Below are 51,290 nucleotides of genomic sequence, written 5' to 3' on the forward strand. Positions count from 1 at the left end.
CCAAGGCCCTTTCATCTCAGGATCTCCTTATAGATCTCCATAGTTATATAGACGTGAAGGAATATTATTAGAATGGTAGTGTAGAGCCTCTAAGTAGTCCTCTTTTCGCTGCTGCAACGGACGGGATTCACGAACACTCGGGTAGATTTTACTATCGGCTCGTACTTCAGAAAAAACGGTTCAAAGATTTCAGCCCATTTGAATCCGCATATTTTCTCATTTAATACTATTTTCAATCGGCCTTTTTTGTGGTGAACATATGAATTTTGAAGGCGGTAAAAAAATAAAAATACGTAAAAACGTAAGACCGAGTGGGGCCTGGGAGTTGCACGATTGACTGGATGGATTGTGACACCACAGGATACCCGCGCGATGACCACAAAACCAAGTCGCATAGCTATACCATATTTCTATACCTATGGAGCTCCGCGCGCGGCCCTCCGCTAAAACTTGCTATATGATAAATTTTTACCACAAAGAATGACTGTTGAGATTTTGAATTTAGGTAGTCTTATCTAAATGAATTAAGAGTATTCATAGCGAGATTTGGATGAATAGAAAATTCTCCGAAAAGATGGCGCGTTCTTTTATGGCTTTGAATACGTTCGATATAATTAACACTTTTTAACACAAACAATTTTATTGAATGAAGCCCCTTTGATTTAATTTCCGATAGCCTAATTAGAAATAATTAGAGGTGTTTGCTTAAATAAAATTGGACAAAAAAGTGTACAAAATTGGAAATTTATCTTGATTGCTCTAAAGTTGACCCAATACCACATAGTGGGAGATGTGTTATTTACGTCAGGTAAAACCTGATGTATCCTATGGCTTTAACAAAGGATAATATAGGAGCTGAAGCTCCAAATTGATTTTTTTTTGGGGGGGGGGGGGGGGGTGTGCAGGGAAACTGATAATCTAAAAAGGATAATATAATTTTGAAGGATATTTAAAAATTATACGCACACGCACTAAAAAATACATATTTGGTTGTCATGCGCTTGCAATCTGTTTGCAGATTGTTATATCAGATTAACTAAATTGTACTGCTAATTGTTTCAGTCCACTATATGTCTCTGATAAGATCAAGAATGACACACTCCTTGTCATGAGTAAAACGTTGCGCATCAGCAATGCACAGAGCACATATACAGTCGTTTGACAAAAGGTTGTCATCAACCGGCTTTGCGACTCCGCGACAAGCTCGCATGTAAGCATGGGTAAAAATCACTGAAGCGCTTAGCTTTATATATTAGCCACTGCATAACTTTAGACATAGACGGTTGTAGCGGTGGCTAATATATGCAGCTGTGCGCTTCAGTGGTTTTTACCCATGCTTACATGCGGGCTTGTCGCGTAGTCGCGAAGCCGGTTGATGACAACCTTTTGTAAACGACTCTATGTAATTGTTCAGTAGATGGAAGCCTTCCAGATGCCAATCCAGTACAACACTTCGTGAACCAGACACTACTGCATTGCATAGACGGTGCTGGGGTGCTGCCACACACTTGATATAATTCAAAGTTGGTATATTGCGAAGAATTCGTCTAGTGCTGTGACCACTGGATTGACTTCAGGTCGATTCCTTCTTGCACCATCTCCCAAAGAGGACTACAGAAGGAAAAGCTTCGGTCAATAACAAGTAGCAGTGCAGTCAAGACATAGAAACTGCTTAACTCTGAGGAAAACATGCCTATCTTTGCAAGGGCAATATAAAGCACGTATCACATTCAAACGAAGCAGTTTTATTAAGTTTTATCAAGTATTAATTGAAAACACTAGGGACAACACTAGGACAACGCGATCGAAAAAGATGTTTTCGCGCGTGGCGATTAATAATAATTGAATTGCAATGGAATAAGCAAAACATTATAGTCAGAGACAGATGAAAATAAACTAAGGACAATGTTTCTACAGCAGCGAACGTAGTTAGTGGAGTTTACAGTGCAAACGTCCGCTTCCTTAATTGACCGTGAAACTTGGAGTTTTCACGTCGTGGTTTTAACGGCTAAAATTTATCAGACAGAACGCATTTCCACGTGCTGCTATTGAATTCTGAATGAAATCCCATTGTTTTCTGTCGTCGGCGTCCGCGTTGCCGTCGTCGTTGCTTAAAGTCTCTTATACTAGAGGAGTCGTGGGTAGACAATTGAAAGCTAGTGCCTTGATATAAGTGAGGCCTACACTTGAAAGCTACAGTAGTGCGTGGATATAAGTGAGGCCTACACTTGAAAGCTAGTGCGTTGACATAAGTGAGGCCTACACTTGAAAGCTAGTGTCTTGATATAAGTAAGGCCTACACTTGAAAGCTAGTGTCTTGACATAAGTGAGGCCTACACTTGAAAGCTAGTGCCTTGATATAAGTGAGGCCTACACTTGAAAGCTAGTGTCTTGATATAAGTGAGGCCTACACTTGAAAGCTAGTGTCTTGATATAAGTGAGGCCTACACTTGAAAGCTAGTGTCTTGACAAAGTGAGGCCTACACTTGAAAGCTAGTGTCTTGACATAAGTGAGGCCTACACTTGAAAGCTAGTGTCTTCATATAAGTGAGGCCTACACTTGAAAGCTAGTGCCTTGATATAAGTGAGGCCTACACTTGAAAGCATGTGCCTTGACATAAGTGAGGCCTACAGGTCTCACCTCATCTCCCTGAGCCGCTTCACATGGAAGACAATCTTCTCCACAGTGTAATCAATCTCCTCCTCTGTGGTGAACCGACCGATACCAAACCTGGTAGAGATTTTACAAAGCATAGACTAGTGGCATAAACAAGCTAAGAACATGCACCATCATCATAATCATCATCACAAACATCCGTGACATTCTCACTATCAAAATCACCATCATCTGTAAGCTATATTATCATCATCTTGATCATAGTTGTTGCCATCAACCACCACCACCTATGTCATAATCATCACAATTACCATAATCACTAGATCATCATCAGTGTCAAAATCATCACTACAATTGTCACAATTACCATAATCACTAGATCATCATCAGTGTCAAAATCATCACTACAATTACCATAATCACTAGATCATCATCAGTGTCAAAATCAACACTACAATTGTCACAATTACCATAATCACTACATCATCATCAGTGTCAAAATCATCACTACAATTGTCACAATTACCATAATCACTAGATCATCATCAGTGTCAAAATCATCACTACAATTGTCACAATTACCATAATTACTAGATCATCATCAGTGTCAAAATCATCATTATCATCATCATCAATATGACGACCATCATCGTTTAATTTCTATCATTCACACCACTTCCCATCTTCAGCATCATCACCTTAACCACTGATTCGTCCATTGTCTATTTAGCAACATCAACATTGCCATTGTCATCATCGAAATTACAATAATCACGAACACCGTCAGTCTTTATCATCCCTACTCGTCATCGCCATAAGCAACGATTTGCCCATCGTCTATTTAGCATCACTATTACCGTGATTATCATTATAATCACCATCATTATCAGTCTATATCCTCGCCATCATCACCAACAACAATTCCCAAGGCTTTGTCTATCTTCTATTCAGCGCTACAAGTACGTCTCACCTGATGGATGAGTGAGCAAGGTCTTCCTCAGCTCCTATAGCTCTAAGCACGTAGGAAGGCTCAAGAGAGGCCGATGTGCAGGCACTACGACGAAAGTGAACAAGGGGAGAGAATAGACAATCAACAGGGCAACAATATAAAGGGAAAAAATGATGTAGATGAAAAATATGGGGAGGATGAGAAGAAGACAAACAAGAGAGCAGGAGAAGGAAGGAAAACGAGGAGTTGAAGGTAGTAGAGTAGAGGAGGAGAGAAGAGGAGATAGAGTAGCGGGAGGAAAGAGGGGGAGGAAGAAAAGAAAAAACAAAAACTTAAAGATAAAATAGGTGTGGGGAGAAAGAGGAAAAAGAGTCGAAAGGAGGAGAAAGACGAAGAGAAGAGGAGGGTGTGGGGTAGCTACCGTACCTCCCTGATGAAAGGGCAATGTCTTTAAGTGCCATCAGAAGGCTTTCACCCTCCACGTAGGCAAATGAGAGATTGACACATCCAGGATAGGCATTAATTGGGTCTCCATTCCTGACCACGTGACTAACAGACTTCATGATGCCGTTGATGAGTCGTTCGGACAACATCTCGATACGCTTTTTGTCATACTAAAACCACACGGGAAAAACACCAAATTTTAGTTAAATGACTATGCATTAAAATACTGATAGATTTTGCCTGGAATAAACTCGATTTTGCCTGAATAACCTCGAACAAAGAGCGTAGTACAAAACAATCTAATAAACGTTTTTTTTTTCTTCTGGATTTACATATTCTCAATAAAATGAGGTTTTCTTTTCTTTCTCAGCTGGGATAGTTATGACTGTACCTCCATCTCTTGTTGAGCAACTTCGCAAGCTGCGCCAAGACCAACACAAAGCACATGAGGCACGGTTCCACTCCGCATTCCTCTGAAACACCATGGACTTGTTTAGCATGGTTCATTCAATATTGGCCAACTAAATCCTCCAGGAAAACTGGTTTACTTTCAATTCATAACACAGGGAGATTTTACTGTCATAGTACCAGTAACCCTTCAAAGTCTGCCAAAAGCTGGACCAAACATTAAATGACTGGAAAATAGCACATTTGCATGGAACTGCTACCATCATTTGGTAGGATTTCTTATGTTTTACGGACCTTTCTTGCCCTCCACCACTCTGTATTGGCTCAACTCTTACTCTTGGCCTCCTACGCACATACAAGGCACCGATACCTATGTAAACAAAACAATAAATCAATGGGATGCAGTTCATACAAGGCACCGACACCTATGTAAACAAAACAATAAATCAATAGGATGCAGATCATACAAGGCACCGACACCTATGTAAACAAAACAATAAATCAATAGGATGCAGATCATACAAGGTCATGGATACCTTTACTGTAACAAGAAAAAAGCAAACTAAATTAAACAAATGGTATAAACAACAGTTACCACTCACAAAGTCGTTCCGTGGTTCCAATAGTTATTAGGATACCATTTTCAGGGGTGATATTGGGGTGGGCCGGGCTAGCCCCAGTCCCCCTACAGTATTTTCAGACATTTGTCTTATGAATACCAAGAAATATAAGGAAATATATGGAAGGACAATGAACCGCCCCCCTTTCTTGAAACTCTTGCTTTGGCCCCCACTTTTTTAAACTTCTGGTTCCGTCCCTGATTTTCTCACCAGTCCATTGGGAGCTGGGGGCATTATAGGGACTGTTCAAACTCTACCTTTTGGACCATAGATCTTGTGAGCGCTGATGGACATAAGGTCGATGTTCATCTCATTAACGTCAACTGGGATTTTTCCAATAGCCTGAAACAGATATGGCAAGATTATGGTTCAATATAGTTTCAAAATATGTGACGACTCACGCCAAAACATACCTTAGGGTTTTCCGCGAGTTTGGCCAAACTCGCGCCCGTTTCGTGGAAAGCTAGCGGCCTCCTTGCGGAATGCTCGCGCTTTTCTCGCGGAATGCAGGTACAGTAAAAACCCACTAACTTTGATACAGTACAGCTTGGAAGAAACTAAACTTTTGGGCTTTTGCGCATGACTTCCCAAGAATCTGGACTTAATTTTAGTCATTGATCACAGTTCGCCACACGTTTCAACTATTCGCCTAAAGGCTTAAAAAAACAATGCAGGATTGAAACGTTCTTGTTCCATTAACTGGGTTAAGTTTGACTCCCAGTAACACAAGCTGATTTATGTTTCGGTTTAGAGTTCAAGATGGCTTCATAGCTTGTCTATGCGTGCTTGTCTAAAACAAAGTTCATCCTGTACCAAAAGAGTGATTGACAAACCTGAGCTGCATCTGTATGGAAGAACACTTTATTTTTGCGGCACAATGCACCTATATGAAGCAAGGAACATACTTGATGAGTTTAAAAGTGGAAACACACCAGGTCATTTACTTGTTTGAGCTGGAAGTTTTACATTATGTGTCAACAGTATAGTGATTTTTATGCCTTTTATGTTATGCTATGATTATTGATCTGTACCTAGTTCTGCTATGGGTTGTATGACTCCAATCTCATTGTTCACCATCATAATAGAAGCCATAGATGTTGTGGGTCGGAGTGCTTTTTCAAATTTCTTTTAACAGGAAAAAAATACAATGCATTATTTTCCCATAACACTGTGTATATAAGAAAACAATATAAACATTAGTTTCCAATAATGCTATATTGATGGAGGATAAGGGATGCATGAACAAAAAGTATCAGCCCTTCAAAATGGAAGATCCCAATAAAAAGGGAACAACAATTTTGGTATGACCATTCAAATAGACGCCATCAAAATTTAGAGGTTGTAGGAGGGTCCCCTATACTTTTAGAAGAGGTTCTTTTGTTTGGTTGGAATAATGTTTGCTTCATACACCATGCATTTTCCAATCATTGACCATACCAAGCATATCATTCTATAAGTTAAACAAAAGCTGTGCCTTTCATGATGTTTTTGAAAAGGAATTGAAATGAGTTCAAAAGTAATATGCGAAAAAGATTCTAACAATTCACCTTTATATCAACAAGGCCATTTTTGTTGACCCCAAGATAATCAACTTCAAATCCTTCTCCCTCCAGAACACGGCAAGAATCAAGTACACATTTGTGCTCCTGTCCAAAAAAAAATAAACAAACAAGGAATAACAAAAACTAATAAAACAATCTATATATCAAAACACAAACATTAAATCTAATAGTTTTCTTACTGTTTGAGCTGTTATAATATGGTTTTTCTTCTTTTTGTAAAATCTGCCGACACCCTACAAATTTAAATCATTTAGCATGAGAGAGTTTGAGATTTGACATTTTCAATATGTATGTAAGGAGTGTGAGCATAAAGTTATACTATCAACTATTACAAGATTTAAAAAAAATGAAACAATAAATTAAACAGCTATGTCTCCCAGTATCTCTGGTGCTACCTTAATGGCTATGTTATTTGATTCTGTGGCTCCGCTTGTGAAGATGACCTCCTTGGGATCTGCTCCAATCAAATTGGCCACTTGCTGCCAACAAAAAATAAGGTGTTTGTTCCTCTTTCTTTTCCCATTATTAAATGTGTTTCATTTTCCATTAATATAAAAGAGGCAAAGAGCTCTTGATGAATATATAATTGAGATACATGTAGTATTGCTTTTCACTATTAACAGAGATCAATTCTAAACTGGAAAAAAAACCTATTAAGTGGAAACATCTTAGGGTCCTGACCCAGTACACAGTTCTGCTCAAGGTTAAACCAATCAGCTATCAAGCTATGATTTGGGGTTTGCATGGCGCAGATCTGCACGGTTTGAGCCAATCAGAGGTTATAGATCTCGGTCACATCAAGGAGGTGTTGACATACAATAACCAGACTACTCTGTATGACCTAAATATCTGGTTATTACATGTCAACAGAGGTCAAAAGCCTTTGTTAATTCTCAAACAAAAAGTAAAACAAAACCTCTGAAAGTCTGAACGAAAACACCTTCCTTTGACTAAATACAATAAGCTAAAAAGAAGCAACATTATTTCCACAGGTCTTCTTTTATTATTATAGTTTCTCAAATTGATACTTTTTGTGTTTGATATCTGTATTATTTTTAGCTAACTTTAAGGGTGCTAATTTGGCGGGATTGTTTTGGCGCGCTAAGAACAGTGTTCTCAAATACTGGAACATCCTTCGTGTATCTCCTCCTTAGAGTTAATCGATTAACTCCAATTTAATGTCTTCCTTATTTTCGGAGTTTATGATATTTCTTTAAATACCTTGTATCCCAGAAGAGTCCTTGCTTTAGTTTCCAATTTCAACTGGGAGCTTGAAGCCTTAATCGGCCACGGCGAACTTGTTACTTTGCTTTCGATTATCTTTTGCTATCCCTTCCATGGACAAAGTCGTTGTAAATGCGCATGCAACCATACAAATATCCATCTTTGGTCGCTTAACAATAAACTCGGAATGATCAAGCCGGCTATAACGCGAGGCAACGTGAGTTGGAGTGCTTATCATTGCAAGTGGTCACAAGACACAAAGCGCAGTCCTGCGCTTGCATTAGCCAAAAATGATACAATTATTCACTTCCTATCGCGCAGGACTGCTCATGTATCAGCGAATCACATATTTAGCGTAATATCGGAACCCACGTGAACCGCTACCTAGCGCAGATGCAATGCCCTTGTCCCTGCCACTTGGTTAATCTACTCGGCTTAGTTTCGTATTTTAACTCAAACATATTAATTAAAAATAAACGTGTCGCTATATCCAGGGTACTTCTCAATTATCTGTTAAGTACTTGCTTATTTTGCGAAATTTCGGGCTCGTTATAGAAGTAACGCTAAACGGCAAAACTTGTGATTTAAGTCAAAAAGCGCGGCCCTGCGCTTGCATTAGCCAATAATGATACAAGTATTCACTTCCTGTCGTGCAGGACTGCTCATGTATCAGCGAATCCCGTATTTAGCGTGATATCGGAACCCACGTGAACTATCACGAAAAAAAACAAGCAATGACATTTGTCCCGAAAAAACATTATCGCATAGTTATTTGCAGAGTAAAAATCATTACGGTAAATAATTTGTGTGTGTTCAATCGATAACAATCTACGAGAGCGCAGTTCTGCGCTCGCCTCAGCCAGTTACGTGGGTTCCGATATCACGCTAAATACGGGATATGCTGATATACATGAGCAGTCCTGTACGACAGGAAGTGAATAATTGTATCATAATTGGCTTATGGAAGCGCAGGACTGCACTTTGTGTCTTGTGACCCCTTGCAATGATAAGCACTGCAACTCGCGTTGCTTCACGTGGCTTGATCATTCTAAGTTTATTTTTGATTTGATAAGATAACGGCCGCTTTGCTAACAGCGAAATACAAAATATCTCGAAAGATAAGCACAAAACGGTGCAGTCGTGCGCGAAACTCGTAATTAACTCACAAGTTTTTCCTTTTCGCATCACTTTCATAACTATATAGTGACACGTTTATTTTTAACCAATATGTTTGATTTAAAATACGAAACTAAGCCGAGTAGATTAACCAAGTGGCAGGGACAAGGGCAATGCTGCTCTGCGCTAGGTAGCAGTTCACGTGGGTTCCGATATCACGCTAAATACGGGATTCGCTGATACATGAGCAGTCCTGCGCGACAGGAAGTGAATACTTGTATCATTATTGGCTAATGCGAGCGCAGGGCTGCGCTCAAGTTTTGCCGTTCCGCGTTACTTTCATAACGAGCCCGAAATTTCACAAAATAAGCGAGTTCTTAACAGATAATTGAGAAGTACTCTGGATATAGTGACAAGTTTATTTTTAATCCATATGTTTGAGTTAAAATACGAAACTAAGCCGAGTAGATTAAGCAAGTGGCAGGGACAAGGGCATTGCTGCTCTGCGCTAGGTAGCAGTTCACGTGGGTTCCGATATCACGCTAAATACGGGATTCGCTGATACATGAGCAGTCCTGCGCTAAAGGAAGTGAATAATTGTATCATTTTTGGCTAATGCAAGCGCAGGACTGCGCTTTGTGTCTTGTGACCACTTGCAATGATAAGCACTCCAACTCGCGTTGCTTCACGTGGCTTGATCATTCTAAGTTTATTTTTGATTTGATAAGATAACGCCGCTTTGTTAACAGTGAAGTACAAAATATCTTGAAAGATAAGCACAAAACAGTGCAGTCGTGCGCGAAACTCGTAATTAACTCACAAGTTTTTCCTTTTCGCATCACTTTCATAACTATATAGTGACACGTTTATTTTTAATCAATATGTTTGATTTAAAATACGAAACTAAGCCGAGTAGATTAAGCAAGTGGCAGGGACAAGGGCATTGCTGCTCTGCGCTAGGTAGCAGTTCACATGGGTTCCGATATCACGCTAAATACGGGATTCGCTGATACATGAGCAGTCCTGCGCTAAAGGAAGTGAATAATTGTATCATTATTGGCTAATGCAAGCGCAGGACTGCGCTTTGTGTCTTGTGACCACTTGCAATGATAAGCACTCCAACTCGCGTTGCCTCGCGTTATAGCCGGCTTGATCATTCCGAGTTTACTGTTAAGCGACCAAAGATGGATATTTGTATGGTTGCATGCGCATTTACAACGAAAGCAAAGTAACAAGTTCGCCGTGGCCGATTAAGGCTTGCCAAGCTCCCAGTTGAAATTGGAAACTAAAGCAAGGACTCTTCTGGGATACAAGGTATTTAAAGAAATATCATAAACTCCGAAAATAAGGAAGACATTAAATTGGAGTTAATCGATTAACTCTAAGGAGGAGATACACGAAGGATGTTCCAGTATTTGAGAACACTGTTCTTAACGCGCCAAAACAATCCCGCCAAATTAGCACCCTTCAAGTAAGCTAAAAATAATACACATATCAAACACAAAAAGTATCAATTTGAGAAACTATAATAATAAAAGAAGACCTGTGGAAATAATGTTGCTTCTTTTTAGCTTATTGTATTTAGTCAAAAGGAAGGTGTTTTCGTTCAGACTTTCAAAGGTTTTGTTTTACCTTTTGTTGGAGAATTAACAAAGGCTTTTGACCTCTGTTGACATGTAATAACCAGATATTTATGTCATACAGAGTAGTCTGGTTATTGTATGTCAACACCTCCTTGATGTGACCGAGATCTATAACGTTTGATTGGCTCAAACGGCGCAGATCTGCGCTGTGCAAACCTCAAATCATAGCTCGATAGCTGATTGGTTTAACCTTGAGCAGAACTGCGTACTGGGTCAGGACCCTAAGATGTTTCCACTTAATAGGTTTTTTTTCCAGTTTAGAATTGATCTCTGTTTATTATGAACCAAAGTGTATTGTTTTTGCCAGTATTTTGATACATTGTTTGTCAGTCTACGGAACAGATGCTCATTTGCATAAGCCACTGTCCGGCATCTTTGATTTCATGTGAGGCCATTTTCTGCAATTTGTCATGACAACAGCCCACGCTTTGACGAAGGCGATGATTTGCGAAGTTTTATTACATTTATGACATTAGATAGTATGCTCGCCTGCTTTACTTTTTAAACAAAAAAATATCATGACAATAAAGTATAAGGGTCAACTTATCTCATGACAGCAAATCAACTTCATAAGAAGTCTTAAAAGAATCAGATTTTGGCGATATTTTGAAGAGAATGAATCACATGAGAAAAGTTCTAACTCGCTTAATTTCACATTTTTGGTACATCCAGTCATAAGCAAGTTAAAAGCCGAGACTCACAGCATAGCTAAAACTGTTATTTTACTTAATCTAAGTGAACTCTGAGGACATATTTCAACCTGGTTTAAAATTATTAAACTATTACGAGCTTTCATGGTTTTACCATCTCCAAACCGCAAAGCAGGCATGTAATTATATTCTAAATATCTCGAAAAGGCGTGGAAATAGCTGGAAAGTTTGTATTGGACGTTTAATAAGAATTCCTTCTGGAATTTGTCTGGGAGGTCTGATTTCCGTAGCACCCTTTATTAAGAGCAATAAGTCCTTTAATAGCATAGACATGCAACAACAGCCAATAATTATGTTTGCTTCTAAAAACATTTTTGGTACACCTTGTCATAGACTCGTTTTCTGAAAATCATGTTCAATATATGAATCCCCAACTAATAAACTCTTGATGTGTGAAAGATGGGCTCCAAATCCTAACGAGTTAAAAAGTAGGAGGATAAATTTAAAAGTGTGCCATTCACTCAGTCTTGACTAAATCTTTGTTCTAGCCGTACAAGCGTGCGTAAATAGCTAAAGAATGAAATGAACAAGTGACCGTGCATTCCAGCATGGCAACTGCGTTAAAAATAAACTTTTCTTTTTTTTCCTCAAATTTTGTTTATTTGGATTAAATAAAATTTTGTTATTATGTGTGAATATTACTCTTTAGGATGAGGTACAATTTAGAAAATGAAAACGAATAAAACGCTCAAAAGATAATTTTATTCACGTCCTAAAGATTTCATGCTAACGAGTCGAGCATGATTTTTATTGTAAATTTCCTTTTCACATTATCATGGGGGTAAGACACTGAGAGAGAGGGTAGAAAATCTGCGGAAGATACCTCTTAAGCCTCTTTGTAGCTGAATACATCACTTTTGGTACTCCGCCTGAAGAAGGAAAATACCATTTATGATAGTGTAGGCTGTTTCATTTATGAAAGTTGTTTTACCAGCTTTTAAGCGATGCGATTCAATCGAATCAAAATGTAAACATATGACCAATGATTGATATTAACCAAAAAAATATACTTGCAAAATAGGTTCTCTCTGACAAGAGTCATCAAACTGTCATGTGACCCATAGTCCCTAATTTGTCAGAGTCCTCTTGTTTGAAAACTAACTTAAACCACGCAGTGCATGTTGCAGTGCTCCAAAAAAAGTTGTAAGACCCATTTTTAGCTATGGTTGCAAATCAGACAGCCTTTGTTACATCAACCGTAGGCTAGATCAAAGGTAAACCCCCATGAGCCAACAAAGAGGTCATCAATAACAATTAATTTTATAATTTTAAATAGAAGCTTTAAATGACCAGAAAGGCGTAATGCGCCATTGAAATTGTTGTGTGTTGTTGTGAACAATAATGCGATAAATTTTAGTGAAGGAAAGAACCAAATACGTCCAATCTTCAAGATTTCTAAGAAATGATCATGTTAATGTGAATGATTTACGAAGTTTGGCGATCAGCTTAGAAAAAACAGCCTTCTAACTCAAACCCCCAAATGCACTGTTCGGTTGCATTTCTCCTCAGAAGCTCTTTTCCACCATATCAATATTTTTAGTGCATTCCCTGAAAAGAATTCGGCTAGAAAAGTTGCTCACGTTGAATTTTAAAATGTTTAAAAATTTGTGCTCAAGTACAGGCTTGGGTTTATTGTTATTGACCTAGGTAGAAAGCTTGATAAGTTATCTCATCCTTGTGAAACGATTACTTAAAATGGCATCGCATGGAATCGAGGAAGCAGGACAGTGGCTTATGCAAATGAGCATCTGTTCCGTAGACTGTGTGATACATAAAAGATAATTGGATATGTGAATATTATAGGTTACAGTATATAGGTTATAGGGTATTACTGTTTAAACAAAGATTTCCTTCAGGGGATAAAGCGTCATAAAACTAGGAACTGCGGCTGAGAAGCACTGCCATTAAAATGTGCCTTAAAGCATTAAATATTGAAAATAGCTCAAATAAACAGCCTTTTTGTTTATTGGATAAAAGACACATTATCTCACTCCCCTTGTCCTGGTGGAAAATCATTAAACACATCCAAAATAAACAGCTGTGTGTTTAATATGAGTTAATTGAATTAAACACCTCAGTAGGTCCCCCTCAATACACATGCTCATTATGAAGAAAAAAGCTCATTCTTAAACATTAACCAAAAAAAAATACACACATAAATCTAATAGTGGGAATCAAAATTCTAGTACCTACAAGGGAAAAAACGTACCTCTCTGGCTTTTTCTACTGCCTTTTCACTTTCCCATCCATACTGATGAGTACGAGAGTGTGGGTTCCCATAGAACGAGACTGTGTAGGGCATCATTGCGTCAACCACACGTGGGTCCTGTGTCGTCAGTAAACTTAGTGTTACTATGTTGTAGCGGGTTTTTCCAAGTGCACCATGATGCACGATGCACGATGCTTAATAAAATGCCAGTGACATTACAAAAGGGGCATTATATTATCTGGATACTAACAAAATAAACCATGGTATTCCAAGGAATGCTTGGTTTCTTGTCTTGCCCACTTTTTTTCAATAACAATTTATTTTGCTTCTTCCTGCTTCTACACTTTCTTTACTTAAGGGGGCTTTAAAAAAATGATACTTAACAAATAACAAACCATGGCATTTTACTAAGGGAATGCTTGATAACTTGTCTTGCCTATTTTTTTTTTCAAGGAAACTGTCTTTTGTTTCTTACTGCATTTGAAACCAGAAAACAAAAGACAGCTGCATTAGATGGGAGTAGGTATTGACAGACTTGAGCTAAGAAAAAAGATTACAAGAGCTTGAGCATCAATAATGTTAAACTTAATGGTAATATCAATAGGTTTTAACCATTGCTGTTGTTGACTGTTGATCCAAGTACAATGGCCTGATGCCAACATCTTTTCCTTCTGAAAAAAAAGATATGATAGGCTGATATGAGCTATTTGTCATTTCACTAATATACTGTATGTACACACCTATTTTAATTAAGGTTGCACTAACTTCATTCTGGTGAAGAGTTCAAATTGTGAATTTTGAATCTTGAAAAAGGCGCTTTAATATGGCCAGAGAACATGCAAAAAGTAAACAAACACAACACTAGACTGCACACATCATTTCAACAAGTTTTTTTTTTACTGATTTTGTTTTTCACCCTATGTTTACCGTAAATATTAATATACGGGACAAATAAAGAGCTTGGGCTACCTGTGTGATACCCTGCAGTGGTTTATGGGTAATGTATAAAAGGCTGAATCCTGGTCCCCAAAAGCCATGTGAATGTTTCTTTTGATTGATTCTTATGTTATTATTTATTTGATGCACTGCGGGTTGAGACACAGATTCTCTGAGTGCAACCTTACTCGAAATAGGTCTGATATCAATTATAAAACTGACATCGCCACTGCCACTGATGTTGATATCGTAAGTTTCAACTAATGAGCTTTCAGTATTTCCATGGGTATCTAGAGATTCAATATAAGAGTTTGATATAAATAAATATTAATAAACAGAAGAATGCATGGCTGCTTACAGATACAATTTTTTCTTCTAAAGATAATATTATCTTATTATTCGCTTTGCGGTAAGATGATATCAGCACTCAAAAATGGAATTTGTGTCCTCCAGGGACCAATAATGTCCAGGAAAACCATGCATTTCATGCAAATCATGTTTTTCAGGCATTAACATGAAATGTTAGTGCTAGACATGCTGTAACTAACGCCAATAGCCTCCTCTTTGCGTTACCACTTATTACTTGTTTATCTCTGTATTTTTGCGGTTTTTCGGTACCTTTTTAAGAAGTAACAACGCCCTTTATTAGTTAGAGTAGTCATAGCTTGGCAATTCGCTATACTCACGTCCCAAAGCAAGATAGGCTCATGGTTAGGTTAAGTTTTCCTCAGTAGTAGTTTAGGTCTCGTGTGGAAAGGTTTTGTTGGATCTTCAGTATCAAAGTTTGGTGACCTTTGGGAGTTGACTGGGACAGACATGTAAGTGATCCTTTTTATTATCCTTTTCTAGTTTAGCTGATTTAGCCTAAGAAAGCTATTTCACTAAGAGCAAGAATGATCTTCAATGTAGTATATAGTGATTCTGACATTATTTAGAACTGCTTAGTAGTGAATTTAAATGATCACTTTTCAATGAGTAATTCTTGATTCTTTAAAAGATTGATTAAGCAGTTATTGACTAGTTTATTGAACGTATATGCCATTTGTTTTAGCCATATAATCACTCTATGTTTTTCGCTTTCTAGTTTGCCGAGTTGTTATAATTAATACTTTAATCTTTATCTATTTGTTGCCTTATAAGTTTTGCTTAGTTATCGTATAATGATTTAATTATCTCTTAAGTAAAACGCATATGTCAATGTATGTATATAGCTTATATCTTTTTTTATCTGATTATTTAGAAGACTATTAATGTTATTTTATTTCAGTTTACGGGTGAGTTACATATGATATGATTTCACCTAGCCTGCGTAGCAAGCGTTTCTGTGGAGTTCCAGCAGGAAAAGAGAGTGAGCGAGGAACATGGCCACACGAAAAATAGGGTGAGCGCATAGCCCGTCTTTATTTGGTATAGTTCAACTTATCTTACCTAACCAAATAATGCACTTGTCATCGGCTTCCCCGAGGGGGGGGGACCCCGGGGAAATATGGGACTTTGAAAATCAAGCTTTCAATGCCCCCATATTTCCCCTATATGTGGGGCTCTACTCTCGAGCAAAGTCTCCATTATGGTGGGGCACATATAAAGCAAACCCCCATATTGTAACAATTTGTGCAAAATAATGTTATAAAGTGTGTAAAAATAAAGACAAATCTCCATTAACCCAACGTTGTTTTAACAATATCCAGTGCAATAATATACAAACAAAAGCGCCCAAATGGATTGTGGTGAGATAAAAACACTTGCTGATAACTGTACATGTGACAACTTGAAATCACTCTACTGACACAGGCTTCTCTGTCGGCACACACGATCTCCGTCAGTCTATACTGGCACACACGATCTCCGTCAGTCTATACTGGCACACACGATCTCCGTCAGTCTATACTGGCACACATGATCTCCGTCAGTCTATACTGGCACACATGATTTCCGTCAGTCTATACTGGCACACATGATCTCCGTCAGTCTATACTGGCACACAGGATACCCGTCAATCTATACTGACACACAGGATACCCGTCAGTCTATACTGGCACACACGATATCCGTCAGTCTATACTGGCACACACGATATCCGTCAGTCTATACTGGCACACAGGATACCCGTCAATCTATACTGGCACACACGATATCCGTCAGTCTATACTGGCACACAGGATACCCGTCAGTCTATACTGACACACAGGATACCCGTCAGTCTATACTGGCACACATGATCTCCGTCAGTCTATACTGGCACACAGGATACCCGTCAATCTATACTGACACACAGGATACCCGTCAGTCTATACTGGCACACAGGATACCCGTCAATCTATACTGACACACATGGGAAGCCTATGACAAGTGCATAAGGGCGCACTGTAAATGACATACCATATTAAGTACTTACTTATAGCATGCGCGAATACAAATATTTAAACCGAAATTAAATGATCTAGACATGTAGGCTCTATTAAAACCTTAACCACTAGGCAACTTTTACCTGCAATATTAATATTAATCATAACATCACAAACCGATTGTGGTATCCAAGCATGTTACAACAAAATCTTGACCGAAAAATGGCGACTCCAGCTCGTGTTACATAACTCACCGGCAACATTGCTAGAAGAGTTACGAGTGCAACATTTGGCTCCCACTAGTCTTGAGGCTGTTTTAACCAAGGACGATGGCTTACAAAAACGTGGATTCAACATTCTAGGGATAAAAACAATGCATAAATGTCTTAGAGGGTCGGCACGAAGTGCTGTAATGTCAATGTACTTTAGTCGAGAGACTGGGTACGAAACACGTGATACAGGGTAGTGAGTCGTGAGCAGTGACATACGTGACTCGTTTTGTGACATCGTGACGTCATGGTCACGGTTGCAATACCGTGACAACTTTAAATGGTAACGCAACAACGTTTTGAGATGACCTATGAGTATTTTCCTGTTACATACTGTCTCATTCCCTGCTAGCGAAATACAGAGAAAAGAGGCCTCTGCTAGCAGGGAAACTGTCTCAGCGTTTTTGAAGTAACTCGTACTTTGCTTGTAAGACTTTTCGATAGGTTACTAGAGCAACTACTCTAGAGAAAAAAAACTGGTTTTTAAGTTATTCCTTAATCTTTTAATAACGAACTCGTGTTGAGGTGACACAAACAAAGCCCGCGCGTTGAAGCGATACCCTGACAAAAAGTCGCTCACACAAAATGTTTTGGATATCATATATCAATGCAAAATTCATGCAAACATACAAGGCAAGGAAAGTTGAAGATTTTCTTGCGTTATATATATTTTATGATTTTGAGCTTTAAGCCTGAGTGATCGAAGTAGAATTGACAAATCATTTATTTTATTGAAACAGCGCCAAAAAATTTGCATTACAATCAAGCAACAGTTTAAATATTTCATCATAATAATTTCCTTCAGTATGTTTTTGTACAACAAGTCAAGCGACTGAATAACCATTTACACATGGAAAAAAAATCCACCGAAATGTTATGTTTAATTTTCCCCCTCTTCCATAAAACCTGGTCCTTTTTTATTTAATGCAGTCTGTAGGAAAATATTGTGGGTTCTTTTTTAGTTTGTCGCAATACTCGTTATGAGGTGATAATCACATGAGCCCAGAAAACTTGCAAAACGGGTTATGGTGGCTTGTCAAACTTGCAATGGCGCTTGCCCACTGAGAAAAATTTTTCTCGAGTCAGTTGAACGAATACAAGGGCGAGCGAAAGTCGATACGCAAAATTGCTGAAGGTTTTGCAATATCATCGGGTCACTCGTCGTGTCTGGCGGGATTTTTCAAGCTTGACCCCCGCGTGTCTCACACTGTTTTCAAAAAGGCTTTAGTTTAAGTTATAATCCGGGTAAAAATTTACAATATCTGGCATGGGTCAGGCAAAGCTTGAAGTTTTACTCGACCGTCGTTCAGATTCCCTATGGTCTTGGGTCGTATGCGTCGCTTCGTTTTTTTTACAATTTCTTGTTGGAGGAATTTCCAATTCTTTTGGATCGTTTTTTATTGCCCTGCTCAGCGAATACAAGAGAAGCGAAGCGGAAACCGGTGAGTGAAAAAAATATATATCGGCAAACTGTCTTGGTTATTTCCTACAAAAACTCTTATGATCTTGATGTTCCATTAATTATTTTAAAAAGTCAAACAACCCTTGCATGGCTTTCAGAATTTTTACCGGCTTTTTATCGGCATTTTTTTTGTTTTTTTTCTAATAAAAAAAGTAAGTAAATATATGCACGCTACTTTTTTACCAGATAAACTGGAATTGCGCCTCTAAGCCCAACAAGATAAAAACAAGTCTTACTAACAGGAAATAGGCATTCGTAATGTGAAAAGAATGCGGTTTCTTTCTTTAACCGGCACCTTTTCCGCTCTATTTCTCGCACGCGCTTCTGAAAGCTTGCATGAAGAGACAAAAATTATGTTATATTAAAGTTAACAGGTCTTTTGTGCGTGTAACTGGTAGGGGCAAATTACTCCAACTTTCTTTCTCTACTACACACAATCCAAGTATTCTTTTGATAAAAAAACGTTTTGTAAACGTTTGCTTTCTTTTGAATCTCGCGGCCCCGTTGTTGTTTCGTGAAATCTGATACCCAAGTAATAAACACCACGCGCGAGGGAACAAAGTCCATCCAGAAATTTCTGAATGCTTAATTATCGTGTGTGGTAAAACAACGGTGGCACGGAAACATATGCTCTTGTATTTTTTACCTGTGAGAACAGCTACCGCACATTTCGAATCCGCCAATTTATTTTTCGTTTTTTTTTTTTTTTTTTTTTTTTTTTCTGGCAGCGTGGTTGTATGTATTTTTATGTTCTGTGCTTGTGTGCTCTGCCGTTTACGCTCCATTTAGACCCCCCCCGCGGAGAAATAAGAAGCTTTCACTAGACTTCCTTTATATCGAAGATAAGAATTTTTTACAATCAACAAAAGCCTGCATAGCGGTTTCGGCAGAATGAAGGAATATCACATACCGACGGAAATGTCAGATTTCGAAAAATTATATAATCGAAAATTATAAATTTTCTTCATTTTACTTCATAAAAGCGTCCTAACCTGATAACCAGCCTTTTTATTAAAAGGCGAAAAGTAAATAAAAAAACATATTTGTTTTCTTGACGGGATGTGTTCTTGTGAGACACTGAGGTGTCGATAAGAACTGTCACGCAACACTCGATGGTATTGACATGCACGATGAGGAGACTGGACCTGATTAGTTCAATATTTCGCGAGTATATAATTTTCCCAAAAATGGGTTGGCATATTACGCGAGACTTTTTTTTTATCGTAAACAAAAATTAAAGCACATACTTATTTCATGTAAAATGTAACTAAATGAAACAAAACTGTAGAAACGCTTATTGTGCCTATTTCAAACATACTTACATTAAAACCGTCAAACAAAAGTGAAGAACTGTAATTATTGATCGTCTTCAAGTTTTCGAGCAACAAAAAATAGGAAGTTATTAAACTTCGTAGGAATTTAATTTCTCTTCTTATGAATCGCCCCCCCCCCCCCACCCCCCCTTAACCTTCCAACTGGGGGAATACACCAGTTTTGTCACCAGTTTACTTCCGGAGGGCCGACGGAAACCTCAACCGACAAGAGACAAAAGAATCAATTAGAATCCGCGATATAAACAGCGCAATCCGCTCTAAATTATCAGTCACGTCCTCAGAGAAACTTCCAATAGACACATTGCTTTTACAATTTTGAAATATTTTACGTGTTTTCCGTTAACGGATATTTTTACGTAATCGACCGGAAGTAAACTGGTGACAATGCGGCTTTAACAAATCAGTTGAAGATCCAAGATGTTAATCCAGGCTGGCTGCTAAGCGCAAATCAATCGATGGCTGTCGTTTTTCTAAAAGGTCTAAAAAAGCCTGGGGTGAGCGGGCGGGAGACCTGTGGTATTCTAAACTGTTAGGGAATAGGCACCATTTCCAAAAAAGGTGGCAACGTAGTAAACGCCAATTCCTGCAAGTTTACGTGGAAATTCTCGACTTACAAAGTTCAAGTGCGATAAAAAAAAACGAAAAAATGATTGAAGCGGACTCCCAAATATGTCCTATGTAATGCCTAATAAGGAAATGACCTAGCAAGCTAGAAAAACGACAGTTTTTGAAACAAAATTAACTGATATGTTATTTAAAGCCTAGGCGTGGCTATCTTTTTGCACCCAGACTACCCCTGGTCTGCGACTGCAAATTCATTTTCCTTGTTAATGTGACTTTACGTTTTCCCCGCAGCGTGGATCGGCTCCCTCGCCGTTGGACTTACTTATCTCTGCGGACCCATCTCAACCACGCTATGTCATCGTCTAGGATGCCGTATCGTCGCTTGCACCGGGAGCCTTCTCTTCCTAATTGCTGCCTTCCTCACGTCTCTCGTATCAAACATGACCTATATGTACTTAACGTTCGGAATACTTGGGGGATTCGCCTTTAGTTTAATGTACTTTGCATCTCTCGTGGTCCTCATCGAGTATTTCAATAGACACCTCTCGTTAGCCAATGGGATCGCTGTATCAGGCTCAGGGGCAGGCACTTTAGTAATTAGCATGATCGTCGATGAAATGTGCAGGCGTTACGGGTTACGCGCGGGATTTCGTTTCATCGCGGGAATGTCATTGCTCGGGTTTGTTGCGGGATTGAGCTTCGCGCCACTCAGTAAACATCCGATGGAGTCACTGATCGAGAAGGACGATGTTAAGCCAAAGAAAGGGGGATTTGGGAAAAGCATCGGTAGCTTTCTAAGACCTGGGAAACACTGGAAGAACAAGGCGTTCGTGGTGTGGACCTTGTGCCTGGCCCTCGTGCTGTTTGCGTACTACATCCCGTACATGTACCTGGTAGGTATACACACTGTCGTTATTATGGCCTAACCATATGCTGATAGTTAAATTGTATAATCTGTTTAAAAGGGAGGGTGGTCATCGAATAGCTGTTATCGTACATATGAATAAATTAGATAAATGGAGAAGATGTATTCCTTCCCGCCAAAGAGTGCGCAACACATGGGAGCTAGTCACACAAGGAGGGGATGGAGAAAGAACAAGAACTTCATCATGAATATATTATACATTAATAATAAGATGAGGGGGGGGGGGGGGGTATTATTGGCTAGCTGATATCTGGGACTTATCAGGATGACTGACTATCGTATTTACCATTTTGAAGATGCGGCGTTAGGGGGGGGGAGGTGGGGAGTTTGTGATGGCCCTTCCCAAATATCTTTCTATGTAGTAGATAAAATACTTCGGAAAGACACAGCAAGGATTCTAACTCAATCTTTGGCCATCTTGTCTATCTCATGAATCTTTGTAACAGCCGCTGGTAGAATTGTGTCCTTTTTGGGGGTACATTCTTTGATAAAAAACGGTTTTTAATTTCGCATATTTGCGTGCATACAGCCCTGTTTAAACCAGGGAAGAAAACCCAGCTCTAATACTCTCCACAAAATATCAAGTTTCTCAAGTGGTTCTTTTATCGAACATACTGAATTGAAGTACTTCATGACCGACAAACCACACTTCGTTATTTTAATCAAGACTCATTCATAAACCAAGGAGTACTATGGCAGCGAATACCGCGACCTTATTATCCTATCTATTATCACAAGACGTTTCTTGATAGCACTTTTACCAATCTCGTTTTTATATTTTACTATATTTTTTTTTACTTTTTTTTCGCTGTATATTTAAATGAACGAAAATCAAAAATTATTCTACGCTTCTATCTTCTCCTTAAAATTGTAATGATCCGTTTTTGTAAAACTTGACAAAGTATGAGGAAAAATGTAAAATTGTTGTAACACACAAGTTTGTAACGAGGCTCGAAATTGTGACGTTTTTATGTAAACTTCATGTAAACTTTTGAATGGAGACAATTTTATTTAGATGTTCTCTTGTAATGCACTTAACCAGACATCATAAAGGCAGATTGTGGATGTAATTTACTCATAAGGCGGTTTTTGAGAGTAGCAATGAAATAATGTATATCGCGTTTATACCAATTTCGTAACGACTGTTCAATTGAACTTAGCCGTCGTGGGTTCTGTCTCCAAATTACTTATCTTCAGTATTAAATTAAATGTTTGTATTCACGAGGACACAAGCAAGCAATTCTTTATCTGAGCTTCAGATACCTTAAGGTACTAGCACTGGCTATTTTGGGCTATTTTGGGTTTTTTATATTTAGTGTTGCATCATGGGTATGGAGCTCAGTCTCGCCACAGGTAGCCCAAGCTCTTTATTTGTCTCTATTGATACGGTAAACAAAGGGCGAAAAATTCAACCAGGACGAAAAGAGTTCAAATCGTGAATCTTAAAAAAAACACCAAAGGCGTTTAAATACGGCCAGAGAACACTAGACTACATTTTTCTTTTCAACAAATTTTTTTTTCAATTTTTTTTTTCGTTTTTTTACGAGTTTACCGTAATATCAAAAAGGGACAAATAAAGTTATTGGGCTACCTGTGCTCTCACACGGCGTAAAAGCACAAAGTTTTAATTTCTCTCGTCTCATCAATGCGTCTCGAATACTGCCTCCGTCCCTCAAATAAAAAGTATTAATATGTATATTTTATACCTCTAAGGAACGTCTAAACATTCCTAGTGTGAAGAAACGTGTTCACTAATGTAAAGTTTGGATACATCATACATCTAATGAAAAGTATAATTAATGTGTAAAGCATGTTTTCTTGCCATGATACATCACACTAACGGCCTCTCCCAACCTTTGTACCCGATATTCTCACTAGTTCACCTTGAGTGATCATAAGCGGCCCTTGTCCGGGTCTGAATTCTCGATGCCATTAAAGAGATTGACTTGGAAACCCAAGAATCATCTCGCTCTAACCGATGGTTCGGTCATGGTTTGACCTCAGCAACCTCATGGAAGACTCACGTTGGTTGTCATAGCGATATGTCATTTACCATAGCGACAATAGCTGATGTCTTCCAAGATGGATTTATGAGGTGAAACTAAAAATCTATGGATAAAAAAATGTAAGTGTGATTGTCGATAATAATTGATTTATGGTGCCGAGCTTTGCCATTTCAAACCATTTTAGGTGGTTTATTCATGTCTTCTCGGAACGGAAATGAGTCGATGCGTGGAGCGAGGGATTCCAGCGATTTCTTTTGGCGCCGTCGAACGTCGATACTCAGAAGCGAAGTTAAAGGAATGCTAGCATGAACCACCGCCTCTCATCTAAAGAACTATAAGAAGAGCACACAGAGTGGATGCTGCCGTCGTACCTTTTCGAATTTGCCTTTATTTGTCTACTTTTTTACCGGACCTTCGGTTTCATTATTTTCATATGTCTGCGTAGCGTACAGATGCGTTTTATATTTTATTGTCGAGTGTGGCCGCAACTGGAAAATATTTAAATATCAGCCTGGTTTCCTTTTCGTCGTCATGGTTTCAAGCAACAGCCAATCATTTAAAGTGGGATTGTGGACGCGATGTTTGACCAAGATAAGCCTTTTATGCGACTTTGATCAGCCAAGCCATCAAAGAGTACAGCAGTTCAGTCGCAAACTTACCTTTTTTTAACAAATTAATAGACAATAATTTCTGTTGATAGCAAAAATAAAATACATATTTTTCTTACGTTCTTAGTTCCGTCTTTTGATTAAAAAACTAACTTATGATTGAGTCTTTTTTGTATACCATGGCGAGCTCGGCATCATTGTATTTTCATGCATTTCTCGTGTTGTAATTCGTGATCTATGCCGTTTCTAAGCCACGTGACTTCTCCCATAGGTCCGTGTCGCCAAGATGAACGGCGTCACCAGCTCTAAAGGTGCCCTCCTAGTAGGAATCCTGGCAATCTGCCAGGCGCTTGGCAAGATCACTCTCGGAAAAGTCGCAGATATCCCGCAAGTCAACCGTCTTCAGATGGAGCAGATTTCTCTACTCGTGATCGCCGTAGCGACGTGTTTGTTTCCACTTGCCAAGTCTTACGCCGCGTTTCTCACGTACGCTATTGTGCAAGGGTTCTTTGACGGCGGGTTCTCCGTGCTTCTGGGACTAGTGACACATGACATCGTTGGAAAGCAGCTGATGGCTGGAGCAGTCGGCAGCATGTTCGCTGTGGTGGCGATACCGCTTACCTCTGGTCCACCTGTGGCTGGTAAGTGGCGTAATAATAATGATGATGATGATGTGTATTATTTCTTTTCAGCATTATTTTACGTAAGTTTTAATAATATTTTATTTGATTGATTTAGGGACAAATTTGATGAAAGATGATTTTCCTCATATAGTAACAATCACGAAGTCATAACTATGATTTCAATCATCTTTCCAAGACTAACGTTGAATTTTTCTTGAAAAGGGTTGATCTACGACCTTCTCGGTAGCTATGACGCCGTCTACTTCCTGGCTAGCGCGATGGTCTGCGCGGGGTCCTGCCTGATGTTCGTCATACCTTGGCTGGTGGACACACCCAACAACGGTAAACGAGTCATGACAGGTGACCAGGACGACTTCTTTCCCAGTGACGGGATGGACGGGGGCATGTCCCAAGTGACCGAGAAGAAACTCGCTGAGCTCCTCGGCAAGAAAACAGCTGCGGATTTGCTCGTTGCACGGAACCGATCGTTATTGGATCATTCTGTTGGCCACTCTAGGCCCTCGAGTTTTGTTCTGTTTAGTATCGTCTCGGATGAGAATTACCGCGACCTCTCGACTTACACAAGCCGCATGGATTTGAATACAGAGACTCCTAGTTCCCCACAGGGCTCGACGCCAGGTAGACGACAAAGGTTTTTCGATATGGACCATTTGCGTGAAAGTACTTTCTCGCTATACTCCTCCGCGCGTATGACACTACACGGGAGCAGCATCCAAGTACACAGCCTCGAACCTACCATTCAGGAAGTAGCGGAAACACGTACCAATTTCCATGAAACTTCACTTCCGGTACTCAGTGAAGTTGCAAATGAAGCTTCACTTCCGGTCATAAATGAGGTCCCTAGCGAAGTATGTGTTACTAATATAAGCGAGGCTATTCATAATGTGCCACTTCCGGTCGTGATCGAGGAGCCCCAAGATACGCCAATGTTAACGGAAATTGAGGAAGTAACTTCAGTGGGAATTGAAGGGGCGGGCTGTTCTCTTGTGATAGATGACGTCGAGAGAAAACGCTTGAGCAGCACCTCGTGGGCGTCAGCTCAAAGTAGTGACTCGCTGAAGAGCTCATCATTGGAATCAACGGCCACTAATGACAGTGGTTTTGAAGAAAACGAACTTTTTGTAATTGACCCTTCTACGGATATGATAGAAGTCACAAAAGGATTAAGCGCGTCTGTGGCTCCGTTTGTTGAAAATTGTGATTACAGGACTTATATCGCTAATGCTGATGCTAATGATTATGATGATGGAATTACTCAAGATATGAACACTGCTGGATTAACGTGTGTATTTGCCGATGAAGCAAACAGAGACATTTTGCTGACAAGTTCTCCCTGCAGTGATCCTTCAGCAAATAGTGCTGACAGTGAAAAATGTCTCGAGGCACCAAGTGAGAGTCAGTCTGAAACAGAATACGAAACGGACTTTTACAGCCTCGAGCTGGAGAACAACCTGGAACACCTAGAAGGCATTAGCGTTAGTAGTATGCACAGTTTGGATAACTTGGACTCAATGCCAGAGGTGGCCTGGCTAGGAAGTAGGCTAACAGTCGAGACTGTGGTTTGATAAAAGCTGCTTTATTTTTAAAAAAGAGAAAAGAGAAGAACGATTTGAAGCGCGCGCTACCGTAATCACCTTAAGGTTCTTTGGAAGCCTGAAACAAATTGCTTAAATTGTAAATTGTCAGTCATTTTACGCTAGCCAATCAGCGTATCACAAATAATCAAAACCTTTTTTGGTTTCTTGGTTACGGTAACGCGTAGCTACCCTGTTATGACCCCTCTTTAAAGCAGAACAGGGGGGAATTATATAAAAAAATGTTTGCTAAGTAAACATTTTCAAACTCCAGGAAATAAGAGTATTTATAGAATATTTATGTTTAAGTAGGGAAAAGATAGCGGTGCTTGTTAGTTAAATAATATAATTTAGAGTATTTATTTTGGAAAACAAATTGCGCAGGGATGATGCTATTATTTAAAAAAATTTTTAGTAAGTTTAAGTTATCAATCAGACGAATCGTGTTTAAATCTCTATTTATCGCCATTCGAGATTCCTTATAATGCATTGAAAGTTTTAGTTAAGACAAGTTTTATTTTATAATTTCATGACTTTGGTAGTATTTTGCCTCCTGCAACATAAGTTAAAGGTGAAATAGAGACTAAGACAAAAGTTTATTTTTTGATGGGTATTCTTGTGAATTGTCTGAATATTAATAAGAACAGATAATATACAAATTAAAAAAAGGAAAACAGCTTTGGCTTTAAAGCAAATAAATATATTTTTAATGCTTTGCAAAGAATACTTAATTTAAAGCAATCTATTTAGTACAATAGAAAAGAGTTAAGGTAGTAAAAAGAGTGTTAAATTCATAATTAAATTGAACTGTGTTTTGTATGTACTTCTGTTATATCAATGATGTTTTCCTTTAACTAATCAGGGATAATAGATAAAAGGATCAAAACACTGATGCTTACACAAAGTCTTCAAGCAAAACCCGTTTTTTCTTAGTATCTCGAGAAGATAATAAAAATCCAAACATTTTTCTTTGCTAGAATAAATGTTTCTTGCCAGCAGAGGCCTCTTTTCTCTGTATTTCGCTGGGCGCCCAGCGAAATACAGAGAAAAGAGGCCTCTGCTAGCAGGGAAGAGTAAAGGTGGTGTAGTAGGGAACTTACACTCTTCAAATATTGTTTCTGTGGAGTGAAAATCCCTTTTGTTCGGACGTTGGATGCCAATAAAATAAAGCATAACGGAAAAAGAAATCTTAGCATTTAGCTAACGTGTTTCATTTACGTGATCTCGTAAAAGTTCTAGTTCAAGATAGTCCCTGAGACTGACACTAAGGACAGCTGCGCAGGAGATAAGGCATTCTTCGGTTTCTTTCTGGCTTCTAGTGGTAGGAGTAGCCTGCAATCCAAGCGTTTACCCGGTGCTTGTATACGTACCGCCATCTTGGATTTGATTTTGATTTTTGCTCAAAATCCAAGATGGCGGCCACGAATCGCTCGAGGCTTGTTTTCCGCTAAAAACACCGGGTAAACCCCTGCATTGCAGGCTAGTTGTGGGAGCTGCCCCACCAAATGGCCTAATGAAGAGCTAAGTACTTTCCCATCACCCCCCAAGGTAAGTAGTATACCGTGAACCGAATATGCCTTCACAAGTCACAGCGTTTCGTGAATAATAATATTTTTAGATGCGCGCACTGTTGGGCCAATCAGATAGGTGACGTTGGTCGCTGGTCCAAATTGCACTTTACTTACCATGATGATCCCAGTTTATCCTTTAACCTGAAGAACCCCCGCAAATCCAGCCACAAACCCCGATTCACTTTCATTCGATAGCACTGCGCGATGCGCGCCCGTTCTAGCTTTCATGCCCTCGAGACCCCCGCATGGCCGGACATACAAATCGCTAAGAATACAAAGGCGCACGTGTAGCAGGCGAGTGTTTCTCGAAAGCTTTTAGCTTTTTTAGGACTTCAAATGGTAAATACTAAGCATTGCTGCTGGGGAAAATGTAACAGCAATTCACGTTATCCAGATATGCTACATACAGCGCTGAAGACGCTTTTCCGAGAAGGAAAAAACGTGTGTTTTTACCGTTTCCAAAGTTATCGCAGGGAGAGGACAGATGCCGAGATTGGATTGCCGAGTTTTAGTGATATTATTCTTGTGCACGCAAGATTCTCGTTGATTTCAAAACAAAGACTTGTTGGATTACACTCTTTTTTTTTTATAAGAACTCGTTTTTAAAAGAACTTCCAGCCTGGGATTTCGCCAAAATTTAAGAACATGCTAAAAACATGCCGAGGCTCGAAATGTATTCAAAAACTTTTTTCATTAGAGTGATCGCTCTAAAAATGAAGAATAACATTGTGCTCCCTATCGTTATTGATCATTTGTGTAGTTCTGTTTTTACTCAGCTGGTTTGTATGATTTCATGTCACTGAAATTTAAAAACATCGATAAGAACGTTTTCAGCCTTAAAATGCTCCAAAAATAAAAACAGCTCAGCCTCAACTTAAAATTAGACGTTCTCAAGAGAGTATAAGATAAGAGAGGGACATTTTGGTATTACCCGCGCGCCATGTCGATTCCGAATCTGGCTATTTTTAGTAACCACCACCCCACCACTGCGCGTGAGCATTTTTACTCACCCTACCCCCGCGCTTTGGCATTTAAATCTTATTGGTTGCCGCTGTTTTGTGACTTGAAACCGAAAAAAAAAACACCCTATTTGCACAAATACCATCGAAAATTTCATTCTAGCATCAAGGATACGGGCAGTTGCGGTTTATTAAGGGGATGTAGTACTTCGATGATTGCAAGATTTCGAAAACGAGACTTCATTCAAAATCAAGAGCGGAAAACCTCGTGCTTCAAACACCGTTTTCGCTCTAACTTGCTGCTTCTTCGTGGTTTCTCAACATTCATTATCTTCCTATTGGTCAAACGAAATCTGTAAGTTAGACATTAGATATGATATTGATTTTTTTGTGAATATTCCGGTGAATTGAGAAGGAATCCAAGAAAAATACATTTTATAAAACTATCCTTGTAGCGAGGGAATGCATTTTTGTGATGATCAAAGCCAGCAAGCTGAAGTATCTGAGCTTTTGTAAAAGTGAGAAAATAAAGAGAGAGATATACTGTACTTCTTTGATGTTGTTATTATTATATGTTATATTATTATGTTGTTATTATACAAGCTGGAGTCGGGATTTGAATCAAACGCGGTATCACAGCCATTTTATGGCTCGTCGGTTTTTTTCTTTCTCATTTGACTTCGCCGCTCAGACAAACAAAACAATCAAGCTATTCAGGGATTTAGCTTTCTGTGAGTATATTTGCCAATCTTGGTAACTTAAGTTAGACTTGTTTTCTTCTTCCGAGTTATTTTACATGATCTCTTTTCATTCCTATCGAGTTGGCAAAACAACAACACGCAACCCGCGGGGGAGTAGGACAAAATAAGAGGAGCAAATCCTCACGCGCAGTGGTGGGGTGGTGGTTACTAAAAATAGCCAGATTCGGAATCGACATGTCGCGCGGGTAATACCAAAGTGTCCCTCTCTTATCTTATGCTCTCTTTGGTTCTTTAAAAAAAAGAGCAAGAGTATCCCTCTATGCCTTTATAACACAGGCTGCCCGTGATATAGGGTTTAATAGTCACGTGGTCTGTGGTCATGCGACCTGTTTGATTCGGCGCGCGTCTTTTGTCTGTTTGTAATCGGAAAGTGTGAACTTCAATGTTTGTGAGTTTGTAAAATGCTTGAATCGCCGCTTACATCGTCAGATGGAGAGCTTTTTGAGGTGAGAAACTCCTAGTTGTTTATCCGAATGACTTGATATTCATTGATCACAAGTTTTGCCCCAGAACATGGAATGCAACGGTATTTTGACCGTGGAATAAACGATCGTAGTTCAGTAGAAGCGAAAAATAACCCTGTCAAATTTCTCTGATATCCAAAAAAAATAGTCCTTATCTCTTAAGAAATTATGCACTGAGAGAGCTTGGTTCTTCAAAAATATATCCCATAAGCGATCTTGTAGAGATAGTAAAGATAGTACGATGATCGTGAACAGTTTATTTATACATAATTTGTTGATTTACCAATCTTCTCTGAGGGTAGACGCGGTAAACAGAGTTTATCCTTCTACTTTTATTGCATGTTTTCTACTATCTTTTTAGTTTTTTGCCAGAGATAGCTGATTGCTTCCACTTAAACATGTGAAGGTCTGATGTGTAAAGTGTGAGGCTTTTCAGTATTTTTTTTTAAAGTCGAATCTTGTTGGTTAATATAGGTTGAAAAGATCCTTGACCGCAGAGTGCAGCGAGGTAAGGTTGAATACCTCGTGCGATGGAAGGGTTATGGTCCAGCCGACGATACATGGGAACCATCAAAGAATCTTAAAGGCTGCAAAGAGTTAATAGATAACTTCCTGAATTCTGCTACATCAACAAAAAGTGTAAGTTATGCTGTTTTTTTTTTTATTGGGTGAGCTCACATTAGAAAAAAAAGGATACCACAGCTTAGATCAGGAAGATCAAATATTAGTGATCATAACTTATACTAGACTGACATTCAAGTCTCTTCTTTTTAAAAATTGGTATAACTTCAGACAAGCTGTAGATAAGCTGTAGATGCATAGGTATGGTGTAGTCAAGTTATAAATCAACAGAAGGTTAAAAAAGTATGTTTAACGCCTCTGTTAAACAGAGTAATTGTGCTAATGTTTCGAGGGCTAACGCTCCAAAAATCAGTGCAACTACTTTGTTTCACAAAGGCATTCAACATACTTTTTCAACCTTGTGTTGATTTAGAATTTCAGCTAGACTACAGAATTCAGGGCCACATCCAAACTTATTTGCAGTCAATTTTGATAGCACGTAAAATTGTCCTTTGGTATACTTGGCACAGATTTCTTTAATCATAGAATGTAATCTTATTGGAGAAAGGGTCCTTTTATGTTAGACTATGTATTATTTTTCCTGTTATTTAGAGAAGGAGAAGTGGTATCGTCAAGGCCAAACCTGTGGAGGAATTCACCAAATTAAAGCTTCCAAGCAGACGTCGGGAGACCAAAGTTCTGCATCTGAAAACACCTCCACCAGTTTCCCCTGTAAAAGTACAAGGTAGTTTTATATATAAGGATTGAGCAACCAATACTAATAAGGAATCCAATGGTAGGGGACATGGGGCTAGCTTTTCGGTTATAATTCACTGCAAGGTTCAATGAAAATTTGGAAGCAAGAAAATTAAGAGAGTACAGACAAAGCTTTTATGTTGAATATTAACCATTTATTAATAATAATCATTTGGAGAAAGCAATATCTTTCTTCACAACTATTTATTAATATAAGCTAGTTGTATAAGCTTAGCTAGTATTTTTTGTTATTTTCTGCATATTCAGATGTAGTCAGTAAGCAAAGCATTACTCTATGCTACAGTTTTGATGATTAAAACACATTTTAATTCCACTAAATTGTACTGCCCCAACATCGCAATAATATAGTGACTGGGTTTTAACAAAAGTTGCAAAATCTCGAAAATAATCTTAAAATCATGAAATTTTGACATCACAAAAATTATGTATAATAAGGTATATGCCAAGTGCTCAATTTGATACTTTTTGGTTAGCTTTGTTTGAGAAAAGCTGTTACCCATTTTCTAAACTTATTTTGATTTTTCTAGTAAGTTGACAATTTTCTACTAATACATTTATCTTTTACTTTGTCCTTTGCTGTTTTTTTTTTCTAGAAGCTCCAGCAGAAGAGAAACCTAAAGACAAATCTGCAACTGAGGAATCTTTACCCTCTACTTCTTCACTTCACGCATTCAGCCCAAGGAAATTCTTTTTAATAGCTGCAATGTTTGGTTTTGTAGTCTTGTTTTTTATCTCTTTGCTCCCGTCAGTAAAAGTATTGTAAATAGTAGGGGTTGTTTTTGTCTTGTGCAGAGTTCTATTTGTGATTCTCTGAGCACCTATCAAGAGACATGAAATAACCCATTGTATTTTTTAGAAAAAAGGATGCCTAACTGAGTGTAGTAATTATACTTTTTTTGCTAGTATTGGTATTTACTTGATTTTTTAGTGCAAAAATTAGTTGTGCTGCAGGATATTGCCATTTCGTTTGGTCATACATGAACCTGCATCAAACAATTCCCTAATAGTTATCTCATATAGTGGTACCGCTGTTAGTTGGACACCCTAACCCAAGCTTCCACCATCAAAGTTGGAAACTTGGAGGAATACTTGAATGAATACTGCTAACTGTTTATTATAAGTGTCACTTCATTTACAGTAAATCTTGTTGACTCATTTTTGATGGCTGACTGCATTTTTTATCCACACTGATAACCAAGGGGTTTGCAGAGGAACTCATGAAGTTTAATTTCCAGAGGAATAAATACCATGAATACCAAATTTTCAGGGTGTACAATAGGTTGTGTATCAAGATGGGAAACAGAGTACACCACTTCTATTTTAGAGGTTGTGTCATGGTGCATCTAAGGAAAAGGGGTCATTTATTTACATGTTCCTAATATATCCTCCCACTGTTGTGGATTAAAAGTGCAGCCAGGTTGGCAGTAAAGGTCTTCATATATTATGTATTCATATATTCCTTTTTAAAATTTCCATGAAACACAGTTTTTTTTATTCAGTCACTTGTATAAAGTTTACATACATGTATCATGAGCTCTCAAACATTTTATGATTTGTACCAGTTGTAAATAATCGCTTTGGAATAACATGGGCTGGTACCATTGTATTCATCTGTAGTTACATATTAAACGGATGATCATTTCATAAATGTTTCTACTTCTTCATCATTATTTTATCTAGGTGGATTGAAAATTTATTGTTTTATTTTAATTTAATTTATTCTTATTATTATTTCATGTTGAAATTTATTACGTATGAGTTTTATTTTGAGGAGAAGCTGAGACGCCAAAAAGACAGGTTACAAACTTCGCTGTCAATTTCGCTTGTTGACTTTTTTTTGTTTCCGGTTTGAACCAGCCTCATTCCCAAGTAATGTCTGTTTCCGGTGTCACATGGCGCCAATTCAATCTGTGTGAGGCGATTATTTATTCAACAGGACCAAACGAAGGTCGATGAATTTCAACTGATTTCAAGCTTTAACACAATATTCTAAGAACTGAATTTCAGGATGTGATTGATTATTCATGGAATCTTCAATCAAGTTATGGTTTCCATTGACCCAGCTAAGTTTTCACTGAGGAATAAGGGAGCATGTTGTCTTAAAAAGCACACGGCTAGCAAGTCACACACCTAGTACAGTCGCTGAAAGCAATCGCTTTGAAAACCCCTGAAAAAAAGCACGTTAGGTTAACCAAGACGCTACAATTCTACATCATAAGCAGGTTATTGTGAAAAAGGTATGTTTAAAACTTTATTGGTTATGGTTAGAGTAATTTTCGATTGTAAAACCTTAGGTTCAAGGGGAGTCATTATTTGTTGTGGTGCGTTTTTGCAAATGTGTAACGCCACTTTCATCGCCGGTAAAATTGATAACTCCCCCATTAGTTCGTAAAGCACGCAAACACCAAGCTGAAAGCAATACGTTTGCCAAGAAGGGGATACTCCATGATCTAGAATCAATGTTTTAATCGATTCGAAGAGTTTTATTCGAGGATTATTGGATATATGTTTATTTTAGCGTTGTGTTACCCGAGCTCTAGCGAGTCGTGAAGGTGAAATAAGGAATGCGTGGGGGGAAAAGTTCTGAGTTCAGACTTAAGTTCACCCAGATTGTATGATAGATTCCATAAATAAACTTATTTGCTGTCTTCATCTAAACAATACCTGAATTGGGTATACAATACAGAGCTTATTTTTCGATTTTCGTCGTTCGATAGCAAGCGTGCTCGGTTGAAAGCGGACTATTGTCTTTCATGTAGATTGTACACGCTTTCTCACTGAACCGACGACCTCTTATAGCTTCCCTGCAGTCAAATCGCCGAATCAAACTCAATAAAGGTCGCTATAACATACTGATATTCCTACATAAAGGTTCTTTTCGATGATGCTTTGCGACTAGCCTTTTTGGCTTTGATATCGGGTGATCTAGCGTGAATTCTTCTTGTTTACCTTAGTTTAGTAGCGTGAGCGTGGGCCATTGAGCCCTGGTTGTACAATCGGAGCCGGCGAAATAAGGAATGTTTAAACTTCAGACATCAATCGGAAGAATAACTTATATACCTTCTCATTTTCAAGAAATAGCACACGAAAGACAGGAAACACGATAAAAGGTATTATTTTATTTAAAAAATATAAATATATATACACATATATATTTTAAGAAAATACATTTATCACCACTACCAGAAGGTCGTTGTCAGGTTAAGTCACATCACAAAAGCGCTAGTTTCTGTTTCCACAGGAATCTAGAATTTATATGCGCTCTTTCTAACTCATATATTTTACGCTACTAGTATCAGTATTGTAATATAAAATTCAATCTTTACCACACAATATGCCCAAATACGTGTTGGTATAGCTCTTTGAGTTTCCCTGAAAATTTATATGCGATTTTGCGGAGAACCTTTTGCCTGTCAAAATATAACACCTAATTTGCATATTGAGCATTTTGCTTCAGTAAATACTGTCACGCAATATGAAGCTGCGCAAAAAATTATCCAAGGTGCGTAACCAGGCATTTATTTATATCGCAATAAATTAAAGTGCGATTTAGATTTCTTTTTTTTTTTGCATTGGACTTTTCTTTCATTTTTCCAATCATATTCATATTTTTCTAGGGCCACAATTATTAAAAAAATAAAATTTCTCTGGATTTTTTATATGGGCCCATCCAGCTGCGTTTCCTATAAAAAAAGTATCCCATTGATTTTTATCACGTTATAACATGTCCTTATTTAAGGGGCGAAGCTAGCAATACATTACGACTTAGGCAGAAGCTTTTCTACTTATTTTAGTATCACAGATTTTCTAAGCCACATTCGAAAATTAGGATCGAAATTAAAATAACACAAAACACAGTTTTCGTGACATGCAATCATTGAATTTTAGTATCGAAGTGTAAAACAAGCTGTGCAGTACATATTTGTTTTCACAGTTCGACAAAGCCTTTTGCGTTATAAAGGAAAATTGCGCATTTCGTTTTCTTATAGAAAAAGAGTGTATAATGGATACTAGATATTTATGATATCTTAAATATTGTTGAAGGAATCAAAGAATTGTTTCAGTTTGTTTTCACAAATCAGCAAAGCCATGCTTGCCAGACATGCAAAATAAAAAAAGTAAAAGAAAGGTAAAAAAAGTAAGAGTACAGAAAAAAAACTCATTGTAAATCAAATGACCAGCCACTTTGTGAACTATGGCAGCTCAAAAATGGGTAAAATAAAAATAAGTATGGACGTGTTGTACTATACGTTATATTTTCCCGAATAAATACAAAAAGCCCAAATAGTCATGTTCGTGAACCAGAAGAATGAATACAATACACCAAAAACTGGAATTCCACTCTGCCAAATTTTCGTCTTTAATAAGACTTCTTCTGGGCTGCCCTGCCCTGAAGAAGTCTTATTAAAGATGAAAATTTGGCAGAGTTGAATTCCAGTTTTTTGGGGTATTATATTTTCCCGAAATATCTGAATGTGTTTACTTTGTAGAACTTCATTCCTGGAAAGGGATAAACCTTATAACAGATCATGTCCGGTGGTGAAAGGGAGTGCTCTACTTCTCAAACCACATCACAAGGCAGGCAGTTATTCTCTGTTCAAGGCAAGTCTTTGTCAATAATGAGATGAACTCTCTTCTTACAGACGCTGAGGTGACTGTTTCACTTCAGGTGGAATCACAATTTTACCATCCAGTCAAATTCTTATTTCTTTTTCATCCAGTCAAATTCTTATTTCTTTTTCATCCAGTCAAATTCTTATTTCTTTTTCCATATCCAAACACTCTTTTTTAAAGTAGGCATACACTTTGAAGCTTGTAAATATCCTTTCTGTGTCTACCCAAATTCATAAGTTTTAATCCCGACAATCTTTGGCTTTTATAAATACAGAAAATTTTCTGCAATTTACTAGTTTTACAGAGTAAAAGTAGAGTGTCTATTGGAAGTTTCTTGGGGGATGTGATTGCTGATTTAGAGTGGATGGCCTGTTAAATAGCGCAGATTCTGATAGATTCTATTGTCTTTTAACAATTGAGGTTTCTGTCCAACCTCCGGAATTAAAATGGTGACAATGCTACTTTACTCTGGTCATACTATATACAGTATAGCTGGCTCAATGTTCTATGTATTCAACAAACAGACAAACTTCTTAGAGAAAACCCTGGAAATATTTTGTACTCACTATAGCCCCTAAGAAAAAATAGTATTCTAATGAGCATTTCTTTTCATGATTAGCTGACCTTCCAAAAAGATCCCCTGTACCAGTGACATCAAATGGCAGCAGCAACATCATCATACCAAACTTACAAGGTGACAAATCAGATGCACAGATGGCCGCCCACACTGCTGTAATGAGCAGCAATCTCAGCCAACTCGCAGAGCTTGCTGCGAGTCAAACACCAAGCCAAATGATCAAGCACATCCCAGTGCCTCAATCCCAACCCCAAGGAACTAATACACCAGGGTCTACAGGAACTAGGATGATAGTCCCTGGTCAGAGTGTGCCCTTTCCATTTGGACCCCAGGTGCAGGCCTCCACTGGGATGATCCCTCCACCATTCATCAAAGGCTCCATCATCCAGTTGACTAGCGGGGAGCTGAAGAGAGTGGAAGACCTGACCACTGACGACTTTGTGCATAGCACTGGTCTGTGTCCAGACCTAAAGTTAGAGACTAGTACGGTAGTGTCTGTTCGCAAGAATGATGAAGTTGGAATGGCACTAGTGGGCTTTACAATTACCAGCACAAAAGCACAGGTAGGCAGTTATTGGTTTGAAGAAATACAGTGAAACCCTGTTAATAAGGACACTAAAGGGACCTTCAAAACTGTCCTCATACAGGGAAACCCTGTTCATAAGGACACATTTGAAACCCAAAAACTGTTCTTAGGAAATGAGGTAGCTTGCATAGCAAGCGTTTCGCGAAGAATGGGGCAAGCGCAAAAAAAAAAAGAAAAGGGGAGTTGGAAGAACGAAACCCTTGCCAGCACTCATTGTCTTTTTTACTCATAGCGAAGAGTCTGCGATCATTCTCATCACAGAATTCGAGGCTTTTGATTGGCGCGGCGTGACATTTCACAGATTCACACTCACGATTTCTCAAAATAGCATTGAACAAGGATCCACTGAAAGTGGTTTTAACTGAGGTAGGGATGCATTATACAAACAGCTATTGGGTGGAGGAAATTCGTTAGCAGTTTTTTCGATTGGTCATAGCAAGGATTTATTCCAACTTGAAGCGAATCCAAAGAAAGAGAACATGCTCGCGTGTTAGTCGTTCGCACCATCAAGGTGGAGTCGTGACGTTTGAGCTGGATTGGAATTTTTTTGCAGCTTGCCATTTGGCTCTTGCCTTATCTATGTGAATTTACGGTAGGTTTCCGAGCCGCGTTTATGTGGAATGATGTTGAGATTGCTTAGTAAACTCTGCATGTGTTTGCTGCTGTTCGCTTTGAAATAAGCTTTTATATACAAAGCATGACAACCCAAATCGCGCTCAATGTAATGTCAAAAGTCGCATTTGCAAACTTTGTAATTCTTAGTTTGATTAAAAGAGAAACAATTTACGTTGCGCTCATCTATAATCTGCAAACCCTGCAACGGACCCAAAATGAGATCGTAGGGAGGTATTGGGGGAACTAAGTTTGACAGCTGTTTTGAATTATACACGCTTGTCAAGGTTTGTCACTTGGAGGCGTATCTGAGAAATACTACGAGTGCTTGCAAGCGTTCCCGTCTTTCTCTTCCCATTCTTTGCGCGGTTTTGTTCTTTATTTTCATTGAAACTCCACAGTAACGCTTGCTATGCAGGCTAGAAATGAGGTGCCCTTATCAAGTGGGCTATGATTTACTAGAAATCAAGGGATCTTTTTGTCAAGACTTTGAAAGCTTTCTAATTATAAAGGTGCTTGCGAAATAAACCCCAGTAATACCAGAACCATAAGTTGAGGGCCTTTGGAAGATTATCTTCTCCATTAGGCATTGCGTTACGTGTCACTGAGGCAGGGCAACTTCTAGTCATAGCAAAAAGTGTATACATACTTGTTATTTAAGTTAATATAACCTTGTTATCCTGTTGTCTCTAGGTGACACTTTCTTGTGCTGTGGAGCATCCATTCTTTGTGTATGGCCAAGGTTGGTCCTCATGTGTTCCTGAGCAATCCCTAAAGAAGTACAACCTCCAATGTCATCCACTGAAGGTTGGAGATGTCTGTATATTCCTGACACCAAACCTCGCCCAGGCAGTGCTTTCGGTACCTGGAGTGACTCCTGGAAATGGTATCAGCCAGGGATCTTCACTAGGTATCCCAGAGCAGACCATGCCTCAGATGATTTCCCAAATTGCTCCTAGAAATTCCCCCGGAATGTCCAGCAGTCCCCTAGGAGTGAAGCAAGTCCAGGTGGTCGCTACTCAAGCGGCTAGCAGCCCTGTCCAGCCTGTGACTCCCCAGGTACGACCAGCGACCCCAACAACACCTGTCTCAAGCTCCGCAGTTCCTGGCAGTACCTTCACTGTCATTGACCCTCAAGCACCCGGACAGATGGGCTTCTTCCGTCCTCATTTAAGTGGCCAGGCACTACAGCAAATAATAGGACCAGATGGGAAACCTATCCTTCCATCTGGAATCCCCTTTCCAAGCCAAGCATTCTACCAACAGGTACCCGCATCGCTCATCTCTCAAGTGCCTGGTCAAAGTTTTGTTCAGGCACCGCCTGGTAGCCTACCTGGACAAACGTCAGTTGGTAATGGGCTGCTCGTCACAACTTTAGGCTTCGTGCCTGGACAGCATGGTATGCCCATGAGTCAGCAGGGAATGATTTATGCAGCACACTTGTCGGAGATGGCACAAAAGCAAGGCCAGGAAACGGTTGAAAGAGCTACAGAGGGTGGCCATGATGGCAAGACAGACACGTCTCCTGAAGCGAAAAGACCAAGAATGGATGTAAATACAGATGGCAAGTGCTAGGACCAGTCGTATTAGTTAGTTATGTTCAGTTCATAAAGTCAACCACAAGGTGAATATAAAGCGGTCTTACTGTAGTCGTGTGTGCGCGCGCATGTTGACGTGCTTGTGCTCACGGGCTCAGGCAACGGATACTTCTTGGAAAAGCGATGGCGGCAGGTTGAGTGAATGGGTCTTCTCTTGTCTTATGCGATACACATGTCAGAAAGCGCTACATATTGTTCATTATTCAATCGTAACATTATGATGCACACGTTTCATGGCATCATTATATATTAGAGTAATAACTAAAAAATAAGAGCAGTCCAGTTGTTTTGCTTTATTTTGAATTTTGAAAACTCTCATCATGTTGCAAAATGAGACTATTGATATTTATTTATCATAGTTATTAAGTTTTTTTTATTAGGCGCTGACCATGTGATCTTTGAGGGTGGGTTGGGCCAATTTTGCCTCGTGTAAATATAGTCATATCAGGATAGTTTCGCATTTTTTATTTTTTTCCCGGCCATTCGCTTACCCACCCTCATAGATCAGATGATTTCACAGTGTTTCATACACTATAAATACATACTTCTTACTATTTAGAGTCTGAAAGCTCGAGAGGCGTCACTCGTGTCGGTCCTACGGATTGTCATGTCCTAAAATAGGCATCTGCAATTGTTGTCCAAGGGATGTTAAGAAATTAGGGATTCTTTTTTCGTTCTGTAATATTCCATTGCTTTGAGCTGTGTTCGAGCATTAGATTGCCAAGCCCCAGACTATATGCAGGCCCAAAGCCAGGACAAAAAGGGGGGGAAGAACTGCCCCACTCAAAAATCAGACACTGAGCTATTAGAAACTGCCTAAGTAAACAAGTCGCCTCTCTAACAAACCTGGCTATGCGCCTGCTAAGATACAATAAAGTTATTGCATGTTTACTGTTCTGGTATCTATACATAGCGCTGTAGGTTTGGTAGCCAAATTGTTGTAAAAAGTTAACTATTCCAGTCGTTGAATAAGAAATCTGTCGAATTATCTGATTTTATTTATTTTTTTGTTGAGGAAGAGTCTGGAGTTGCGATGCCAGTTGGTATTTGCAGAGGGGGGAACAGGAATTCCTTTATGCAATTTGGTATTTTCTATCAATGTTAAAAAAATACATGTTCTTCTTGTCCGAAGCTGTATTAGCCTCTACAAAAAGTCATATTCCCCTCGAAATCTAGCCCCTTCTATACTACTTTCTCGCAACCTCTAGGCCCAGTGGTTTTTTACAAGGTTTCCTTTGAGATGAACCGTGGTAGCAGCTTGGTCTGGGACGAGCTCATCCGGGTTCCAGTGACTTCACAACTCTAACCGACCACAGGAAAACCGGTCCCCCAAAAAGATGAGACGATCAAGAACTAATTTTTGTTTTATTGCCTCGATGTAATTACGTTTGAAAATAGGCAAGAACAGGGTCAATTAGAAAATTATGTTTTCTACTGTTTCGTTGTGTCGTGTTTAATAACATTCTGGAGATCTGGAAGGTCTGTTATCAGGTTTTTGACATTGGTGATGTTTTTAAATGAACATTGTTCTTTTAGTAGTATCCAAATAAGGTAAACAAACACAAAAGAGAACAAAGTCATTTATAAAACAGTTAGTTGTGATACTCTAATGCATGTATTTAATATTTTATCTAATATTTTATTTTTATTCAAATTTTAATTAAAACACAACTCTCTAAATTGTTTAAAAAATATACGGTAATTTTCTTTTCGCCAATGAGCACTATTTGAGCACTATTATGATTTTGGAGCACTTTTTAAGCACTTTTGGGGTGATTTTGGGAGCACTTTTCTGGCTTTTTGGGAACACTATCTGGAAACGCCTACCTGGGTCTAAGGACTTCAAGATTAGTAAGAAAAAGATTTGACCAAGTTTTTCTTGGCAAATTTTTGCCTCGAGTCTCAAATTGGCAGGAATCAACATTTTATACCATGTTTTTTTGTAGATCAGGGAACGGGAAAACTTTAGCTCTTCTAAATATGGGCATCAATGCCCATATAAGGCAACAAGTACGAAGGACACTATCTGTGGGGAATATGTTTGGTATGAAAAATTTGTTGGAGTGGAAATTGATAACAAGTTTGTTAACAATGTTTGATAACAATGAAATTGATAACAATGTTTGTAAAAAGGCTAGCGCTGGGATTGGTGGCATTCGTCGCATCAAGCCGTTTGTTCCACCTGACTGCCTTGATAATCCCTATAAAATTCTAATTCAACCATACTTGATTACTGCTCACCATTATGGTATACATGTGGAAAAGCTTTGCAAGACAAACTTCAACGATTCCAATCCCGTGCTGCTCGAGTTATTGATGGCTCAAACTATACAATTTGCTCAATAGATATTCTTGATCAGTTAAACTGGCCAACCCTTGAGGAAAGACGTAAAAGTGCAAAACCAGTTTTAATATACAAGGTTCTGAACGACTTGTCAGCCCCATATTTGAAAAATCAAATTATCAAAATAAGTGATAAAAAAAATAAAAAATAAATCATCTCAGAAATATCGATACAGATCTAGCACTTCCTAAGCCGAAGACTATTTTTTAAATCTAGTTTTAATTATAGCGGTGCCATGCTTTGGAATAGCCTCTTAAAGGATGCTAAACAAACATCATCTCTCTCACACTTCCGGAGAGAAATTTCTAATGCTTAGACCTACCGTTTGGCTACGCTATGCAAGCTCTATGTTATCTTATCGTATTGTTTTTTTTTTTTTTTGTATTGTAACTGTCACACTTTAGTAATCTATTGTATTGCAAATCCCACTACCCACATGGAAATCCCACGTCCCACATGGAAATCAGTTGTACCTGACCTGTTAAATGTTAAATGTAAAAACATATAAAAAGTAAAGGAAAATGTAAACAATGTAAAACTAAATTTATTATTTTAACTTACTTAAACAACTCAATTTACAATTTTAGAATTACTAAATATTTCTTTTATAAATGATTTTTCTTGATTCATTAGAATTTGATTATTTACAAAATTGAGCTATACTATTAAAAATAGTGATTAAAAATATAATAATAAATAATAATAATAATAATAATAATAATAATAATAATAATAATAATAATAAAAATATGATAATAATAATAATAATGATAATAATAATAATAATAATAATAATAATAATAATAATAATAATAATAATAATAATAATAATAATAATAATAATAATAATAATAATAATCGATTTTAACCCTGGGCGTGGTCATCAGAAATTCTTACCTAAGAGATAGCAGATTAGGTGTGGTGGGAGGAATTTTTAACAGAATCGGGAAAAATCCTTCAACATCCCCTTAGGGATGGCAGCTGGTCGAAATTATATACCTTAAAAGATGGGACGATCACCCCCGTCTTAATTTCACGAGAGCCAGCCCCCGGGGATATGGTCTATGTATATCAATAGTATAGCTTGTAAGGCCATCGGTTCTAATATAGAGGCAGGTTAGGCAGTTTTTTCCGCAACGGAAAGCACCGGGAGGTTGGTTGGTGGGAGAGCGGTCGGAAGGTAGCTTGGCTTTAACGAGGATGTCGCGGAGGTTAGGTGAGAGGCGAAAGGCGACAAGAGGGGGCTCAGTGAAAACCTTATGGCATCGCTTAGACGAGAGTAGAAGGTTGTAGTTTCTACGGATTATGTTGTTGATGTTAGGTAGTGTAGGGTTATAGGCAGTGACAAAGGGGATGCGACGGGAGTTTTTGTGGTTGTTATTATTAGGGCGTAGGGCGTCAATGCGGGAAATGTTAGCAACGCGGGGATTTACCTCCGCGACATCCTCGTTAAAGCCAAGCTACCTTCCGACCGCTCTCCCACCAACCAACCTCCCGGTGCTTTCCGTTGCGGAAAAAACTGCCTAACCTGCCTCTATATTAGAACCGATGGCCTTACAAGCTACACATTTTTCTCAACAGGAGAAACACGACCTATAACCTCCCACATAACCTGCAATACTAAAAACGTGATTTATATGATTCAATGTAACCGCTGTAACCTTCAATATATTGGGGAAACTAAACGCAAATTAAAAGAACGCTTTAATGACCACCGCAGAACTGTAGACTCACAATCTCGATCCATACCAACCCACGCCGCTGAACACTTCCTAAAACCTAACCACTCCGCTTCTGACATAGAGCTCATACCTATTGAAAAAATAAGAAATAACCGCGACTCCATCCGCAAAGCAAGAGAAGCCACACTGATAGCTCGCGCTGGCACTCTTGAACCCGGTGGTCTCAACCGGCGTGAAGAAACCGTTTAGCTACTTAGTAATCCACACCACCCTATTTACCATCTTCCATAAGTCACTCTTTACTCAATTACTATTTTTACCTTTTGTTAGTTAATCATCAATGAACTTTGTACATATACTAGCTATAACATGCCATTGTAACTCATTTATAACCTGAAGAAGGCAGGTATTGGCCTGCCGAAATATCGTTCTAAAAAACATAAATCTGCGTTGTTGTCGACTTTTTCTTTTAAAGGTCTTATAATTGCGCACAGGGAGCCCATACTATTATGACACAACCTATTAAAATTTGCAAACGGGGGAGCCCATTCTATTGGTAAAGAGCAAACGTACTGAATACACAGGGACCTTTTGATACTATTTGTACAGGGAGCCCATACTATTGATATACATAGACCATATCCCCGGGGGCTGGCTCTCGTGAAATTAAGACGGGGGTGATCGTCCCATCTTTTAAGGTATATAATTTCGACCAGCTGCCATCCCTAAGGGGATGTTGAAGGATTTTTCCCGATTCTGTTAAAAATTCCTCCCACCACACCTAATCTGCGTTGTTGTCGACTTTTTCTTTTAAAGGTTTTATTAATCAATCAACTGTCGACGCAGACCACAAGGTCCGACGCACACCAGCAGATAGAGGCTGTCCGGTGGTTTCTTCCTACGTTTTCGCAATTATAAGGATAATGTGTATCAAAGGGCTCCCTGTGGGCTCCCTGTGTGCCAATATAAACTCTTACCGCTTGTGTCGTGTGAATATGACCCTGTATGTTCCATCAATGACAAGTAGCAGTTATTCCAAAACACGCGGCAGACACCTTGTATGGGTCCGATGAATCGTGCGAATTCTGCGCTCTGATGGCGACTTTGCACTGGCTCATCTTCGTCACTTCTACGTTCTCCTTCGGTAAGTGCACCTTTTGGTATCCGTCATGCATTTAATCAACGTCTCCTAATTGGTGTGCATCACTTCATAAGCACCATAAAATCTCTAATGATGTTATTCCCTAATGATAGATTTAATAATGGTAGTTTGATTTTGAATAAAAAATACACTATAACTATTTTACTGAAATAAAATTCTTGCTTTTAAATATGTGGGGTTTTTTCGTTTATAAAACGCATTATGCTCACTTTATATTCGCATTGCGCTGTAGATACCATTAGGTCAATATTTACTGCGATTATCTCACGGAATGTCGACAGTCAAGCCGTGAACTTTGTGCTATGAGTGTATTGAAGACTATTTATCCCAAAGAGACAATCAGAAACCGTGAAAAAATGGATAAAAATCAGCTTTCTGCCAATTTTGTCAATAAGGAATATCATTTTTGTTGATGCTTGCTTACTTGTTAATTGTTTAAAAAAATAGTCCAAATTAGATGTAATTTTTTATACTTCAAATTTGTATTAACAATCTTTTTGCTCTGACTCTTAAAATCACTAGAAGACGCAATAGAGATTAGCTAGGTTGTTATCTTAATTACTCTAGACTAGGGCATAGTAGATCAAAAGTCATATACGTGATGAAAACAAAACCGCACGTGGGAATGCACTCTCTGTGAAGCTTCATCTATTAATCACTTTTGTATTCCAATAATGTAACCCTCCAAAGTTGAAAGTCCTTAATGTGAAATTTCCATATGACTTAGCACACACGCTAGTCCTCAGAATGAGCTGTAATGATTGTTCTGTTAATCACAAACAGCGATATTATCTACACCAAAAGGCGTGTGTGTCGCGTGGATATTTGATCTTTGAAGAAGGTGAAAATATAACTAAGGCCCGAAAATATTCTTCCTAAATTTTGCCCAAGTCTTTAGAACCTTATTTTCATATTTGAAATTGCTCTATTTCCACGAGCACGTCTTAGGTAGCAAGGGGCGCGTTAAGCCTGACCGACCCACCCCTCCCTAGAGAGTTCCTAAGGGATAGCAGATCTTCTTAGCACAGATTACGAGGTAAAGCATTCTCAGGGGCCTTTTAATGACGGAAATATACCGCTTATAAATATGGCATGCACTCGGTTTGGAACGTTAATCGTTTAGGGAGAATTCAACGAAATTAAAGGTGTGTGGAATGTTGATTAATGGTCCTTGGCCACTAGCAAGCTCAATAATTCAGAATATATTGTTTGCATGAAAAAACAGGCCCTTACCATCCTGTAATTTTTGAAATTTTCTCCGTGTAAATGACAAGCTAGTCTGGCATATTCTTTTTTTTTTAGCAGCAAGTTCCCTGAGATGTCTGTCTAGCGAGTGTACATCCCCTGGTGGACCATGCCCCCCACCAACCATGGTCACGTGCACTGCTAGTAATCCCAGCATTCCCATGGCTCCCGATCGATGCACAGTGGCGATGTAAGCGACGGGCGTCGATTGTTTCATCTTTAGCCTGCTTGCGGAAAACTCTCTCCGCCACCTTGTATTTTAAGCCGCATGGTTCCTGGGTGCACAAAAACGGACGCAGGGCAGGGGAGAAAGGAGAGAGAATAGGGTTTTTAAATTTTTGGGGTCATATGTATACTCTGTTAAAAATGTCTTTATATGCAATGATACATGTCCAGCTAGCATTCTATCTGCTTCTTTGCCTCACCCACCCCCCCCCCAAAAAAAAATATGTACAACATGAATATTTAGGTACAAACCTGTGCAATTTATTAAAGACGGAGGTTATCTAAGGTTATTATCAAAAGCCTATAAGCTTACACCTTTCTCTAAACGTAGAAAAGCCTACCCCCACTATATTGTTTTCAATTGATATCAAGGTTAACTCTACTTTCTTTGATGCCTAACAGCGCTTCTCTGGAGCCTCAGCCTGGTACAGTCATGGAGCACGTGACACGAGGCTGTGCTTATTCTTTCTACTGCGCAAGCGCGAAGTTTAGGAATACCACGTGCGACAAGCTGAATACATATTTTCAGGGAATAGTGACATCATGTGACGTAGGGTGTTGTCATGGCGACATGTGTAATAATGGGACCCTGCCAAAGCGTGACTCGATATGGCCTACAGGTAGGTGACGTCATTTGTGACGTCATGTGACGTAGGGTGTTGTCATGGCGACATGTTTGATAATGGGACCGTGCCGGCGCGTGACTCGCTATGGCCTACAGGTAGGTAAGTGACGTCATTTGGGACGTCATGTGACGTAGGGGGGTCACCATGACCTGTCTTATGATTCTCGAGATTGAAAAGAAAACTTAAAAAAATACCAGAATAAAGGCCTTAATTACACTGCTATCTATCCTCATTAGATGAAATATGAATTCTTCCAGGCTCAGATCTGTCCTGTTACTCATGCTCCAGTAGGGATGAGCCGGCGAGCTGCGAGAATCCTGTCACGAGATCATGTGGCGTCGATGCCAAGACGAACACGACTCATGACCGATGCGTTACCGCCATAATAAGCGAGGTCGAGGACGGCGCACGGCGAGGCTACCAAGTCAGGGACTGCGGTAATGCTCTGTCCTGTGCCGGCAACTTAGTCTGCTCAACAGTAAACAAGACACGCAAAGTCACCGGATGTGACGTAAGCTGTTGCTATGGGGAAAACTGTAATAACGGAAATGACGTGGTGACGACTATAGGTGGCGCTACCGTTGTGTCTTTGACATGTGATCCGTCGTCGATGGCATTTAGTAATAGCGGCAATCACTTGAGAGTAAGATTTAAGAACTTCGTAACTACGGTACTTATGATTCTGTTTTTAAAGAAACGCTAGGTATTGTACAGGGGGGTAGTTATGTTAGGGGCGGGCGAAAAGAACCACAAGACTGTCTGCTAAAAACGAGTCTTTTTTTTATTAGGGAGAGTCACCAAATCTTACACTTTTCTAAATAATTATGGCTTGTGCACCTTCCCTTAGCAAATCCTTTTTACGCTGCTGCTATAGTTAATATCTGTTTCGAATAGTAAACAAAATAGAATAAAATAAAATAAAGCGCAGATGAGTTCGGTTAAAATAGGATATACTTTTTGGTAGTCATCGAATAGGTCTAAACGAGTTATTTGCTCACAGCGAGTAATATCAGTGACGTGAAATACAAGGAGCATTTGACCATAAAAACCATTCTTGTAAGCTCCTCGACTTGTTGCCTATTGGGAATATTTTTAAAAGGATTATTTTCTGCGATCATTCCGAGGAATCTGGGAGGCTGGGGGCTATGTCTTACTACAGCCAGCAGGTATCGCCATATTTGCCTGGGCTCCCTGTGGTTGCCTAGGCCTTATTTTGTCAGTTTGTCCACACAGAAACGAGCTGGAAAACCAGAAGATACAAATGTTGATTAATAAAAGGAATTCAGCTAAGGGGCTTTTGGTGTACCTTTTTGGAATACTTTCTTTTTCGCTCAAGGACTATGTCCCCTGCAGGTTTTTATTCCAAAAAAAAAAAAAAAATACACACAACTTTTTTTACAATTCCGGCATTTAAATATAATCCCAGATCTTGCCCTAGTCCGGAGACACTATATATTAACTCAAATCTCTCAAACAAACAGGTAGCTTTTTATTACTTTTTATAATTCCCTGTTCCTTTGTGCTTTCTGTTTTCGGTTTCATTCGACCCCCTTTTCTTTCTAAAGGGTACCTGCAATATCAATACATTATACAAATAAAAATAACTAAAACTGCAAGGTCATATTAATTGCCGACATTAAATTATAACTAGCGATTAAAAAAATCTGAGTTATTTGCACTCTGTGTTATTAAAAAAACTTATATGATTGGCGGTAATTTGTCATTTTGGAGAATATTTGTGCGATGCAAATAGTTCAGAAACCAGTTGGACAAGAACAAAGCCTCTTTCGCCATGGTGTGAACTATGAGATAAAGACTAGAGCATCACACGAATTAATAGAATAATATCACCAAATAAACGACAGCTGTCTCCATTTTATGTTCATACGTTTGGCGTAAGAGCTTCATAAAAAAAGATATTTTCGGTCATCAAAATTTTCATTACCACATCTTCTTTAGCTTCATGCTTTAGCTTCTTCTTGTCATCATTTTTTATTTTCGTTCTTTCAAATGTTTTTTGGACATTCGTGTTTGCGGCGTTTCTTAATTTCACGTATATTTACTTAATATATTTATTTAATTACTTTTTATTTACCTGGCACTTACAGCGGCTGAAGCTTTACAAAACGGGGTGTCTTTGGAGCTGCCCTTTAAACTCGGAAAGCTTTATCAAATACGGCAAATAACTTATGTAAATATAGAGACTAATGAACCACGTCCAGTATTTATAGGGCTGCTGCAAAATTGGCCCAGTTACACTTTGACTCCAGCACGAAAGACGGAAACTTTTATCGAAAAAGGTAAGACATGTATTTTGTTTTCTTCTTAAAAGAAGTCATTTTGCAAAAACGTTCGCCTCGATATCGATATACAATATCATAGATATCTGATATCAAGATTTGGATATTACGTTTTTTTCTTTATAATTTTAAACATTTCCTCTTTTCTCCTCACCTCGTGATATTGAGAAATTTTTCTCACATTAGATGATATCTAATTAGATCACCTCTCCTTTCCTAACCCTTCAATATTGTGACATCAATCGACGATTTTTTCTAATGCTACTCAACTTTCCTCTCCTCGTTGTTCTGATATAATCCGATTTTTTAATTAGATGTTATTAAACTTTAATTAGACTCTATTTAGACCCTGTACTAACAGACTAAACTTGGATTATACTTCAAGACTCGTTGTATTTTCAATAGAATTACGCTGAATCGCATTGGGGTAGAAGCTAATGATATTGGCTAAGAAAACTGATCAAAGAACCTTCGGAGAGAATATCTGCTGTTTTGTGGGCTCCTTGTATTTTCTTCCTTTTAGTACCTTGATATTTTTAGGATATTTATCACTGTGATTACACTACTTGATAACCCCTAGGCTCGTCCCCAGGTTTCCCCCTTGCTGTCAGCTCCATAATGCTTTGCGCGCAGACTCACACATTCCAAAATGGCGGACGCTTCATGCTGACTTCATGGGCGAGAGCAGAAAGGGCCTGTGACGTCATAGCTATGCAGAGCGTGATAGGCCCGCCGAGAAGCCTAGGGACGAGGCTAGGCCTTTTCCAACTATACACATTGCGATTAGCAAAATACTGTAGTAACCGTAGTATGGTGGTCACATGGTAATACCGTAAATGGCATGGGCATGGGCATTTAGGCATGGGCATTTAGACAAACAGACAGTTTTATTTGGGTCTTATACAAACAAAGAGTACATTGACTTGGAATCCCAATAAATTATAACATCCTAAGATCTCTACACAACACAATAATTAATTGAGTCATGTAGAGATAATACTGTTCCTAAGGGAAGCATTCATAGATGTTTTTTTGCAAATGGGGGGTTACTTCATAGGTATGAGGCGTTTATTAGAGGAGGGCGCTCATTATAAACTATAACAATATAACAGACCCAAGTGCAGTGGGTCAGGATATCACTTATACATTGTAGCCTGCGTAGCACAGTTAGGATCATAACTAAAATTGGAGGCATTTTGTAAATAAAGAAATTATCCAATCACAGCAGAGTACCCACCCCCCTCCCCCTTGGTATTTGTATGCCAAGCTATCACTTGAAACAAAATGGCGGCGCGAAGGGGAGTACGAATGTACAGCCTGACCGTTTCTTTGAAGCTGTTTGACACCCCGAAAATAATATGCCACATTCAATATCGAAAAACACGCACTTATAGTTCACTAAACGCTGGACACAGACCCGGGAAGCACCGTCGACTCGATGCTAATGCGTTGTAATAAGCTAAGTACAGCAACTAAAACACTAGTGTAAAAGTTTTACTTGATACAAGATTAACTTTGCCCCTCTGTTTTTCTATCAAAATCACAAAGTATGTAAGTTATTTTAAACTGTTCTTCATGGCAGTCACTTCAGTCTACTATAAAGCCGGAAATTTTACATAGATTTTACTTAATTTTCTCAATAGTTTCACGTGTGATCAAAATGCAACGGCGTACAGTGAATGTATCAAACAAGTACTTATAAAAAAATAAGCGAGAGAGTGAGGTGGCTTAAACTTAAACAACCTATTCTGGGTGCAAGTTTACTTGTGTGACCACAGTCATTGTACTCCACTGGACACCATTAAGCAGACATACTGTATGAGAAAAATTTGGTGACAGTTAACTTATATATGATGGCTTCGGATGTCTTCAGAAGAAAATCACCCCCATTCCCACCCCTGGATCTGTCTCTGTATGGGTGTGTTCATTAGAAATAAGGTATAGACATGAAAGCCCTGCAGAAAATATAGGACAACAGACAGATTCATTTTCAAACATTACAAATTATAAGCGAGAGAGAGAGAGAGAGAGAGAGAGAGAGAGAGAGAGAGAGAGAGAGAGAGAGAGAGAGAGAGAGAGAGAGAGAGAGAGAGAGAGAGAGAGAGAGAGAGAGAGAGAGAGAGAGAGAGAGAGAGAGAGAGAGAGGGGGGGGGGGGGGGGGGGGCTTAAACTTGACTTGAACAACCTATTCTGGATGCAAGTTTAGTTGTGTGATCGACCACAGTCATTGTAAAAGCTTATCTTTCTCAGTCCACCCAAAATGTAGTTTTCATAATTTTAATTCTTTATCATCAGGATTTTTAAGTGTGACAGTATTTAGAATTAGGAGGGTGGTATTTTTTGGACACAACCTATGTATTCTAGCATAAAAAGGAACTTTAAAAAAAAATCCAAAGTGCTAAGCAATGACTTAATAGTTTTTAGTACTTTACTAAATTGTTGGTCAACCCTCCTTGT

The 51,290-nt window shown here is 38.7% G+C and overlaps 5 protein-coding genes across 7 annotated transcripts in view; 4 read left to right on the forward strand and 1 right to left on the reverse strand.

The window, feature by feature from the left end:
- Nucleotides 1-621: 621 nt before the first annotated feature.
- On the reverse strand, nucleotides 622-17,230 carry LOC5503627 (cysteine desulfurase, mitochondrial). Its single transcript, XM_001624594.3, has 15 exons — nucleotides 17,038-17,230; nucleotides 14,115-14,173; nucleotides 13,503-13,619; nucleotides 6,996-7,079; nucleotides 6,780-6,833; nucleotides 6,586-6,684; nucleotides 6,070-6,163; nucleotides 5,872-5,921; nucleotides 5,296-5,380; nucleotides 4,713-4,788; nucleotides 4,402-4,483; nucleotides 3,993-4,180; nucleotides 3,588-3,671; nucleotides 2,642-2,731; nucleotides 622-1,611 (listed from the first exon to the last, which is right to left on the reverse strand). Exons 1-15 carry the CDS (start codon nucleotides 17,138-17,140, stop codon nucleotides 1,548-1,550), a joined length of 1,329 nt encoding a protein of 442 aa, XP_001624644.3. The 5' UTR covers nucleotides 17,141-17,230; the 3' UTR covers nucleotides 622-1,547.
- An 882-nt stretch (nucleotides 17,231-18,112) lies between these two features.
- LOC5503628 lies at nucleotides 18,113-26,992 on the forward strand. Its single transcript, XM_001624584.3, has 4 exons — nucleotides 18,113-18,494; nucleotides 20,704-21,305; nucleotides 24,223-24,592; nucleotides 24,797-26,992. The coding sequence occupies exons 1-4, from the start codon at nucleotides 18,320-18,322 to the stop codon at nucleotides 26,158-26,160; spliced, it is 2,511 nt and encodes an 836-aa protein (XP_001624634.3). The 5' UTR covers nucleotides 18,113-18,319; the 3' UTR covers nucleotides 26,161-26,992.
- Nucleotides 26,993-29,747: 2,755 nt separating this feature from the next.
- LOC5503619 (chromodomain Y-like protein 2) lies at nucleotides 29,748-32,906 on the forward strand. Its single transcript, XM_001624585.3, has 4 exons — nucleotides 29,748-29,906; nucleotides 30,399-30,563; nucleotides 31,098-31,230; nucleotides 31,856-32,906. Exons 1-4 carry the CDS (start codon nucleotides 29,862-29,864, stop codon nucleotides 32,023-32,025), a joined length of 513 nt encoding a protein of 170 aa, XP_001624635.3. The 5' UTR covers nucleotides 29,748-29,861; the 3' UTR covers nucleotides 32,026-32,906.
- Nucleotides 32,907-33,160: 254 nt separating this feature from the next.
- Nucleotides 33,161-40,242, forward strand: LOC5503633 (ataxin-1-like). 2 transcript variants are annotated; one of them, XM_032371911.2, is made up of 4 exons: nucleotides 33,161-33,499; nucleotides 35,753-35,864; nucleotides 36,496-37,016; nucleotides 38,345-40,242. In XM_032371911.2, the coding sequence occupies exons 2-4, from the start codon at nucleotides 35,792-35,794 to the stop codon at nucleotides 39,224-39,226; spliced, it is 1,476 nt and encodes a 491-aa protein (XP_032227802.1). In that variant the 5' UTR covers nucleotides 33,161-33,499; nucleotides 35,753-35,791; the 3' UTR covers nucleotides 39,227-40,242. The 2 variants fall into 2 exon arrangements, with proteins under 2 accessions (XP_032227802.1, XP_001624636.2); XM_001624586.3 differs by lacking the exon at nucleotides 35,753-35,864.
- Nucleotides 40,243-44,292: 4,050 nt separating this feature from the next.
- The window catches only part of LOC116611541, a 14,710-nt gene continuing 7,712 nt past the window's right edge, over nucleotides 44,293-51,290 (forward strand). Inside the window, exons 1-4 of one of the 2 annotated variants that reach the window (XM_032371918.2) lie at nucleotides 44,293-44,419; nucleotides 45,740-45,872; nucleotides 46,310-46,527; nucleotides 46,791-47,176. In XM_032371918.2, coding sequence (XP_032227809.2) covers nucleotides 44,371-44,419; nucleotides 45,740-45,872; nucleotides 46,310-46,527; nucleotides 46,791-47,176 — 786 coding nt within the window. In that variant the 5' untranslated portion in view covers nucleotides 44,293-44,370. The remainder of the gene's footprint in view (nucleotides 44,420-45,739; nucleotides 45,873-46,309; nucleotides 46,528-46,790; nucleotides 47,177-51,290) is intronic. The other variant, XM_032371919.2, reaches the window with a different exon arrangement.

Source organism: Nematostella vectensis, chromosome 13 (assembly GCF_932526225.1).
Source record: "Nematostella vectensis chromosome 13, jaNemVect1.1, whole genome shotgun sequence".
Lineage (NCBI taxonomy): Eukaryota > Metazoa > Cnidaria > Anthozoa > Actiniaria > Edwardsiidae > Nematostella > Nematostella vectensis.

Bases quoted from the DNA above. Each gene is read 5' to 3' on its own strand.
- LOC5503627 (XM_001624594.3), bottom strand. From the start codon at position 17,140: ATGTTGAATCCACGTTTTTGTAAGCCATCGTCCTTGGTTAAAACAGCC. The intron at 6,834-6,995 runs GTAGCACCAGAG...TTAAATTTGTAG, and splicing joins CAAATAACATAGCCATTAAG to GGTGTCGGCAGATTTTACAA. The intron at 1,612-2,641 runs GTGAGACCTGTA...TTCCTTCTGTAG, and splicing joins AAGCGGCTCAGGGAGATGAG to TCCTCTTTGGGAGATGGTGC.
- LOC5503628 (XM_001624584.3), top strand. From the start codon at position 18,320: ATGGGTCAGGCAAAGCTTGAAGTTTTACTCGACCGTCGTTCAGATTCC. The intron at 18,495-20,703 runs GTGAGTGAAAAA...TTTTCCCCGCAG, and splicing joins GAGAAGCGAAGCGGAAACCG to CGTGGATCGGCTCCCTCGCC. The intron at 24,593-24,796 runs GTAAGTGGCGTA...TTTCTTGAAAAG, and splicing joins CTCTGGTCCACCTGTGGCTG to GGTTGATCTACGACCTTCTC.
- LOC5503619 (XM_001624585.3), top strand. From the start codon at position 29,862: ATGCTTGAATCGCCGCTTACATCGTCAGATGGAGAGCTTTTTGAG. The intron at 29,907-30,398 runs GTGAGAAACTCC...TGGTTAATATAG, and splicing joins CAGATGGAGAGCTTTTTGAG to GTTGAAAAGATCCTTGACCG. The intron at 31,231-31,855 runs GTAGTTTTATAT...TTTTTTTTCTAG, and splicing joins TTCCCCTGTAAAAGTACAAG to AAGCTCCAGCAGAAGAGAAA.
- LOC5503633 (XM_032371911.2), top strand. From the start codon at position 35,792: ATGTCCGGTGGTGAAAGGGAGTGCTCTACTTCTCAAACCACATCACAA. The intron at 35,865-36,495 runs GCAAGTCTTTGT...TTTCATGATTAG, and splicing joins GCAGTTATTCTCTGTTCAAG to CTGACCTTCCAAAAAGATCC. The intron at 37,017-38,344 runs GTAGGCAGTTAT...TGTTGTCTCTAG, and splicing joins TTACCAGCACAAAAGCACAG to GTGACACTTTCTTGTGCTGT.